The 54,885-nt window shown below is 45.1% G+C and overlaps 2 protein-coding genes across 3 annotated transcripts; both read right to left on the reverse strand.

The window, feature by feature from the left end:
- Positions 1 to 17,449: 17,449 nt before the first annotated feature.
- On the reverse strand, positions 17,450 to 40,969 carry TOPORS (TOP1 binding arginine/serine rich protein, E3 ubiquitin ligase). 2 transcript variants are annotated; one of them, XM_042015252.1, is made up of 2 exons: positions 40,664 to 40,969; positions 17,450 to 20,610 (listed from the first exon to the last, which is right to left on the reverse strand). In XM_042015252.1, the coding sequence occupies exon 2, from the start codon at positions 20,549 to 20,551 to the stop codon at positions 17,957 to 17,959; it is 2,595 nt and encodes an 864-aa protein (XP_041871186.1). In that variant the 5' UTR covers positions 20,552 to 20,610; positions 40,664 to 40,969; the 3' UTR covers positions 17,450 to 17,956. The 2 variants fall into 2 exon arrangements, with proteins under 2 accessions (XP_041871186.1, XP_041871185.1); XM_042015251.1 differs by lacking the exon at positions 40,664 to 40,969 and adding an exon at positions 22,639 to 22,866 and having other exon boundaries at positions 17,450 to 20,935.
- On the reverse strand, positions 36,572 to 53,898 carry LOC121658391 (E3 ubiquitin-protein ligase Topors-like). Its single transcript, XM_042015276.1, has 2 exons — positions 53,803 to 53,898; positions 36,572 to 40,048 (listed from the first exon to the last, which is right to left on the reverse strand). Exons 1-2 carry the CDS (start codon positions 53,896 to 53,898, stop codon positions 38,954 to 38,956), a joined length of 1,191 nt encoding a protein of 396 aa, XP_041871210.1. The 3' UTR covers positions 36,572 to 38,953.
- Between the last annotated feature and the right edge of the window lie 987 nt (positions 53,899 to 54,885).

A 54,885-nucleotide genomic window follows, 5' to 3' on the forward strand; every position in this document is an offset into this window, starting at 1 on the left:
GAGGCAGAACGGCAGACCTTTGCTGCTTAAGGAGCTTTTGCACTCAATTCATAAAATATTTCATTGCACTGGAAAGCTAATGATCAGTCTGCCCAGACAAAAACACTGTGACACACTGGCCAGTTCAGAGAAGATTAAAGAGCAGTTTTTCTTGAGATCAGCTCTCCCTCTTACAAACAGAATGGAGGGTATCTAGGAGTAAGAGTGTCTGCACTTTTAGATATTTAATTTGCATTTACATAGGAATCATTAGAGGTATAAGCTCTTAGCTATGGCGAGGCAATTTTAATCTAACATGGATTGCTTGTATCCTTATAGTCAAAAAAGTAAGCTCTGGAATCACCAGAATAAATAAAAAATTTGGAGCAAATTTAGACAGCAGCTGCAAACTGGAGTGTGTGTATGTCCTTGAGTCTGTTTTTGTAACAATGCATAGAGAAAATGAGAAAAAGGCTTAATTTTTATCTTCTTAAAAGATTGGCTGGTAATTTCCATCTTTGTAAAGTGAAACAAAAGTGAATCTCAGTGATGGCTTTTCCTTTCAGTTATCACAGCTATGCAAGGAACACGTGAGGAACAAAGAATTGAAGCCTCCATCTCTAGGTCTCTGAGAGTGTCACAATGAAGCCATGATTAAAGGATTAAAATCATACAAATGTCAAAAACTGGGCTGTAGTAGACAAAAACAGATGGGAGGCAACAAAACACAGAAAACCATTTTCCAAGAAAACTGAGACCAATTCATATTTCAGAAATGGCACCAGTTTTATTTAAACAGAGGAAGGATCTTAGTCCAAAATAATCTGAATTGATATTCAGATAGGTTATCCCATCATTCTTTCACCTGACTTTGGCTTATGCTGGTGCCCCTTCACACCATTTATAATAAGAAAAATTAAATTAATGTGCTTTGAGTTAATATAACTTTGGAATTATGTATATTCTTGTGCAATAACTGAGCTACCCTGTGTCTTGGGGTGACTTTATGATGTGTATCCCATATCGCTGCCTATGCCCAGAAATTAATTTTGTGCCTTTCTATGCCTCTAAACTGAGTCTGAGAGGGGGGAAGGAAAAACAGAGCAAAACTTTTTCAAAGCAGTTTGCAGCTTGTTCAAGGTCACACACAGATAGCAATTTTTTTCCCAGCTGCGTCAGGGGAGGGAGGAAACACCCGGCTTGCTGGGCCCAGGACAGTTTTTCTGGCCAGTTGTTCGGCTGCTTTGTTCTCCGGAGAGAGACTGAGAGTTGAATATTCTTCTTTCTTCCCTGCAATTTTGGATTTTCTCCCTTTTCCACTGGACTGCTTCAATATCAGAGCACATCGGGAGGACTTTCCACCAAGCACAGAGGGCCTGGCCCTGGGCCAAGCCCCAGCTCCAAGGAGACCAAAGGGAGGACTCTGACACTTTCCCAGGTTTTTTCTCCACAGTGAGAGATTTTATTATTTAGCATTATTTTCCTTTTCCCGTGTGTTTGTTAAATAAATAATCTCCTTCACTTTCCTTTGAGGAAAATTTATTTTTCCCGAACCTGGTGGGGGAGGGGTGGTTGTGCCTTCTCTCAGAGGATATACTTCTAAATTTGGCCAAACCGGCGCACCCTGTCTGTCAGGAAAGGCTCAGAGAGCTGCAATTGATCAATCTGGAGAAGGCAAGGGAGGATGTGTATGAGGAGAGGATTACACATGTGTATATAAATCAGATGGAAGGAAAGAAGGCAAGGGAAGATTCTTCTCAGGGGTACCCAGTGAGAAGATAAACAGCACAAATAGAATCACAATGAATTCCACTTAAACAAAAAAAACCACTTTTGCTGTGGGGCTGGTCAAACAGTTGAGAAGGTAGCTCAGAGAGGCTCTGGAGTCTTCATTCCTGAAGATATGCAAATCCTGACTGATTATGGTCCTGGGAAACCTGCTCCAAGCAACCCCGCTTTGATGGATCAGTTAGATGATCTCAGAGGTGCCAGTCACAGAAATGCTGTAGCTCTGTAAATGAGCAACCTCAGATAAAAACAGAGATCAGGAAAAAGAAACCCAAAACAAAGAAGGGAAATATATATTCTAAGATTAAATTGCATTTAACGTAAAAAATGCTAATCTAAATGTTTAGATTGCTATTCTGTCTTGTCTTACCTACACATGTGGTAGTGCTCATTGTAGGAAGAATATATGAGGTAGGGGAAATACTACTTAAAAGTGAGAAAACTAGTAGGGAAGAAGGAAACAGGAGACTTCATGTGAGCTAACTATTTAGCAAATGTGAAGCAACAGAAGCTCTCCTAAGCTCTGAACACTACTTGACACAATGCAGTGCCACAGAGCTCTGTGAACATCTGTGTCTTTCTATAAACAGTGTCTTGCCTTGGAAGGGAAATATTGCTGCTTATCTAAGGCTGTGCCATTTGAAAAGCTAATATATAGCACTGTAAAGCTAGTAGCTAATATATAGCACCGTAAAGATAATAGCAATAGTAGGTGGGTAAAAGAGATGACAGGGGATGCATTGTGGATCAATTCTGCAAGCCTGTCTGACAAATACTATGGGAATTGCATAAAGACATCAGGTGTCGAAAACAGTCCTTATGGGCATCCAAAGCCTGTAACTATTAACACAGGGAACTAGTTAGATCTTCAATTTTGTAAAAAGGTTTTGCTCTACTGATGTGAGGTAAACAGCTGGCCTGTTGAGGTCTAGGGCACCCTCTGGTCTTCATCAGCTTGCAGATCACATTGCTTGTCCCACTGTCAAACTAAGGCAATACCAAAATAATTATATAGCACCATGTCCACTGATTTCAGAAATCTAAGCACCAGGCCTGAAGAGCCATTCTCTTCCTTTCTACTGAACATTCAATTAGGTGATTCAAATGTTTTTCAACCAAATACTTTAAAATTAATTTCTTTAGAAACCCATCACCCCTAAAGATGCAATGCCATTTCCTGTAGTTCATAATTTCAGAGGAACTTAGTTAGATTTAACTCACGTGAGTATTTAAATTAATAGACTTCATTCTTCACCTATTTCCTTGGATTCCTTTATCCATGAACTATGTTTTTCTCTTGCTGTTCTATGAAACTGACTGCACTATTGCTAGTGGAAATAATTTTATCTTGTGTATTAGTATTACTAAATTGAATCTCAGTGTTTCCACTGCCCCTCATTCCTAAGCCGTTTCTCTTTGAGACAAATCATAAGGAAACCTCTTTTGGTTCAGATCCTGGCCAAGGAACCAGTGTGATGTGTCTCAGTACTCTCTGACTTTGGCTAACCATCATGGTTCAGTTCATCCTTCAGTTTCATCCTTCAATTCCACGTCACCAAAAGAGTGGGGATAATGTGTCTTTCTGCTGGCCTTGACTCTTCTCTGTGAGGAGGACAAGACCTCTGCAATAAACACTATCTGTCTTGGTACACACCACAGTATGGCCTGTAAGGTCTTGAACAAAATAACTGAGAGGTCATATTGCAGCTGTTTGACTCAGTAGAGAGAGATGGCTGGTGTTTAACCAAGACAAAGACAGCCCCTGGAAACCTTTGTCCCAAGTTTTAAAGCTTACAGCAGTGCTGAACAGAGTGATCTGTACATTAACCCATGCAGGCTGAATTGGTTCAGTAAGGAGATACTTTCACAAATTTTACCCAATGATCAGCCTCTGCAAGGCTCATCCACAGCAGTGACCTCTCTGGCATGAGCAGGCATTTTAACAGTGCTGTGTGTATATAGGTTGTTTGGTCCAGTCCTTGCGTTTGCTCTTTGCTAAAACACAAAATAACAAAGGGAATTTTAAATCTTTGTTTGTGATATGATTGTTTGGCTAGAACATTTATCTCTGTGTATGTATACATGAACAATAATAATATTAATTCACTTATGTTAATTTTTTTTTAAATTGCATTGATTTAAAAAGGTAACTACATTATATGGTGTATCCAGTTCCTGTCCCTTCCTTACACAAAAAATAATTAATGATCTTTCTTCTTTAATTTTGAAAAACACTATAATTTTTGCTTGATTTGTCAATATTCTGCAATATAAACATGTACAAAAGTCTAGCATAAACAACAGCATTTTTAGTATGAAATACTGTTATTTTATCATTTCTTGTAACTTCTTCAATATTCCAAGCCCTAAAGGTAAAAGCTTTCTACCCTCACACTGCATTTCTGTCCAGCTCACACGTGTGAGACAAGTATTTCAGGAGAGGAGTCAGGTGACTCTGCACTCCAGGAATACTTCTCCAGTTATACCAGTTGCAGAATACTGGCAGGTCTTTTCTTTGTCCAGCCTGCAGAGATGGGCATTTTGAGAAACTTTTGGCCCTGTCAGAATCTAGTGATATTCTGATAATCTGTATTTTAACCACTGAGCTGAAAATCCTGCCCACATCTTTGAAAATTCAAATTTTCAGTGAAATGCAAAGAAAGCTCTACATTTCAGGGGCTTGTGTACTAACATGGAAAACTGAGTAAGAACAAAAGGAGAGAGAGAAAGAGGGGTGCTACAACTGGCACCATAGCATGCTAGTAGAGTACCAGACAGAACAGGAAGTACAGTAGGAGAAGTACAGTAGCAAGAAAAGATACAGTCATGAGTAAGTCAAATGAAAATAACTAAATGGGAACTAATGAAATTAGCCAAAACACTAACAATGACACAGTCAGAAGGATGGGAAATCAGAGGCCATTCACCTCCTGTGTGAAAGAAAAACGTACATGTGCAGAAAGCCAAGACAGAGAAACACAAGGGCATGGACAGGAAGTTCTCTGTGTACAGTAAGGTAAAGGATAGTCCCTCTGAAAGCATTTGACTAGAACAAGAGGTAGCTATGATTCGAGATGAAGAGGAATCAAGGCTGAACAAGGTCATAGGTCTGAATGGAAAATGGCCCACACTGCTGACAGTGATGGCTTGGGATATGAAGGTGGTTTTAGAGCAGAATGGTTTCAAAAGGGTTTGGTTTTAACAATGCCAAGTGAGTCAAAATTCACAAGGGATGGCGGTACAGTCAGTTGACACATACAGTTGGATAGATGGTGACAGAACTTTTCAAGAGTCATAGATGCATCAGTGCCTGTAAGAGGAGTGAGAACTGAAACCAAAATTACATCTCTGCTCAGTGATTGTTCCAGGATGTAAAAAAAGAAGGAAAAGAAAAATGTCCAATCTCTGTGGAAAACCAGACAGAACAGCAATACCTAATGAAAAATATACCAATGGCTGGGCATTTTCATTTCTTGGAACAGACATCAGGTTTTCTTCCTCTTATGGGGTGAATATTTGGCAGGCTGCACTATTTGAACTTGCTTAAGAGTAGTAATTATCAATTAAGTAATTTGAGTAAGGAAATGAAATATTTACATTCCTAGTTTGCTTTCAGGAAATACGTTCCTTATCAATATTTATTTCCTCAGTATTCACAACCATTTGTGGCAATTTACAGTCCCTCCTAGTAAACAAAAAATAATAGAAAATACTATTCTAACAATTTTAAACTACTGTGTAACTTACTCCCCTCTTTCAGAATACATTTGCTACACTTTAATTATACTCCTCTACTAAAATGTGTTTCAAAGTACTTCATACGAAGGCGAAACAAAACAACATCCTAAACTTGTGCCATTTATTGTGGCAGTCTGACAACTTGTTGTGACAGGCATAACAGATTGGGTAGCAAAAGCTGAGCAGCAAAGGCTGGCTGACTGATTTTTGTTTCAACAGATGATACTCTTGCTTGGCTACATTTTTAAGAGTGATCAGAACTAGAAAGACCATTTTCAAAGCAATTAAAAGTTCGTTAAAGCTGTAATGTAAGCAGTGCTGCAGTCTTGGGGGAAGAGGCAAAGCCATAGCCTTATCATCCACACAAGGCCTCAGAGGAGAAATTAACTTAATTGCTTGTGTGTAGGAAATTTGGGATGTGGGTTTCTCCCGATTCTGTACAGGTTGATTGGTAGCTTGAGTTGGGACTGGGCTGAAGATGATGCCACTGAGTCACTGTTAAAAATCAGTTTTCCAGCCTCTCCTGAAAGCAGGCTGTCAGGGCTTGGCCAAGAAATCAGATCACTGTTCTCATTTCCTGTGCTGTGAGGTGTGGGTTTAGAGTCATAGAATCATAGAATATCCTGAGTTGGAAGGGACACACAAGGATCATCGAGTCCAACTCCTGGCCCTGCACAGGACCCCCCAAGAGTCACAGCACAAGCTCTCAAGCACCGTCCAAACACTCCCAGCGGTGGCTTGGATAGGCTAGGGAAAAAAAACAGTTTTAGTTTTAGATACAAATTAGATACAAATCCATTTGGCAAAAGAAGAGGTGCTTTAGGTATCACAGCACAGCTGAAGTGATCAGACAGACACAGGCCCTGCAAAAAAATCACCATTTTGCTCAAATGTATGGAAACCCCAAACTTGGAAACTTCTTGCTAGGAAACAGAATTGCTAGCAAGAAGTTTCTGGAAACAAAATTTCCAGCCAGCCTCTGGATGGCTCTGCTCATGACTTCAGCACCATCAAAGGCCAAATCCACCAGACACTAGTCCATGACCATGAACGCTGCAGCCAAAACTCAAAACACTTCTAAAAAGGTCCGGCAATGTGCACACCAGCACAGTCAAAAGCATATGGAGTGTATTTGAAAGACATCTACAATATCCCAGACCACCAATTTTCCAGAATTCACTAGCCACATATTTGGCTGCACAAATAATAACCAGAGACTGAAAAAAGATCAAAACTGTACTGCAGGTAAAACTCTCAGATCTGTTTTTTGTTTCCCTGAAAGAAAAGCAGCCAAACAGATTAGCAGAGTTCATAACAAAAAACAGTTATTACAAATCAAAAGTGCACAATACCTCTTAAAATACTGTTGTCCAGTAAACACCATATTTATACATTGCAACAATCATTTAATTAATAAAACCTGATGAAGATGGATCAATTAGTTATGCAGAGGCTGTACTGGAACCAGGAAACATGAAAAGACTTAATAAAAGGAGATAGAAATAAAAGATGCATATAGATAGTCAAGCAATTATGTCTGTGTTCATCCAGCAGAAGGAAGTTTGAGGATAGAGGTGACATTTTTATCTTGTGCTGTGCAAACATCACACAAGATACTTAAAGAGAAGAAAATTACTTCCAAAAATGCTCTGAAATTCCACAATTCTAAGAAAATGGCCTTTGAAGTGTCCTATTCTAAGCATACTTAAACTTAAAATAAATACAACAGCAAGAAGTCATGAAATGCTATGAAAAGATGCAACAGAAGGATTTAGGGTTCTCTGCATGCCTTTTTGTTGTTGTTGTTTCTGGACGTCAAAGCCAGGCAAAAGCCCGGCCCAAGGAGACAAAGAGAAAGAGAAAATAATTGTCTGACTAGTGTACTTTCCAGACTCTGTAGAGAACACCAAAAGTTGCTGAGTGCTCTTCCATAGCTGAAGACAAGTGTTGGTACTTCTAACGGTGCAGAGGGTACCACCGGTTCTTATATCCAAGCCCCAGGACAACTGACAGCACCCTCAGTACTTCCACCTTTGCGGGACTCAAAGCCCCTCTAAAGTCACATCAATAGCTGTCATTAAACTCTTGAGTTTTTCTCACTAACATGACAGGCTTGCCCGGGGGGTCAGCTTGGCCCTCCTCCCCCACCTCGCCTTTCCCTCCCTACGGTTCCCTGTCCACACCTGTCCTGCCCTGCTCCGCCGATTCCCCGAGGCAGCTCATGGCTGTGACAACCTGGTGCTCCGGTGTTTCCCTGATGGAGCAGACGCTGCCTGCACCCAGCCCGCAGCCATCGCCGCCGCCGTGCTTCCCGCATTGCCTGCAGCAGCCCAGCCCGCAGCCGTGGTTCACCGACACCCGAGACACGCTGCAGCTGCCACTCGGAAATCGCGCCCGGCCGCTCGCAAGAGCTGCACAGGTTTATCGCTGCTTGCAGCACACAGGCTCCATCTCCCGAGTTGACGCTAACCGGGTGCCCGGGGTACAGCGGTAACAATCTGTCCCTGTCTTCTGTTTCCTTCTCTGTCTCTCTTTTTCTCTCTTTGCTCTCTTTTCTATCCCCCTTTAGTAGGAGCATTTATCTTTCTTTATCAATAAAGAGTTCTCAGATAATATTGTCGCACTTGCATTTTATTTTTGTCTGACCAATCTATCAAAAAGAATCCTCCCCAACTCCCCTTTTACAGTAGGACAGGACACATGGGATAGTCTGGAATCGTTGGCTCCTGTTGTGTCTCCCTGGCTGGGCCCCAGGTCCCCGGGACCTTTGTTATGAAAGGGTCAGTGAGCCTGAGCTCTTGTCCTGAGAGCTCAACCTGCAGCTTGCACACTGTGCTACCTGCACCAAATATATTCTTCAACACTACTTCTCCACTTGCTTATATATTCACACCTGACTCAAGTGCACTCCATGCAAGACATAGGTTCTTTGAGTTTAGAAATCAAGCAGCCTGAGGACATGGGGCAAGTAGAAAGTATGCCCAGCAAGTATGCTAAAGATGGCAGGTCTCAGAACAACTGATTTGCTATTACAGAGTAGTTCTGCACGGGCACAGGCTAACCTTCATTTTCTAAACTACATTAATATTGCTGAAGGAAATATCTATGAAACTGGCACTGATAATGATAATGTCTAATTGGTGACAACAAGGTATTTTTATAAGAAACTTTCTTGGCAGCTGTGGTTACAGCACAGATAATATGCTGCATACTATTTCAACATGTCTGCTCAGTGCTGTGTAGGAGATTAAATCATTATTCACCTGTTTGGCCTGTAGGACATGGCAGGGGTATTCTGTGACAGCAATTTGGCAATCTTCATTGTGGTGCTGGCTGTTTGCTGCAGAAGGTTGTTTTCTGATTGTAAAGCAGTACTGTCTTCCACTACTGCTCTGGAGCAATCAGTAGGCCTGTGCAAAAAGACAACAACAGTGAAACTAACTTCTGGCAATTTTGGCATGTTAAAGCAAGGATTATTAATATTCCCAAGGATAATCACTCTAATCTAGTTTAACCAACCAGCCCTGTAAATCTGGCATTAAATAGCAAACCTCACATAAAGCAGTAGAAAATTTGGGATGAAAATAAAATAAACTGGTATTATTTAATCATACTTTGGAATGCTGAAATTCATGCATTAATTTTAAAGTGAGCAACGGCACCTAGTGTGTAATGATGATAGTGTAACTAATCTCTCACACTCTGAAACTGAGATGCCTGCACAAAAGACTGTGCCATTAAACAACATGAGGTTCTGTTTTGGAGCTGAACTCTTTAATTCACCTTTTATTTTTCCTTTTTTTTTTTTAACCTGGAAGGGACTATTTAATCCATTTGTTTACTATGACCCACTGTATTGGATTGGCACGGCCTGGTTTTAGGCAGCAGGGGGGACACAAAGATGCCTCCTGTGAGGAAGCTGCTGGAAGCTTCCCACCATGGCTGGCAGAGCCAATGCTGATGGCTCTGAAGGTGGACATGCTGCTGGCCAAAACTGGGCCAGTGAGAGAGGTTGGTAACACCTCTGTGATGACATATTTAAGAAGAAAATCAAAGCAAAATCACAAGATTTTGGATTCCAGCCAGAGAAGAGGAGGAGGTGAGAACACGTGAGGGAAACAACACGGCAACACCAGGGTCAGTGGAGAAGCAGGAGCAGGAGGTGCTCCAGGAGCCGGAGCCGAGGTTCCTCTGCAGGCCGTGGTGCAGCCCATGGTGAAGCCGCTGTGCCCCTGCAGCCCATGGATCCACGGGGGATGCAGAGATCCACCCGCAGCCCGTGGCGAGGTGCCCGTGCCGGAGCGGGTGGATGCCTGGAGGGGGCTGTGATCCAGCGGGAGACCCGGTGCAGAGAGAGGGCCCTGCTTCCAGGCGGGAGCAGCCTGGCCTTGGAGGGCTGCACCCCGTGGGAAGAGAGAGCCCCGGCGCTGCAGTTTGGGAGGGCTGTGGGCCCGTGGGAGGGGCTCAGGCTGCAGCAGGGGCGGTGGGGCTGCTGCTCCTGAGAGCGGACCCACGCCAGGGAAGTTCAGGAGAACTGTCTCCCGTGGGAGGGACCCACGGCCTCACAGGGGAAGACTCCTCTCCCGGAGCAGCGGAAGGGAATCTCGGTGATGGACTGACCAAGCCCCCATGTCCTGTCTCCCTGCATGTGGGAAGGAGGGAGGGGCTGGGGGAAAAAAGGTGTTCTAAGGGCTTATTTTATTCTCATTATCCTCCTCTGATTCTGTTAGTCATAAATTCACTGTACAGCTTAAGTTGAGCCTGTTTCGCCCTTGAAGTGTTTCTCCCGGTCCTTATCTCGCTCATGAAGCATTTGTTAATTTTTTTTCCTTTTCCCTCCTCTGCCCGGCTGTGGCAGGGAAGGGTGAGCGAGCGGCTCTCCTGGGTGCCTGGCGTTGGGCCAGCGTCAAACCATGACACCCACTTCATAGAAAAGTCGAAGAGCCTTACTGAGTTATTTCTGCATCAACTTGGCATGAAAAATGTAGATTTCCTTTCTGGTTCTTGAAAAAAATCAACAATATAAAGGGACTGATAAGATCTGTTTCTACTCATTAATGCTTCAGCCTGAAATTACAGGTTTCTTCTGTGATGATGTTCTTCTTGGTGATGTGGTTTGGAGCACAGGTGGTCCCCATGAAGAAACATCTTTTGCTACAGGTAAAGCAGTAGATGTTGCCTGTACAGGTTACCTGAACACAGCTCAAATCACTAGCTTGTGATGATCCTTTGTATTTAATTATCTGTGTGATTCCTGCAGCGTTTTCACCTGTGCCAATTGAAGCAGGAGTTCTGGAAATTACCCATCACAAAGGAACACCACCTGAGTGTGGGGAGAGATAGGATAGAATTGAGCTGCAGACTGTGGGCTGAGCCTGCAGAATGCCACGGCAGCACAGAGAAGCTGGTCTCTGCCTGACCTTGGTGGGAGGAGATGCCACACGGCAGAGCCCTGCAGAGAGGAGCCTGCCCAAAACTGACAGACACCTGAAAGGCTCATGATCACCCCCATATAAGAGCATTAAGAAAGTGTGTTACTGACATGGCAATGTGTGATAGGTTGCTTAGTGAAAAATACCATGTAAGGAAATACTGGCTCTGGAAGACGTGTATAGAACCAGCTCGTTTCTTTGAATAAACGTCTCAGGTTCCCTGCCAGTCTTAATCCATGCCCTAGTCATCACATCACCTGAGGAAGAAGACCAAAAAAAGATGAACAGTTCAATACAAGCTACATAATGACTACATATTTTGAGATCCAGCAGGCTGCAGTCTGCTCTGTGCAGGAAAATGACAAATGAATGTTGTTTAACATTTTGCTTGAACAGTTTTTCCATTCAGAAAACTATTTGCAATACAATAATGAGAAAAGCAGAACTATGAAGCATTTTATAAGGCTGATTACCTTTCTAGGACATATAATTTGATACATGCTTTGTTTATCCAGAGTAAATTCAGTGGTTGAAAAGATTAATTGAGCCTATTTTATGCTACTTGTACATGCTCTCACAGAGGAAGTAACTTATTTTCTTTTTCTTACTGACTTTTGCACAAGAGCCTGCAATACACCAGCAAGAGTAAAATGACTTTTCTAAATTTAGCAGTTCATAAGTCTCACAGAATACCAGTCCATCCAGTGGTTTGTTGTTATAGGTTTTTCTCCTTCTTCCATGTCTTTTTTATATATCCAAAAAAAAAAAAAAAAATAGGAGTGTGTGCAGGAGATGCACAGTATTTGCTTTTGCTTTTCTCCTCTCCCAGGGTACAAGAGGCCTCTGTCAGCTTACTCGCACTCTGCCCCCTACTCTCTCTCCCTCTCTCCCCATAAACATATAATGCATGCAGGTGTGCATACACACACATACGCCTGTACATACATCATCCATTTTTGACTCTTCAGCTAATGGATAAGAAACTACTATGACTTCAAGGCACAAAGCCCTCTGTTTTGGAGGAGCTGTGTGACCTGGTTCATGTAATTGGCTGAGGATTAAACTGTTACCACCCCAGCTACACTCACCAGGTAAATGATCTTTTAAAAAGTTATGTTCTGCATGTCTTTTCCCCTATGCACTTGATGTTCATCTCAATGCCTTGGACAGCAGCTTCTCATTTAGTTGTGATTTGTTCTGTGCATAGCATACTGGATGGATGCCTGATCTCTAAGGGCTACAGGTTTTCAAAAGATAAACAGTACTATTGCCACACACACTGGTTCACATGTTATTCATCAGGACTAAAGACTAACTTAGATGTGCAGTTGTTCACGCCACACCTTGGGCAAAAAATTCTTCAGGACTCAGCATTCTAGAACATTCTAAGAGGCGACTTTTCCTCTACATTCCATCAGCCCTTGCTAACACAAAGATTTGCTTCAGTTAATTTAGTTCCTCTTTTGGAGACCAGTGACAATGTACCTAGATGAGCAGGTTGCCTAGCTAGGCTTGGGACATTTCCAGGTCTTCTGTCACTGCATGGCAAAGGCCATGAAACCAGTTGAACTGCAGACAGCCCCAGGCTGCTGGAAACTGACACTTGAAACTTCTTAAAACTGAGGCACCAAGCACCTGTGACACTGCTGATGATTTATCTACCAATAAAATGTTCAATAGATATGCATGACAGCAGCAGCAGCATTTTCTGCAGCCACCTTTGGGATTCTGGTCCAGTTTGGAGACAGAAACATCCTTCATCCCCATAGTTTCACTACAATGTGATGAACCTAGAAACTCTTCTGAAGCACAGCAGGAGCCCCATGCAGTGCATCCTGGGTTATTACGAATTTCTGACAGGATGAACTGCAAACAAGGTCCCAGTCCTACATGAACAGGCTCTGCCTGCATGTAGAGCAAGAAAACTCTGTAGGGTTTATCTGCTCTCATGTCTCTCCTGAGATTTCAAGTGATCCTAGTGTGAGAGACTGGAGAAAACCTTTACATGCTCAAAACAACCAAAGTGTCTGTGTGTGGCAGGGTAGCAAGGCAAGCACTGCAAAAAGTGGGATGATGCACTTCTCCACATCCTACCTCCCTGGAGCCTCTAGTCCAGCTCCAGAATGGTTATCAACCACTGGCACACCGGAAGACGCACGCAGAGGGGAGAGTCCCAGGAAGCCAAAGCAAATAAAAACAGTTGCACAAAGACACACCCTGTCCCCTTCTAACTTCCTCTTCTTGAAACCTGGGAAACTTAGAAGTTCAACGGGTTAGAGTTTGCAAAGTCAATGCCTCATGAAATGCTTTATTTCGATTGAATGTCTTAAAATTTGCCAGGTACCCTTATTTTCTAAAGTGTGCCTGTAAAAGTTGAGAATGTTGTGTTTCTCCCAGGTGCCTGCCCCAGAGAATAAAAAAACTTAAGCCCCTTTAAGAAACACATCAGGTGAGTCCAGGGCTTTACACCCCAGGTCTGGTAGATAAGACACCTTCTTCTCAAAAGGCACCTGGAAACCAGGCAGAATATCCGGGCAAAGTGAAACAACCCCAGATAAGGTCATGTGGGTTGCTAAATCCAACACCACTGCTGACTGAAGTCTTCTCTAAGCTTACAAAATTATGCCAGGGGAACTCTGGAAGAGGTTTGATGCATCTCATTGCCTACCCTGAGCCAATTAATGCAGCTCAGTCCTTGTCCTGGGTTTGCCTGGGATACAGTTGATTTTTTCAGAAGCAGGTACAGCACTGTGTTTCAGAATCAGTATGAGAATAATACTGATAACAACTGATGGTTTGGTTGTTGCTAAGAGTGCTTACTCTGAGTCAAGGACTGTTCAGTGGCTCATGCTCTGCCAGTAAGGAAGGGAACAAAAAAGTGGAGAGCAGCATGGCCAGGACAGGGGACCTGAACTGGTCAAAGGGATATTCCACAAAATAGACAGGTATATTATTACAGCTGGTGGTGGGGTCCGTGGCTGTGACCCAGGAAGAGGTGACCAGTCCGGGGAGATGGTCCCGAAAGGAATCGCCTTCCCGAGGCCCAGTGTCTTCCTCTCAGCTGCTGGCAGAGGAGCCCTTGCAGAAGCTGTCAGCTCTTTAGTGATTATCAGCTCGTGATTCCAGTTCAGCTCTGCAGGACAGCCTCTAGGCCAAACCAGACTGGAGAGAGAGACGAGAGGACCCGTATGGCTGGTTCCGCACGAAGGGAGCTTTATTGTGGGACCCCTCCGGTGAAGGGAAGGCCAGGGACGAGTTCTCTCTGTACAGAGGCGAATTGGTCTTTTATAGGGATACAGGGGATCAGCAAGGGGACCAATGGATTACAGAGGGTCTGGGATAGACCAATGGGTTACAGAACGATCTGCATAGGGTCTCCCAAAGGATTGTGGGTCTACTTTTCCTCACCATGACTCCAAAGTCCTTTCCAGGGAGTCCTGCTGGGTGATTGCGAAATCTCTTATCTCAGCAGACATCCCTCCAGGGTAGTGGCTGGGCATATCCCGCACTATATAAACCGGGGGAGTTACCCAGAAGAGGGCCTATCTGGGTTTGGCATTGGCCAGCAGGTGGTAAGCAACCGTATTGTACATTACTTACTTTTCTTTGGTTTTCTCTCCTTTATTACTATTACTAATACTGTTACTATTATATTTTACTTTTTTTCAATTATTAACCTCTTAACCAACAAGTTTCACTTTTTCCCCCCAGTTCTCCTCCCCATCCCAGTGGGGCAGGGTGTCGTGAGTGAGCAGCTGCGTGCTAGTTAGTTGCCAGCTGGGGCTAGACCACACCACCTTCTCTTCCCCACAAGTAGAATTCTTAGTAGCAGCTGACACCAAGTCACATTGATCACTCACACTCCGCAGGTAGATGCAGCGGGAGTGATGAGCTGGTTTACACAAAGCAGGGCTGGAAAGCAATGGCTGGCTGCCTGTGGCACACTTGTTTTCCTCAGTTGCGCTCACTGTCCTAGACACCCTTCACATTTTAATGACAATTTCCTAGTAAAGCCTGTCATGAAAAACAACCAGACAATGTTTCCCACAGTGTAAATGTCTCTTTGGAGTATTGAGAATGTTTTCTGACAGCGTGCTCTTTTCCAGTGTTTGCAGCAGATTCCATGCAGCATGCAGCTCCTGAGCCCTCAAGAGCAGATTCCCAGGGGACTCCTGGGTGGTGCAATGTTTGCTCTCTCAAAATAGAGTAGCAACCCTGCAGTTATTTTTTCTCATTGCACTGATATTTTTAAGCTGAACCATTTCATGATCGCTGTGGCCAAGACCATGCCATCTCCCACCAGGCATTCTCCATTCTCAACCAGCAAGTCTAGGGCATCTTTCCTAGTTGTCTCTCTGCATACTTGTGATAAGTTCTCTCCCACAAACTTTAGGAATTTTTCAAATCTGCTCACCACAGCAGGATGGCATTTCCAGCTGATCTCTAGGAAGTTGAAATCTGCCATAAGGACAAAGGTTGCTGATCCAGAGATTTTTTGTAATTGCCTGTCAAATTAACTTCTCACCACTGGCATCCTGGCTGGGCAACTGATAGAAGAAACCCACCACATCTGGTTTGTTTTCCATCCCTTCATCCTCACCCAGAGGTTCCCAATCACATCATTGCCAACTGTAAGGGCTGTACCATCAAACCTCTCCCTTCTATTTAGTGCGACACCTCCACCTTGCCCTTCCCTCTCCTCAATAGCCTGTACCCTCCATCCCAGGACTTCGGGCATAGGACAAGTCCCACTAATGCCAAGGATACCCCAGCTCTGGGAATAGACATGGGCTTCCAGTCAAAGGCACTTGCATCGGCAATCCCTGAGCCATGTGCCGGGGACGCTCCAGTCCCCAAGCCCCTGCCCATCCCAAGGAGAATTTGAAGAGGCCACTGGGACTATACAGAACAAAGGGAGCTCACACATTCATTCCTAGGAGATGCCAGAGAGCTCTTAGCAGCCAATAGCCAGAATGGACCATGGCAACACCACCACTATGGTTCACATCATGTGGCCCCTGGGCCTGCCAGTGCCCTGGCTCCTTCAGATGTTTGTGCTCTCTGAAACCTTCTAAATCCAAGGTAGGGACCGACCTGACCCCTGCAGCCCGGAGATGCTCTCAGGGGCAAGGGTGGAGGTGACTGACTGTCATTGCCCCTGACTCTCTGTCAGGGTCAACCAACCCATGTTGACTAGTTGGGCAGGAGCAGCCCTTCTCCACAGCCTGGTCACTTCCAGGTGATGAAGACCACGGTGAGACAAGCTGCCCCCTTCTGCCCTTGGACGACCACAGTGGAGCACAGACCCACCTGCAGCCCATAGAAAAGCCCCAATTTGGAGAAGGTAGAGATGCCCTGATGGAAGCTACAGCCCATGGAGATCTCACACAGGAGCAGGCTCCTGTCAGGAGCTGCAGCCTGTGCTTAGGAGCAGGCACAGGAGCTGGTTTTCTGGCAGCTGGAGCAATCTGTTCCAGAAGTACTGCACACCTGCAGAAACGGCCCATGTTGGAGCAGAGGAACAGTGTAAGGAGTAAGAAGCAGCAAGATTGAATGTTATGGACTGACTGCAATATACCCAATTCCCCATCCTTCTGCACAGCTGGGGAGGAGGAGGTAGAAGAGCCTGTACTAAGAGTGAAATTGAGAAGAGAGGGGAAATTGCTTTTAGTTTTGTGTTTGTTTCTTATCCCCCTACTCAATTTTTCATTGGCAATAGAAAGCATTAATTGCCCCAACCCTATCCAGCTAATGAGAGTACTCTCCCTTGTCCTTATCTCAACCCAGCTTTCCCATCTTACTTTCTCCCCCATCCTGTGGAGAAAGGAAAGTAACAGAGCAGCTTGGTGAGTATCTGGCAGGCAATCAGCCAAGGTCAAACCCGTCAAACTCATGAAGGTAATGCCGAAGAGAAGAGAAGGCTCCTGATTCAACCCTCAGAGCTACTGCTGTGCACACAGAGAAGGGCCAAACCTGGAGAACAAAACCCTGCCCTGTGCCTTGCACATACCTGCAGCAAGACATCCAGGATGTGCTGAGCTGGGTGAATGCTGGCTATTGCAAGGAGGTCAGGAGGAAGTGTTTTACTGCCAAGGCTGTAGATGAAGACACATGTCTTCAAGTATGCAGCCATAGGGTATAAAGAAAATACTCCTTGCTCTCTTTGAAGCTGTAAGAACACAAGGCAGAATGCACAGGCTCCAAAAAGGGAAATAAAAATAAGAAATCTGAAAAAAAAATGTTTCCCAAGGGAATACTCCAATGTTAGAAGGGGTAGGACAGAGGGGCCACCCAGCTTTTGGGAAAACTCAAAACTGAACAAATCCCACGCAACCAAAGTTCCTGCTTTCACTAAAGGCTTTTACCAGATGAACTCCAGACTCCAACTTGGAGTACTCCTGACTGCACAAATATCCATGGACTGGATAGGTAAGACATCCAAAACCAAAAGAAAAAACTCCACTTGCAAAACATACAATACCTATGTAAATATATTTAAACAAACAACAACAAAAAATCTTATTGCTTTATTCAGATTCCAACATAGCTTAGCTTAAAATTACTGAAAGTCCTTTGAGAATCTCTGTAGAAATCACTGACTACTGTTCAGCAGAGATCAGCTTAAACCAAAGAGATTGAAATGATGCTGGAATTCAAACTGAGTAATTTTTTATGAACTAAACAACTTTTCTCTTGTCTAAGAAGAGCAATCCCCATAAACTGCATTTCTAGACCTTTGTTTTGGGCTCCATTTCTGTTTGGTTTACACAAAACTTTGAAATACTCTGTGGATGGCTTTATGAAATTAAAACTTCCAAACAGTCTTCTAACAAACTTCTAGAATTACATACTAGCAATATCCTATCTTCTTTGACTTAAAAGTGCATACACATTCAAAAGTTTTATACATTTCCTAGACAACTTTTTAACAGACAGAAATCCTATCAGATGTTTTAGTTCTTGAGGGGAAAAAAAACAGTTAAATTCACAATCTTAACAAGTGTTCCATGGAAAGCCTACTACATTTTTTCTTCTGGGAAATCAAACCACGAGGATCTGTTGACAAGTCTCTTTGGCAGTCTTAGTATCAATGGCTCTCTTTCTGGACACTCTACTAAGGAAGTCCTGGGGGAAGGCAGTTGACTGGAAGGCGCTGCTGGTGCTTCCTGAACATAACTGGTTACAGCTTCTGTGTGAGAGGTGTTACTGCTGGTATTCGCTGTGGTAACACTCTGATCAGCTGCTATTTCTTCAAGTTTGACATCAGCATTTCTAAAGTCACCATCTGAGTTTTCCCTTGTGGCAGGGATACCATACTTTTTGTCTACCCCAGTTTCCTCACATCCCATCCTCCTCAGAAAAGAAGATGGAGACTCATTTTCCCTCTCATTTATCTGAGTTGTGCTTGTCCATGTAATACTGCTGTCCCATTCAGTATTTTCTGGCTCCTTGCTACTATCACTATCAATCGTAATCACCACCGGAGAAGACTGTACTGAGTTACTCATGTAATGTTTCCGGTGTTTCTTCTTATGCTTCTTCTTTTTCTTTTTAAGATGCTTTGTTGTGTCTGTTGCTTTTCCTTCGAAGACAATCTCCACACTTGGACTCCTCATTTTCTTCTTCCTTTTCTTACGCTTTGTCTCGCTGCTTGCTCGATTGTCTGACAGGCTATCTTCATTTTTGCAGCAGTCACCAAATTTTGAGGAAGTTTTCTTGGAGTCATTTTCTCTTTCTAGATTTGTGCTCTCCATGAATGCATTCTCCAGGTGGCGAGTTTTGTACTTCCTTTTTCCACCAGGCTTTTCACTTTTCATTCTGTCAGTTCCTCCAGAAGGAGTCCTTGATCTGTTGCTTGACCGACTCCTTGATCTGCATCTTTCATAGCAGTAATAGTGTCTTTCATGGAGTCCCCTCTGGCTATGCAGATCTGTCCTCTCAATAAATGATCGTATCCTGTACTCTGGACTAGTAGATTGCCTTGAGTAAAGAGTGTTAGACCGGGTCCTCCTTCTGCTGGAGGATTCATAGCTGTCTCCAAACACCTTTCGACTACAGAAAGCAGAACCCCACTGGTGTCTACTTTGATAAGTGTCTCTTACGTAATAGCGATCACTGTCTCTACTTCTTGATCTCCTTTTACTGTGGCCTTTGCTACGTGATCGTGATCTGCTCACTTCTCTGGATGGAGTGCTCTCACCACTTAGAGAGCCCCTCTGGCTTTTCAGAGAGGCTCTGGTGTCATGAGCCCTGGACCTTCTGCTGCTTCTTTTGCTCCTATGTTTGCTACTGTCTCTGCTTCTCGATCGTCTCCTTTTAAGTTGGCTTTTGCTACGGTGCTCCCTTCTAGACCGATGGCCATGACTGCCTCGACTCTCCCGTGAACAGGACTGTGGGCTTCTAGACTTTCCTTTTTTACTCACTCTGTGATTCCAAGGGGAGCATACTGTGTCACTCCCTGGAGAGGGGCTCCAACTCAAGTCCTGTGGATGCAGATCCTTTCTTTTACATTTGTTCTTCTCACCCTCTTTTGATTCCATCTTCTCAACTGCAGGAGATAAACAGCTTCTACAGCTTCCTACATCCTCCCTATATGTTGGGGAATGTGGCGAGAAGCTCCTGCTTGGTTCACTGTCACTCCAGCTGTGACACTGGACTGGTCGCTGTTTCTTCACATCTTCCCTTTTCTCTTCCCTGATGGACTCCTCAGAGTCAGAGGACAGCTCAACCACTTCTGGTGTCCTCTCAGCTAACGGCTTAACATACCCAACAATGACACAATTGTCTGAGGAAGAGCCACTGTCATTTGAGTCAACAGTAGCCTGTAACTCAGTCTGCAGTTTGGTGCTTCGACTCCCTGTAGCAGAGTCCTCATCAGAACTTTCTGATGACTCCAGAGGAGAAGCTATGGTTGCACGAACCTCTTCTGAAATGGAATAGGAAGGGCCTGGAGTTTCATCATCCCAGGGGGCCTGGCCAAGACCAGGTACAGACAAACTATTATCTGGCCCTTGTGAGTATGCCACATCTGGAGATATTGTAATAATTGATGAGTCTGAGTGGCTTCCTTCCTCATATGATGGTGCAGGACAGTCATAATTGGCATGTTGGTCATATGCTTCTAAGTTAAAAGGACAACGAGCAAAACTGATGAATTCATGCAGGAAGTGTTCTGTCCGATTCAGCAAAAATGGCTTTAAATCATCAGCAAAGGCCTGACTTTCTAGATCGTATCTAGTTACATTACTCATGACAATGTGCTGTACAATATTGATCAAAGATCCATGGGCACCAAACAGGACTGTAAGTTCTCGCTTCAACCAAGGAACCAAGCGGTGAAGGCAAGCAGGGTTGCGGCGGAAGAACTCTGCCGAAATGTCTCGGTATCGGCCACCATCCTGAATGCTGCGGATGCGCACACCAGTGCGGTACAGAGCCCTGCGGAAGTTGATCATGTCCTCCTCCTGAATCTGCCTCAGAGATCTGCCCTCTGCGCTAGCCTTTCTCCTTGAGGCCAGCCTCCTGATCATCTGCTGAATCTCTCTGTGCCTGTGTCGCGCTGGTTCACTTGACAAGCCTTCAAACAACATCCCATTATCTGGAGGGGACAGCATCCTTCGGGAAGGGGAACTGCGCGTGCGGCGTTCCCTTGTTAAGGTAGTACGGTAACGAAATCTCCGGCCATCAGGGCTGGCAAAAGAGCTGGTTTCTAAGGGGCTGAGTATGTACTCCTTAAAGTCATCTTCCGCACGAATTGTATGGAAAATGGAAAAAAAGGGTTGCTTGCAGAGGGGGCATTCTGCTTTGTTTTTTGACCATTCTTGGACACAGTGGAAGCAGAACCTATGCAAGCAGCGATCTAGATATGCGACATTGTCAAATCTATCCAGGCAGATGGGGCATTTGGAGTCGGGAGATGCATCTGTTGGCAGCTTACTGGTGCTGGCTTTTGGTGAAAAATTGCTGTCTTCTGCAAACTCCTTATCTGAAGTCATGTTCTAGAAGACAGAGACAAAAGATGATTACTATCACAGAGAGGCAAAAATCCTACAGTCTAGATGCAGAAACCTGTAACAATTGCTTTTAAGGTTGCAAAACCCAGCAGAGGCTCTGAGAGAATGCTGAACAAAGAGGCAGCATGACCAAGCTACTTTGTTCGGCTTCTCCTCACAGTGAGATCTAGCTCTTCAGTGCTTCAAGTTTTACACAGCGCTCGAGTCATGCTAGCATAGATGAAGGTAACAGGCAGGCCTGTCTTCTGCCCCACTCTTAAATAACTCCTTTGATGCAGTCAGTACGTTTATGACTTACATGGTATCCTCCAAAATATAGCTTAAAAAATCTAGCATTTATGCATAAAAAGTATGAGAACAGTTAGTTCTGTCCTTTAAGACAAACCAGCCAAAAGTAATTGCACTCGGACTATATTATCACCTTCCAAGTTCTGCTGGACCTGTTCTATTCCTGCACACTCTGCCCCTCTTTGCTGGGCATTCATGCTGGACCACACACAGCTGGTTGGATTAGACAATCTCCAGGGATGTGTTCCTGCCAAAAATAAGTATTAAGACAGAAGCAGAAACAACCAGATGTCACTCCCACACCCATCCTCAAGTACGCACTGCCTTTTATCTAGTCAGGTTGTTGTGCTGGTTTTGCCTGACATAGTAAATTTTCTTCACAGTGACGAGTCTGGGGCTGAGTTTTGAATGTGTGTTGAACACAGGGTTGATAATACAGAGACGTTTTTGTTATTGCTGAGCAGGGCTTACCCACAGCCAAGGCCTTTTCCGCTGTCTGTACTCCCACGCTGGTAAGTAAGTTGGGAGGTGGGAAGGAGACACAGCTGGGACAGATAACCCAAAGTGACCAAAGGGATATTCCAGACCATATGACATCATGCTCAGTATATACAATAGGGGCAAGAAGGAGGGGAGGTGGGACATTTGGAGTGAGGATGTTTGTCTGCCCAAATCACTGTCACACATGATAGGGTTCTGCTCTCCTGGAGATGGCTGAACACCTGCCTGCCCATCAGAAGCAGTGATGAATTCCTTGTTTTGCTTTGCTTGCAGGCGTGGCTTTAGGTGTCCCTATTTAACTGTCTTTATCTCAACCGATGAGTTTTTCAGCTTTTACCCTTTCGTTTTCCTCCCTGATCTCACTGGTCAGGGAGTGTGCGAGTGGCTGCCTGACAACTGGAAGCTGGCTGGGATGAAATCACGACAGATGTCAAACACGGTCAACAAAAAAAATCCATCTATTTAAAAATTATTTTAGGTTTTGGCGTTACTCTAAGGCACTACAATTATGCAGAAGTAAGTTACCACGCTATTTCAAAAGCCATTAGCCCATGTTTTGCAGCCGGCCTGGCAGCAGGCCTTCCCCGCCGGCAGCAGGGATGGGGCAGCACCAGCGCTCGGGTGCCAGGGGCGCAGCCCGGGCTCACAGAACTGCCCACGCACCCGCGGGGGCTGAGCGGGCCCCGGCCCCGCGCCACCGCTCCGCCCCCTGCGGCGCCGCCCGCGCCCGCTCCCGCCGCGCGCCACCTGCCCCCCTCGCCTCGGGAGCCGCCAGCCAGCGCCCCGGAGGGGACCGGCACCCCGGAAAGGACCGGCACCCCGGAAAGGACCGGCGCCCCGGAAAGGACCGGCGCCCCGGAGGGGACCGGCGCCCCGCCCGCCCCCAGGCCCGCACTCACCGCTGCCGGGCCCTCGCTTCCCGTGCGGGCCAGGGACGCGGCCGCCTTCAGCCTGTGGCGCGTCCGGCAGCGCCCGGCGCCGGGAGGCTCCCGCCGCTCCTCTCCGGGCGGACGGCGGCAGCGGGCGCCCTCCGCCAGGCGCCGGGACGGGTCCGCCATCGGCAGCGGCGTTGCCACGGGAACGGCTCCCCGCGGGCGCGGAGCTCAGCCGGGCCCTACCGGCAGCGTGGCGCCGCCGACATCGTCACATCCGCGTCCCGCGCAGTGACGCCATGCCGGGGGGCGGAGGCCGGGGAGGGGCCGGGGCCTGGATGGCGCTGTTGGCGCCGGGCCTGCAGCTGATTCTGCCGCCTGGTGCGTGCCCGCGGGGCGGGCGGCGGAGCGGCGAGCGTGGCGTTACTTCCCCGGGACCGCAGAGCATCTCGGGGGCGGCGGCAGCCCCCGGAGAATAAAAGCGAGGGGAGTCGCGGCGGGTGCCGCTGTCAGCGCGGAACGCGCTTTGTTCCGCAGGTGGTGGCTGCCGTGGTGGTGCGTACCTGGGGCTTCGTTCTCTAGGGGCGCGGGTGGCCGCCCGGCGACGCTGGAGAACCGCTTCCTGACCCAGGGGTTGCACTAGGCAATGGCAGAGCCTACCGGGGACACCACCGGGATCTTGGCATTGTCTCCGAGGCTGCAGAGGAATCCATCGAAGGCTGGAAAAGCCGTGTGGTTGGTTGGGTAAATAAAACATAAATAGCACGTAGGAAAGAAGAGATAGATAAAGCATAAACCGTTATTGGGAGAGAGAAAAATACCTCTTCTTACTGATTTTTACTAGCACATACCTGCAAGAGACACAGGTGTGCAAAGGACACAGCAGGTTGCCATAGGTGGGGCACAGCCTGCCACAGTACCGGTATGTATTACTACCAGAACTCGTGTAAAACACGAGCACAGCCAGCCCTGTCCCTTTTCTTACCCACAGTCACGATGGACTAAAGTTTGCAAAAGCACACGTGAATTCACTGATCCCCAGAATACCAACACAGCCCTTCTGTTCCTGTGATAACCCTGCCCCATATCCTTAGTTATTTTACTTATTCCCACGCACCAGCTGGTCCTGTTTCCTGCTCAAGAGCAAAGGCGTGCACTGGCGCTTCCCAACAGGCGCTCCACTTCTGTAGAATTCCCCAGGTAGCAGCATGGGCCTATCCATGCCCTGCCTGGACCCAGGGCCTGCTTCTCACCGGGTAGCCCACCTTGAAGTTCGCTCAGGAGTTACATCCCTGCCTCCAGGACTTTTCCCTGGTGTTCAGGGCAGATGCAACCTCTCTTGTGTCCACAGCAGGCAGCACCAGGCATGTGGGCTGTGACCTGCAATCCTGCTTTGTGTGTGGGTGCCAAGACTCACTCATTTCACTCCCCAGTAGGTGCGCCTGGAACACACATACCCGTTCTGCCCCAGTGGCTGGAGCTGAGACCCTTGCTGTTACCTGCACCCTTTGCTGGCATCAGGACCCTTACCCACTCCCATTGCTGCCATGGGAAGGATTTGTATCCCTAATAGTTGTACTCTGTCAACCTCCTAAATGCTGTATGCATGTGTCAGCTCTTAGGCAGGGTGGGACCCTCTTGGATAGTTCATCTCTGGGTCATGGAAATATAAAAGGCATTCCAGGATTTTCACAGGGGTTTATAATTTCTGAACTGAAAACAAACAATTCTGGAAATAAAATGGATGTGTTTTGAGGTGCTGGTTTTCTACACAGCTGTGAAGAGCAGAACTCATGGCTCCTTTCCCACTGCCCACGCGGATTGGCAGCACCTCATCCCACAGACCTCTTGAAGCTGGGGAACAACCTTTGCTTAGGGAGCCTCGCCCTCCTTCCTCTGCCATCAGGTCCTCTGGGGTCCCTTGGTCAGCAGCAGGAATTTTCCCTGGCAGCAGCTTTGTGGGAGTAAGAGTGTGGAGAGGTCTCATGTCATCCTGAGCAGCAGCCACAGCACTGGCAGTGCCCATGCTGCTGACAGTGGGATCTGCAGCCCCTGACCACTGACAACCCCCAGCCCTCTTTCTGGTATGCCCTGGCACCATGGACAAAGCCCCCTCAGGCACAGCAGCAACAGCTCCCTGGGAAAGGAGGTCAGTGGGAGGTTCAGACTGTTCAATTCCTGAGTATGTTTAGCTTCTCCCATCTTAGCGGCATCACCCTGCAAATACATGAAAATTGTCATAGACCCATAGCAGTGCTCCTGCAAAGGTTTCTGTGCTGACAGGAACTCTGCCTCTTCACTGACTTTCTCTGAGCCAAAGCTGACTGGCTGGATCGTTCTTCACCATCCACACCATAAGAGCTCAGCTTCAGTTCACTCTTGTCCTCACTGTGGTGTTGAAGCCTTCTCCAGCTTGCAGTTATCCACTCCCTTCCCTGGCTAGCTGGGAATCTCCAGCAGCATGACACCAAGAGCAGGAGTTAGTCTCTGAGCACCAGCCTGCCCCAGGCTGGGTCCTCTTTAGTGTTCATCTTCTCGACCATTGTTTCAGGTTCCGCCACTGGCATGCACCTGGGGCTGCACGTGGGCAGGTATCTGTCAGTTCAGGGTTTTGGCCTGCTCTGCTGCAAACCTTCCAAGTGTTACTTTGCAGCCAGCTCCACGGAAATCTCTCTTTTTTGGCTTTGTTCCTTCAGGGCAGCGAGTGTTTGTGATCACATAGAGATAGATGCTTTTCTTCCGAGCTGCCACGAGATGGCAAAATACTCCCCGGCATCCTCTCCAAGCTAGCTTGCCCGCACGGTAGGCTGGAGTCGTGCGGGACTGCGGGAAGCAGCAGCAGCAGCAACAGCAGCTGAATTTCTCTCCCTCCATCTTAGCTGCTGCTCCGTGTGCGTGCTCGGGAATGCTTCTGCAACAATCTCCGGACGACGGAGACCTGTCCGTTTTCTCTTGTCCCTGAAGTCCAAGGCAGAGACTGTGACTGCTCACAGGAGAGATTAAGCACTCGATAATGTCCCTGCTGATGACAAGGACTTTGCACAGTGACAGCAAGAAGGCAGGGAAACTTCCTCTTTTTATGACACAGCCTTAGCTAACTGAGAAACCTGTGTGGTGTTTCTGCATATATTAAAAGAACTGAGAGCCTCAAGAGCTTTTTCTTCTCTACCCTGTCTTGACTATTGTGTGTCCTCTCTCCTGTGCTGCTGTCACAGCTCAATGCTAGAGTAAATGTCAAGGGTCCTAGAAACATCTTCAGCTCCACATACTGATGCTGACTTCAAGTCATGTCAAGATGATGGCAGAAGCAAGAAGCCACTTTTACCTCCCCTGTAACATAGAAGTGGGATTAAAGGCCCCACAGAGATTTAGAAAATACCTCCTTCTAGTCTAAAGGGAAGGTGCTGGGTTTGGCTGGGGTAGAGCAAATTTTCTTCACACTATGGGGCTGTGATTTGAATTTGTGCTGAAAACAGTGTTGATAATGTAGGGGAATTTTTTTCTGCTGAACCAAGGCCTTTGCTGCTCCTCACCCACGCCATCAGTGAGGATGCTGAGGGTGTATGAGGAATTGTGAGGGGACACAGTAGGGACAGCTAACCCCAAATGACCCAAGGGATATCCCATACCATAAAGTGCCATGCTTAGCATATAAATCTGTAGGAAGAGGAAGGACGAGCAGGAAGTTCAGAGTCATGGCATTTGTCTTCCCAAGTCATCCTTACATGTGATGGGGCCCCACTCTCCTGGAGATGGGTGAACACCTGCCTGCCTATGAGAAGCAATGAATTAATTCCTTGTTCTTCTTTGCTTGTGTATGTGACTTTTACTTTCCCTATTAAACTGTCTTTATCTCGACCCATTAATTTGTTCACTTTCACTCTTCCAATCTCTTCCCCATCCCACCATGCGGGAGTGAGTGAGTAGTTACAGGGTGCTTGGTTGCTGGCTGGGGTTAAACCACAACAGTCCTTCTTTGGACCCAATGTGGGGCTCAATAAGACCAGATTATGACAGTCTAGATTGGAATGTACTAGATGAAATTGTCAGTTGTTATGGCTGTTTAATTATTAATAAACAGGCTCCAGTACTCACTTGCCTGACCATGTATTATAATCCAATGCTTGCTGGTAGCTGTTTGCTGTAGTGCTATGCTTATCACCTCACACTACTGTGCCTGGGAACGTTTTGATAACAGCCACGATGCGCCTGGGCTGGCAGGTGGCCAGGGCGTTGCTGCTGTCTGCTGCTGTGCTGGACAGGCTGGAATTCCAGTATGAACTTGAGCCGAAGGGACTGTGACCTGTGGATGAGGTGCACAGTGGGTGATGGTTCCATAGTCCAGGGGAAGAGTGCGAGGAGTCCTTCTCCTGAAGAAGAAGGAGGGGCAGGAGGTGGTCCAGGTGCCAAAGCAGAGATTCCCCCCCTGCAGCCCACGGTGGAGCCACAGTCAGGCAGGCTGTCCCTCTGCATCCCGTGGAGGTCCGTGGTGGACACTGTAATTGCTATAGCAGGAACCACTTGTTTCTAGCCAGCCTAGAAGCAAGGGGAGGAGTTCATTACACTATTAAACCCTTCAATCTGGCACAAAATGCCCAGAGGTCAAGATTGTAGTGGATGTGCCTTTAAATTGTTTGTAACCCATTATTTGAGTTTCGCTTACAAGAATTACTGTAATAGGAACCATATGAACCAATGGAAGACGTCTTATAGTAAGCAATGCAAATGCAGCAGTGACTTGACCTGAGCTGGCTCTAGGCCATAGTACCACACCACACCACCCCTCCTGTCCTGAGTGACCAGCAGAACAGATAAAGCACCAGCTCATGGGCCCTGAAATTAATTCAGTTGACATTCTATGGAGATACGTTGACATTTGATGGGCTTTTGCAGGGGGTGTCCGTAGACTAAGGGAATGATATCTGTGTGTTATATCAAAGGATGGAGAGGGGATGGGGGGTGTCAATGAGATTCTATTAAATCATGTAGGACTACAGCATGGCATAAATTGTATGAAGTAAGGAGTAGAGAATGTACTGAGTTTGGTTGGGGTAACTTTCTTCACAGTGGCTAGTATGAGGTCATGTTTTGGATTTGCATTGAAAACAGTGATGATAAGCACTTTCTGTTGCTGCAGAGCAGGGCTTCCACAGAGCCAATGCCTTTGTTGCTCCTCACCCACACTAGCAGGGAGGAGGCTGGGGGTACACAAGGAGTTGGGAGAAGATGAGACACTGTCAGGACAGCTGGCCTCAGTGGATTCAAGGGCTTTTCCCACCTTGTGGCATCATACTCAATATTTAAAGCTGGGTGAAGAAGAAGGAAGCAAGGGGGATGGTATTTATCTTTGAAGTCAGTGTTATGCATGATGGAACTCTGCTTTCTTGGAGATGGCTGAACACCTGCCTGCCCATGGGAAGTGGTGAAGGAATTCTTTGTTTTGTTTTGCTTGTGTATGTGTCATTTGCTTTACCTATTAAGCTGTTATTATATCAGCCCATAAGGTTTTTCACTTCTACTCTTCTGATTTTCTCCCTGATTCTGCTGGAGGGGGGAGTGAGCAAGCAGCTGCATAGTACTTAGTTGCCTGCTAGGCTTAAACCACACCTATGAAGTTTTAAAGCCAGTTGTCTCATTTTTTAATACACTTATCCACCCCTCTCTGAAGAAGCTGTCTATGAAGCTGCTCATTGACAGTGTTATATATTCCACTTCCCCTTCTTTTTCAAACTCTATGTTCAGCTTCTGCTCATGTACTTGCTCATAGAAGTCAAGAAGCACATAGAAACCCCCTCAACCTGCTTTTGGGATTTAATGAGAAGGGCTTTGACTCAGTGTTCAGCATCCACTGTGTTCTCCTCACCCATGAAGATGCAGTTCAGAGCAGAAAGCCTGTGTTTCCTGTCGCATTCAAAGTGATACAGCATATAACTGTTTAGGCAGCATTAACCATTCAGATTATATCACCAGAGATGGCAAAAGGAATATATGCATAATGCTGATGAAATCTCCCTCAGATCTTTTTTATTTCTTTTTAATCCTTTTTAATAAAGCATAACTTATATATCAGAGCAAGACTGGTTTATTAGTCTTGAAGTGGTTTGTTTGTTTAGGTTTCAGGGGGTTTGTTTGGAAAAACTGTGATCAGCATGCTTTTGATTAGCATAGCTAAGAGGATTTTTGTTTAATGAAATGATTAGTTGATTCACGCAGGTATGCAGCCCCACTAACAGCTGCTTCAATGGAGACAAAAGACTGTCCTTCAAATACAACCTTGTCTCATTAACATGAAGCAGTACCCATGGATACATTTTAATTACAAGGTTGATAAGAATATGTAAGGTAGCTAGCCCTGGTGCCAGTGAAAGTTATGGAACAGATTATCTTGAGTGTGCTCCCATGGCATGTACAGGACAAGCAGGGGATCAGGCCCAGCCAGCATGGGTTTAGGAAAGGTAGGTCTTGCTTGATCAGCCTAATCTCCTTCTATGACAAGGTGAACCACCTGGAGGATGAGGGAAAGGCTGTGAATGTTGTCTGTCTGGACTTCAGCAGAGCCTTTGACACTGTCTCCCATAGCATCCTCCTGGAAAAGCTGGCAGCCCACAGCTTGGACAGGGGCATCTTTGCTGTAACTGGCTGGACTGCCAGGCCCAGAGAGTGGAGGTGATGGTGCTGCACCCAGGTGGTGGCTGCTCACCAGCGGTGTTCCCCAGGGATCAGTGCTGGGCCCAGCCCTGTTTAACATCTTTATCCATGATCTGGATGAGGGGATCAAATGCATTCTCAGTCAGTTTGCAAATGACACCAAGTTGATCTGCTGGAGGGCAGGAAGGCTCTGCAGAGGGATCTGGACAGCCTGGATCCGTGGGGCAAGACCACTTGTGTGAGGTTAAACACGGCCAAGTGCCAGGTCCTGCACTTGGGTCACAACAACACCGTGCAGAGCTGCAGACTGGGGAAGGAGTGGCTGGAAATCAGCCCAGAGTTAATGGGGAGTGCTAGGTGTGCTGGTCGATAGTGCCTGAACATGAGCCAGCCATGTGTCCAAGGTGGCCAAGAAGGCCAATGGCATCCTGGCCTGTACCAGCAATAGTGTGGCCAGCAGGACCAGGACAGTGACCATCCCCCTGTACTTGGTGAGTCCACACCTCAAGTCCTGTGTCCAGTTCTGGGCCCCTCACTACAAGAAATATACCAAGGTGCTGGAGTGTGTCCAGAGAAGGGCAAGAGAGCTGGTGGAGGGTGTATAGAGTAAGTTCTATAGGACAGGCTGAGGGAGCTGGGATTTTTAGTCTGGAGAAAAGGAGGCTCGGGGTGACCTTATTACTCTTTACAACTACCTGAAAGTGGGGGTCAGCCTGTTTTCCTAGGCATCTACTGACAGGAGGAAAGGACATAACCTCAAGTTGTGCCACGGGAGGTCCATGCTGGACATCAGGGTGGATTTCTTCACTGGAAGGATGGTCAGGCAAGATGGTCAGGCATTGGAACAGGCAGCCCAGGGAAGTGGTGGAGTCACCACCCCTGGAAGTGTTCAAGAAATTACTGGATGTGGCAATTACAGTAATGGTCTAAATGCCAGGGTGGTGATTGACCAAAGATTGTGCTTGATGATCTTGAAGGTCTTTTCCAACCTTAATGATTCTATGATTAACATCATAGCTGAATTACTTAATGAAGGCTATTGAAAACAAGCGAAAACAAGAAACAAATCATTAGTCAGGCCACTCTGGGCTAAATACAGCTTTAAATCACTTTAATATATGATGATAATCAATTTCTCAAAAGTTACACCACCAAGAAAGCTCGAACATAATTGCTTCATTCATGCATTAAATTCTGTTTGAAAATGGAGGAATTGTACAATTTCAAAGTAGAGCCCTAACAGAGACTTCTGTCTCCTTAAAAATAATTATATGTTTTCATTATCCTTTCTATTATTTATGCAATACCACCTGTAACCTAAAGGCTGTATAAATAGAGATTTTGGTAAACAAATGCAAGTTCATAGTAAATGGAAACCATACAATCTTTTAAAATCCCAAGATGACCAGACATAAAATGCATATAAAACCTAAACACAGTACTTCAGACTAGAAGAAGCTCCCAGGTCACCACAGACCAAGAAGCAAAAGCTACAACTTCTGTGGTGAAAGACTAAAAAAGATGTATTCATGGTACGAGACAGAGAAGGATAAGGGAGAGAGACAGGAAAGCAGGATTCAACACTGAGCCCAAAGCACATATCAGGGGGTGATATGTCAGGAGGCCCTGTTCAATGACATTGCAAATGCTTTGTCATTAGAAACACTGAACAGACCTGGAATTGGTTCTTCTGCCTTGCTGTGCTGCCAGATATCTTTTAAGAGTTTGGACAGATGGGTTTCATTTCCCTACCTGCAAACACAGACAGCGAGTTTTCTTGATGCATTGCCATTTCAGATCTTCCCTACTGTTTGCTGCTGCCGTCTTCAATCCCTCATCTAGTGCTGTGACCACTTCAAACGATTCTGTGTTCCCAAACATAAGTCAATACTACAGGACTTTGACTTGCCGATAGAGACTTGACAAAGCTGTGTTAACACATGAACGCAAGCAACCAAGAAGCAAAAGTGCACAAAGCCTTTGCAGAAGCTAGACGGCAGTGTTGGTACATGGTCTAAGGCACAGGCAAGCTGCTGCTCAGGTTTTGCACAGTGGGCTCGAACTGTGGAAACTCCGTTTACAGGAAGCAGGTTTCCACCTCCCTTTTTTGTCATCTGAAGAAAAAATGGTTTAGCATCTCTGAAACTTCCACCTCAAAAACAACAACCACAAAAGGGGCGCTCAGGGCATAGGTCAAAGCAACAGCCAAAAAAACTCAAGTGAAGTTCCCAAAGCAGAAACAACACACCATTTTCCTTAATAGTAAAAGGTTCTTTTTCTCTTTAATTCAAATTTCTGCCGGTGAGTAGATGGTCCAGTGACACACCACTAAATGAGCTTGTCACTAAGAGGAAGTTACAGTTTTTGAAATGACTCTTTACATTCAAATGAAAGAGAGGTGGAGGGTTCTGCCACAGACACTGGAAGAGACAAATGGTTAAAAAGATAGAGACCTTCAAAGACCGTATGTTGCCCCAAGCAGCCGTTAATCAATTTTACTGTGGTTCAGTGAGTTTTAATGGTTCATTTGGCAAGTTGTTGCTGCAGCAATTTATAATAATAATAATGTCATCATAATCTTTTAACTGGGTACAGCTGTGTGGCTATTCAGGATTGCTCTAAAAGTGATTTCTGGACTTGGTGAGATGGAAAAACAGAGCCAGTTAGTTCCCTTAGTTCCTTCCTCTGTGCCACACATCACACTTAAGAACAGAAGGACAACAGTCACTCTAAGGCAAAAGAGAAGGCATTTTCTTCCACGCATTTTGAAATAATTGCAGCAGCTAAGAACACAACATGGCCAACAAATAAAGACAGCATTTACTTCATTCATATTTTGTGTGGTACTGATTATAGTCAATAAGACAACGTATTTTTACTCAACAAACCATTTTTTGGTAGAGTTGTTTTCATAGTCTTCCACTGCAAATGATATAAATGATTTTGTGATTCTATCCTTGTGCTGATTCAAGTAGCAAAGTAATCAAAATTACTAAAATTATGAACTGTAATTAATTGCTTTTAATTGTGAACCAAAAGCTCAGTGCCAGCATAAGAGCACAAAAGAAAAAAAAAATTTAAACCCTAACAAGTGAAATAATTTGCTGGTTATGCAGCTTGATAATCATATATTGTCTTTTTTCATCAGCTGCAGTCATCCTGCTGTCACTCCACATAGCTACAAAGGCTTTCAAACACAGGAAAACATACTCTGTGTTCTCTGTTGTCATTTTTCAGATGTAACTGTGGGTGGACAATACATTTTGCAGCAGGTAGAAGTGCCTATTGCAAGAAGGAGAAATTCATAGCACAGACTCCTTTTCAATTCCTTCCCCTTTTCCTTTCTTTAGAAGATTAAATCCCAAATCCATACAAATTACTCGCCTGACTTGGGGCAAGTAATCCTATCAATGTAAATAAAAACATGCAATTTTAAAAATCATGCTCTGTGTAAACATCTGCGGTAGGCTTCAGATCCGTGGCAGACATGAAGCTTTCTATAACTGAGATAGTTGTTCCCAGTGTTTTCAAGATGACTATTCACATACAAATGCATGTGCTGAACTTCCATGTTCAGGACGTAAAGCAAATTAATTCAGTTTGAGCTACAAACAAGCACCAAACTAAAATCCTTTCAGCGTTGCTATTCATTCATCAGTATTTATGTACCACTATGTGGTACCTTTTAAATCATAAATTCACGTACCTGAGAGGGACCAATCTAATTTTTTACTTATGCCTCAACATATGTTACATACGAGGTGAAGGCTTCCTATAGGGGCTGTACAGGTGATGAATGGGAAGCCCTATCCCTGGGGAGGCTTCACCTGACAGCCGATCAGGGCAGAGAAAGCTTCCACAATCGGGCTGCAAGCGACTGCCCACTTGCTGGTGGGGCAGATGGCCGGATGCCCAGGAGAAAATGCCCGGGAAATCGGGCTGTGAGAGGAGCCTTAACACAGAGAAGCAGTTAGCTGCGACACAACCAGTGCCATTTTGCTTTGAGTTCCTTGGAGGGATCAGGGGCTTACGTGGAGGGTCAGCTTGGCTCTCCTCTCCCCCTCGCCTTTCCTTCCTTGTAGTCCTGCTTCCCTGTCTGCGCCTGTCCTGCCGCGCTCTGGCGCTTCCCCGAGGCAGCTCGTCACCGCGACAACCTGGTGCTCCGCTCTTTTCCTGGCGGAGCAGACATTGCTTGCACTCAGCGTGTAGCAGCCGCCGTGTTTCCCGCATTGCCCACAGCAGCCCCAGCCCGCAGCCGTCGTTCGTCGTCGCCGCAGACACGCTGCCGCTCGGAAATCGCGCCCGGCCGCCCGCAAGCGCCGCGCAGGTTCCCCGCAGCTCGCAGCTGCCGAGCTCTCTCTGCCGAGTTGACGCTAACCGGGCGCCCGGGGCACAGCGGTAACAATCTTATCCCCGTCTTCTTTTTCTTTCTCCGTCTCTCTTTCTCCCTCTCTGTTCCCTTTTCCATCCCCCGTCGGTAGGAACACTTACCCTTCTTTATCAATAAACAGTTCTCAGATAGAGCATTGCTGTGTTTGTGCTTTATTTTCGTCTGAGAAATCTATCAAAAAGAATCCTCCCCGACTCTCCCTTTTACAGCAGGACGGGACATCACCATACTCTCTTTGCAGGATCAGACTACAGGGATGATATTTACCCAAGTACTGTAACTCTCCAAGAAGAACTTACATTCTAATGTACAATATGGCACACAAAAGTGGATGCCAAACTCTTGACAGCATGCAGGGTTCAGCTGATCTCTCTGTGGAGCTAACCTGCTTCCAACTGAATTTTTATACTACTTGCATTCCAAAGGCTTGTGGACTACATTTTATGTGAATTTTGCAGCTGAATGTATTTGCTTATTTACCAGCTCATCACCTATTACAAGAAGAAAGTCCATGACTTCAACAACCCCTGCCTTTGTAAAGCTGGGCTCTCTTCTCCACAGAGAGGAGTTGTCCAGGTATTTCACCTCAAGAGAACTAAACAAAGCAATGTTAACATTTCAGTCCTTGTTTCCATTCCTGGGCTGATACATGGCACCTAATACACCAATTCAAAAGGTAGCCAATTAAGCTAATATGCCTTGCTTAAGGCAATGCAACATCGGGCCACAGCCTACAGATTTTATTTCCTGCAACCAGAAGGGTTTTGCCTCAGAAAAAATGGAGACATTTAGCCTAGTGCCAAAGGTGTTAGCAATAAACCCCTCCTCAAATAATTGCAGTTCATTAGGCTTGATCTCAAGCTTCAAGAAGGTCTGTCAGAACTGTTGTTAGAGTCGTGTGTAAATGTAACGCTGAGATTGCCAAATTTTTGTGAGGGTGCTAAAGAGAGTATACACCCCATGGAGTTTTCAGTCTTATGTAGAACTGCTGCAAAAAGAACAAGTGAAGGGAAATACAGTCGTGCCTGTTTCCCTGAGCAGAAGCTGAGGAGATGAGCTAGTAAGAAAGTTGTCTGTGCTCACAGGCAAGGTGAGCGCCAGTGATTGACCACAGTCCTCCTGTGATGACACAGCATCTCCCAAGCCAGACAAGGTTTTAAAGAGCCTTTGAGAACACAGCTAACATATAATTTTTATTAAAGACTTTTGAAACTGTACTGAAACATAGCCACTGCTGTGATGGGAAGTGTGGGCTACAAATGGATGACAGTGAAAGACTGTAGAGATTAACAGAAAATAAAACCTGTGGTGTTACAGTGCACTGTCCCAGATTGAAAGACAATGAGTCTGATATTTAAAAATCTGAGCAAGATGGACAGTGAACAACCATGGTCTGAGGGGTAGGATAGGAAGGGAAATAGCTCCACTGGGCAGGCAATGGCAAACTACCCTCCTCAAGATGAAGCAAGTCAGCAGAGGGGGGTATTTTTCCATCCCCCTTAGCCTATCCAGTACAAGTAACTACATGGGAACATCAGCCACTCATAGATGATTGACTTGTATTTTTCCTGACAGATTGTTTCTTTCTGAATGGTCCATTAATTTTGACTTCCAGCAAAAAAAATCCAGTGCCAAACCAAACAACAACAAACCAAACTTGCATAGGGAATTTTGATTTTGGGTAAAAAGAAATGTTTTACAGTAAGTAGTAGGACAGACCCACAAATTCAGAAACAACTTTTATTACTATTCCAGATATAATGAGATATATTAATATGTATTAGGAAAAAGTACAAATATGTAATTTAATATGCTCTATAAAGTGGTTGTATCTCAAATCACTAACTTTATATTTGAATGGATAATAAAGATAATTTGCAATTTCTTGAAATAGTAAAAGCTTAGAAAAACACAGTTTCTTACAACAAATCTTGATAGACTAGAATAAACTGTCTGTGTTTTCTGTGCAAGATTCACCCACAGATAGTCTATGAGTAAGTAAATACCACTGTCAATTTTTCTTAATTAGGAGGCTTTTACTCATGAGGAAGAAAGAAGCATAACTACATCTCAAAACTACTTCGCTCATGCTTCAGCCTGTTGTTGGCCAATTTATCTTTTTCAGCCACAGTTCCAAACGGCTTCTGGGAAAAGAGCTCATTTGAAGAGTACATACTTCTAATTTTGAAAGCAGTTGTAAAAATAGCTCAGTAGGATTCTTATTAATAAGCATATGTTCTTTTATTGCTTCCTTAGGGTCAAGCATAACTCACCTTTGTTTTTTGCTATTTAAGTCAGGTAATGAAACTGTAAGTGATGCTTTAGAAACCTGTATAAAACTTCTGTGCTGAATTAAATGGGCAATGTCATTTGCTATATAGAACTGAGTTACTATTAGTTTTAGAAGACAGCAAGCTGTGCCTGCAGCCCACTGATAATTTACGTTTTCACAGTCATATTTTTCACTAAAATAAATGTTTCTTTCCCTGCTATGTTCTGTGAAAAATCCAAATGAAAAAAAAAAAATGATTGATGGTATGCATGTGAATGTAGAAAGCTGTCAAATTAAATCAGGCACACACCCCCATCCCTCCCAGGGGACAAAATGCGAAACAGAGACTTCTGAAACCACTTGCCCTTTAGAAAATGAGGCCATATCCACCAAACTAAAGTTTGACTCGCTTTCCTGACACAATCAGCTCAGCAGACACAAAGTCATGCCTTTGAAAAAAAAGTAGAAAAAAGCCTGTGTCTTCCTTTGCTACATTTATAATAAGTTTAAGCACAACTTGCCACAAGTTTAAAATTAAAAACTGAAATTGAAGTCAGGTTTTTGCTAAGTTCACACAATTTCCTTTGAAAATAGTAAAGTAAAAGTTTTGAAATGCAAGTAAGAAAAACAGAGGCAACAGACTCTTATTCTACGGTGTAAAAATTGTACTTTAATGCTATTAAAAGCCTTGAATGAGGCTTGCAAGCAGCATAAAGAACTAACAATTAAAAGCCAGGAGATAACGCCTATTTCATATTCCATATTTACAAATCTGTAATTAAGGACTTCATTGTCCTCTCATGTCTGCATGGATAAGTTGAATTACTCTAGTATGAAACTGATTAGGCCAACATATGAGAACCTAGACAGACATTGTGTCTTAACAGCCATCCAAGAACTAGAGATCTAGCTTAAACTGGCCAACAAAGTTTTCTAGGCCATCTAGTTTTTGCTGAAAGATCGGTGACTTGGTTTTCATCCATGGGCCAGCTGAGTCTGGCCCAATGAATTATTACTCAATGTTTTGTTCTCAAATTTCTTTTGAGTGCCTTAAAAATGTGAATCAGGCATAAGTCACCAGTGCACTTATTGCCTGCATGAGAGTACAAACATCTAAGGGTAAGAGCTGTAAGGGGTTTTGCTACACCAGAGCACCACTAACTCCAAAATACATCAGTGACTTCAGCTTAACCAGTTTGAGGTGGGAAAATGCATGTACCACCGCCTGAATTTGCGACATTATCTGTACTTTTTCTCCCTGAAAGTGCCCAGCCTTGCACATACAAAAGTTGTTTGTGACAGACAAAGATCACAGACTTCTCCTTGCATAGACTCAGTGTGGATGTTTTGTCTTCTGAAGCAAAAGCTTTAACAAAAAAGTTACCTGAGTTAATGGATTTTTCATAAGGGACATATGGCAGAGAGATGCCACAGGGATGATGCATCCTCAAAGCCAGTGAGGTTCTCCTGAGCACCTCATCCATTTGCTGCTCTTCATCTTTCCACGGCTTCCAAAATGTGCAAAACTAACCTAATTAACCTTAAACCATGGCTTTTGTTGAACAGAATGAAGAGGAAGGGAACAATATGGAATTAACCTGTGCATGGAGTGAGAGTAGAGACATTTTTCCGTTCATGTATAATGCCTTTTGATTTACAGAAAACCATGGGGCATATGAGGTATAACCAGGATGTTATCTCTACAGCTGGCATTCTTGACTTGTTCCTGGTGCCTCACCCTAAGAATTATGCATCAGTCACATACTTTATGGCGTCCTACTGACCTTGAAAGTAGCAAATTGCAGCAAAGCTGTCTAAATGCTTCAAAAATATCAGGTGAGCTTCAGTGAAAAATTTCCCAATTACTTACAGTGAGAACAAGGTAACAAAGAATCAAGAAGGTACTTTTTACCACTAACAAAGCCCAACATAATCCAACACACTTCAACTACCTACACAGGTACATACTATAAAATATGTTGCATTTCCTAGACAGAGTCTCAACTGACAGTGCAAAAATCAACACCCTTACTTTTTTTCCCCCTTTCATCAGGGTCTGCTAATGATACAGTAGGACTGTAAGCTGAACAGAAAAGCATATTGTTAGCTTTTAAGTTTCATCTCTCTTTCCCAACACTGACTCTGGATCCCTCTGCTCCCAAATCCTCCAGTGCACACAGGAGCTGCCATGTTGGCTTTTCCTGTGTCAGAACAAAGCTAGCATAAGAAGGAAATGTCAGGAATGCTTATCTGGGGGTGAACTGCATCTGTCACTAACCAGTTCATAAGGAAAGCTGGCATGTGAATTATGTATCTAAATAAAATGTATGAGGACACAGGAGTGAGGAAATGGACAAACTTTGTGTGAGGTAGGGTTTTCTGCTCTGTTTTTTCACCCAGAGAAGATCAATAACTGTAACAAAGTTTGATTTTGTTTGTCCTGAATACTAGGCAGCATCCCCTAACATCTTCATGAACTAAAGAATTAGTAAAATAATATTTCATTTAGCAAGCAGCACGTAGAACCACACCTCTGCCTTTAGAAAAGATGCTTTACAGTGGCTTAGCCTTGCTTGCTGAGCTGATGTTCCAGGCTGCACTGTCTGCCAGACTAGGCAATTTGATTTCAAACAATGAGGTCCAGTCACGAAGTGAGAAGATTAACTCACATCCGTTATAACACCTTTTGAGGCAACTCATTAAATCAGTCTGGCTGTGAAGTCCAGCACACCTGATGGCATTAATCTAATGTCTCATCCTGGTCCTGAGGTTATCAGTGGACAGCTGTAATTACAATTGATTGAAAAGACATTTTCACAGAGGAGTTTCTGTTTCCTGGAATTCAGGCATTTCTGAATATTTTTCCTGTGCTGCCCAGTCCAGTCATTTCAATCTTATTATCTCCTAGCAGGTATATGTACCTTTTTAGTAGCTTGAAATCAAGGCATGAAATTGGCAATATTCTGATGTCAGGCAAGCTCTAAAGTTAAGCTTTAAAGACAAGCTCATATGGTCTTTTACTGGCACTGTATCTATCTTCTACAACCTCCTACATCCTCCCTATATGTTGGGGAATGTGGCGAGAAGCTCCTGCTTGGTTCACTGTCACTCCAGCTGTGACACTGGACTGGTCGCTGTTTCTTCACATCTTCCCTTTTCTCTTCCCTGATGGACTCCTCAGAGTCAGAGGACAGCTCAACCACTTCTGGTGTCCTCTCAGCTAACGGCTTAACATACCCAACAATGACACAATTGTCTGAGGAAGAGCCACTGTCATTTGAGTCAACAGTAGCCTGTAACTCAGTCTGCAGTTTGGTGCTTCGACTCCCTGTAGCAGAGTCCTCATCAGAACTTTCTGATGACTCCAGAGGAGAAGCTATGGTTGCACGAACCTCTTCTGAAATGGAATAGGAAGGGCCTGGAGTTTCATCATCCCAGGGGGCCTGGCCAAGACCAGGTACAGACAAACTATTATCTGGCCCTTGTGAGTACGCCACATCTGGAGATATTGTAATAATTGATGAGTCTGAGTGGCTTCCTTCCTCATATGATGGTGCAGGACAGTCATAATTGGCATGTTGGTCATATGCTTCTAAGTTAAAAGGACAACGAGCAAAACTGATGAATTCATGCAGGAAGTGTTCTGTCCGATTCAGCAAAAATGGCTTTAAATCATCAGCAAAGGCCTGACTTTCCAGATCGTATCTAGTTACATTACTCATGACAATGTGCTGTACAATATTGATCAAAGATCCATGGGCACCAAACAGGACTGTAAGTTCTCGCTTCAACCAAGGAACCAAGCGGTGAAGGCAAGCAGGGTTGCGGCGGAAGAACTCTGCCGAAATGTCTCGGTATCGGCCACCATCCTGAATGCTGCGGATGCGCACACCAGTGCGGTACAGAGCCCTGCGGAAGTTGATCATGTCCTCCTCCTGAATCTGCCTCAGAGATCTGCCCTCTGCGCTAGCCTTTCTCCTTGAGGCCAGCCTCCTGATCATCTGCTGAATCTCTCTGTGCCTGTGTCGCGCTGGTTCACTTGACAAGCCTTCAAACAACATCCCATTATCTGGAGGGGACAGCATCCTTTGGGAAGGGGAACTGCACGTGTGTGGAGGCCGGTGGGCCTATGGACAAAAGAACAAAGGGAGTCCATTGGTGGAACCGTCTCCCTAAGTCCAGAGATCCTCCCCAGGTCAGGGTGACCAAAGAGGCTTCCCCCAGGATGCTTTGTTCTATTATGTTGATGTACCCCAGTTCTGCTCCCCTGGTTGGCCCTCTGTCCTCCCTGCCCCTTTCTACCTTATATGCCCCTAATCTAGAAAGTTCTCCCTTCCCCGCTCTCCCACTGGCCCTTGTCCCTTTGCCACTCCCCCAGACTTTCCCCATTGGTTCCCGTGCCCTAGCCCCACCTTTGTACTGCCCCTGCACCCTCAGATCATTGGTCCCTGATGCTCTCCCCACCCCGTATATAAACCTGGACTCTCCATTATTCTTGGTCTTCATCCCTGGACCCCTTTGTGTGGCTGGAATAAACTTCCCCTGTGGAACCCCATACGGAGACCCTTCCTGCTTCTTACATCGTTGGTATGTTTGGAGCTATCCAGTGTGATGTGTGCGCATGTGGTGGCCTTGCCAAGTGGCTTCCCCTGGAGATGCTTTCAGAATGTTGCAGCACTTCCATCAGCACCCTGCTGCAACACACGTGCAGCGTTCCCTTGTTAAGGTAGTACGGTAACGAAATCTCCGGCCATCAGGGCTGGCAAAAGAGCTGGTTTCTAAGGGGCTGAGTATGTACTCCTTAAAGTCATCTTCCGCACAAATTGTATGGAAAATGGAAAAAAAGGGTTGCTTGCAGAGGGGGCATTCTGCTTTGTTTTTTGACCATTCTTGGACACAGCGGAAGCAGAACCTATGCAAGCAGCGATCTAGATATGCGACATTGTCAAATCTATCCAGGCAGATGGGGCATTTGGAGTTGGGAGATGCATCTGTTGGCAGCTTACTGGTGCTGGCTTTTGGTGAAAAATTGCTGTCTTCTGCAAACTCTCAGCTAACAGAAAGCACCAAGTATCTCCTACATTTTAAGATTACCATTTGGCTAGTCAGGTCATCCCTGCTGCAGAGCACCTTGGAGCATGAGTCACATCCTGACCTGTGAAGGACAGGCTGAGTTTACTCACTGAGATAAGGAGTTTTTCCAAGCAGATGCTGTGCGTGCATCTCCCATCTCTGTTCTTGGCTCTTAGCCAAAGAGTGCCCACAGGGTCCCAACTTGCAGTAGATTAAAGGCTCTTTTTTTTTCTTTCCTTTAGTTCCTTGTCAGTCTCAAGGACTGGTCCTAAGTAACTATCTCATCTTGATGTGAGCTGCAGGCAGCTGTTGGATGGCAGCATTGCTCACTAATATGTGTAAGGGAATTGAGTCAGCAACTTGGAAAACAAAGGTTTAGCTTCCACAAATACACCCAGTTGTGAGCTATTTTACTTTTTAAAATAATCATGTTCCAAGGGGGAAAAAAATAAAATTTGTTTCAAAAGAAAATTAATTATTATTGTCTAAGCAAAAACACAGATTCAGTCTTGCGGACATGAAAGGACATACACAATCTAAACCAGCATCATAATCAAAAAGACAAAGTATGTACACCATGCAGCCACTTACCAAAGGGACTGAATATTTGCAAAATTGCATGCTGCTCTTGAGGAGTTCTCTGAGTAACAATTCCAAGGGGAGGTACAAAGAATTTCAGCATGCTCTGCAGACTTTTATTCCTGGACATGGAACAGTATTTAATATTCCCTGGCACAGGCTCTCCTGTGCAAAGCCTTCAAGCTCTGAAATGCACTGTCTTCTACCAGCAAGCTGTACATCCTCCTGTCAATCCTCACACTCCTGCAGGCATGCACATCCACTGGCCAAACAGTGCCCACATTAGCAACCTGACGCCTTAAACATATTCAGCGCCTGTCCTTTCGTTGGCTGATGGCAAAGAAGCAAGTTAAACTGGAAAGGTCAAGTGGAAATCACTGAACAGAGTGAGCCATATTGCAGACATCAAGTAAAGCAGGCAATGAGTTCTCAAGCTATGTGAAAACTGGGTCAAAAGGGCCTGAAACAGAAGCTGTTTAGCAAAGTAAGAAACCAAGGTTTTATTTCAGCAATGGTCCATGCAGCAGTATTGCTCTGTGGCCAGGATGTGCTTTGCTTTTGGCTCTGCTCAAGACCAAAGGCAGTTTTGAGCTGTAAGACAGCAGAGGTTGTACAAAGCAGATGCAAGCTGCATTGGGAGCAGCAGCCATGTACAAAAGCAGGAAGGTGAGCAGGAAAAAGCAAAAACAGCAATCCTGAAAAAGGGAAGAAATTATGTCACATGCTTTCACAGATAGCCAAGACAGCATTGAAAATCTTCCATACTCACTAATAGGTAAAACCACACATACAGAACTTTTAACCTTCCAAGGATTTCATGCATACTGTCCTCTTAGGTCACAACATCTTAGCTTCCAGCCTGTTCACACAAAGACTAAACCTAATGCCTCAAAAGAAGAGCAGTAAAACCAGCAGTGACTCCATCCTCCTCAGAGAAGGATGCTAGCAGGACAGTAGTTACAAGGATCCCTCTAATACCCTTTGGTAGGCATTTCAGAACTTAAAAAGGTGTTGCTTTGTGATCCTGGGCAGCTGGTCCTTCATTGCAATGCATTCAGAGCACACAGCACTGAGTGTAGAAACAGGGAACCTTGGAAAAAGAGATGCATGGCAGGTGTGAACACTACTAAGACATCCCATACTTTTCGTGGTGGGATGAAGTCAGAAAAAGCATTCCAACCCAAGACTACAGGAATTGGAGTAAGACAATACCAGAATCCTGCACTGAAAAATTTACCTGGACATTTGTACAGAAATACAAAGGGCACAGTGGTTTTACTAGAAGCCTTATCCAGTTACCCCAAAATTATCTGTCCTTATGTCTTGGGAAAAACCAACCAACACTTGTGAACAGGGACTGAAGTGACATCCTACTGCAATAGCAGCTTCTTAAAAAGAGGATAAGCCAGGTCAAGCAGAGACCGTAAGGGAGAGGATAACAGAGGTAATTCACATCCTGTCTTGCTTCCATGACAGCTGAGCCCTACACAGAGAAAGGCTTCTGGGGTTTCCTCCTCTGCTCCTTGTATGCAGTAGAAATGCTTCTTTTGTTGTATGCCACATCATTATGTTGCAGCTGGAGAAAGAAAAAACCAATAAGCCCTTTTTGTACTTGCCTATAAATGGTCAGGTCATGAAAGAAATGAATTGCAATAAATTATGAGGTCCCACTCAAACTGCAGCTCTCAGTAAGAACAGAGTATTCCCAGGTAAGCAGCCACTTGCCCATTTAATTAATTTCAGGGTTTTTTTGACTAGATATACTTTGGACATCTAAACAACCAATATGTAACAGCCTGGTTTTGGGAGCCAGCATGTTCTGTAACCGTGGCAAGTTCTCAGAGTCAGGCTGATGCTGCAAGGCATGAACTGCACGTTTAAGTTATATAAGCAACTTTCACTGGAGAATATATAAAATGTCCAGATCTGGTACTATGCCTTATGTTCCTCTGCTTCAGTGTTTGAAAGTTAAAAACTGCTGCAAAAGCCCCAGAGGTTTTCAGTCACAAAGGTACAATCTACATGCTTTGAGCTTTGGATATTTGAGAAACCTTTTAAGATGAAACTTGGTGATTTGAGAAGGTTAAAAGATTTGATTTTTTATTTAATTTATTTGATTTTAGCATTCCTGGAGTTTCAAAAGTTAGGTGTCCAGCTGGATTCCACAGTTTTAAGACTTTTTTTTTTTAATTCTGAGGTAAAATAACTTATCTTGACATTCACAAAAAGGCAGTTTACAAATACAATCACATGTGCTTTCCTTTACCATGGACATGTGATTAAACTGGCTGCCAGCAAAACAGCTGCTAAATGCTGAGAAGGTTTGCAATCAGCCTGCAGTGTAAAAATCTACACCCCCTCCATCCAAATTTACATGGCATAGTACTACATAAAGAGATAACATAATCATTGAGCAGAAGGCAACCACATGAAATAAATGCAGCAAAGATTTGCTTATCCAGCCACTAAATAAGGAAAATACAACGTAGATTGAGCGAGACAAAAATGGAGAGTCCTTATTTTTCATATGATACAACTATTATCATACTCATGCTAAAAGAGTATGTTTAATGTTCACATGATAATGTGAACAAGTTGAAGTGACAGTGTGGTGGAAGGAGAGCACAAGAACACGTGCTGTGCCACATCATAGTCATTGTGTTGTAAAGGCAAGTTAGCTCATTTCTTGCAGCACTTGTGAAAGCAGGAGAAAAAATAGATGAGGGTGGGGCAAGAAGGGAATTTCAAATATAGAAACAGAGCAAAACCCCATTCTCTTCTTCAAGTTTCAAAGGCATCCTCATTTGCATGAAAATGCAAGTGTACTTCTACCCTTTTAGATGTGATATTGTACAAATTCATAATGGGCCCACGGTCTGAAGAGACACAACCTGGAGTCCAAACCATGTCTGAAGCACCAGCAGAATAAAACTTGTGCAGGGATATGGAAGCCAAGATCAGTACACAGCAGCAGGTCAGCCCCTCAGCTTGTTCTGAGGTGCCTGTACTTCAGAGACTGTAAAAATAGAAAGTGGTTTTAAGAAAGCACTAGTATTCTGTAGTGCTGCAGGTTAATGATCTTCTGTTAAAGCCATATGGATCAGTGTCATGCATACACTAAGGAGGAAGAAGGGGACAGGGTGATGAAGAAAACAGAGACAAGAGAGTGGGAAAGCTGAGGAAGAGAAGGAGGGTAGCTGCATCTCTACTGGTCTCTGTGACTACCTCTTAGTGGCAGAAGGTCACCCTGAAAATGGCAGTTTAATATGCCTACACCCTAGGCCCAGGTGCAAACACTGGTTGTAGTGTCTGTTCCCCACAGGAATTCCCTGTCTGGCACAAGGTAAAGAGCAAATTAAGCTCTGGCTGGGCAGCCCATAATCCAAAACTAATCCCTCAGGTATTCCTCTGGGCACCAGCCACCTTTTGTGCCTGATGCCAGACCCTGGGTAATGCAGCATCAGCTCCTTATGGCCCTTCTCCTTGGCAGAGAAAGGTCCCAGCTGCTGCCTGTGGGGTGGGTGCTGTGCGGGGAGGAGGCTGGCAGGCATAGCTTTGCAGCCCACCTCGAACCAGAGGCATATCCATACAAAGGCACCAGAGCGGGACAGCACTTCAGATCAGGTGAGGCCCCCCTCTAAAAAGGTTTCAGGTATGTGCAAAACTTTGTCATCCTTTATGCAGGCATCTAAGAATGAGGAGAAGAGGATGGTCTGCATGTCTTTTGTCTGGCGAAGAGTTCACTTTCTTCACAGTGCCGTGCTTAGCATGTCAATCTAGGGGAAGAAGAAGGAAGGGGAAGAAGTTCAAAGTCATGCCATTTGTCTTCCCAAGTCATCCTTACTCATGATGGGGCCCTGCTCTCCTGGAGATTTTTGAACACCTCCCTGCCTATGGGAAGCAATGAGTTAATTCCTTGTTTTGCTTCTTGGACAAAAATAAAGTGCAAACACAGCAATATTCTATCTGAGAACTGTTTATTGATAAAGAAAGGTAAGTGTTCCTACCAACGGGGGATAGAAAAGAGAGCAGAGAGAGAAAAAGAGAGATGGAGAAAGAAACAGAAGACAGGGACAGATCGTTACCGCTATGCCCCGCTGTGTCGCAGCTAACTGCTTCTCTGTGTTAAGCCTCCTCCCACAGCCCAATTTCCCAGGCATTTTCTCCTGGGCATCTGGCCATCTGCCCCACCAGTAAGTGGGGGTCATTCACAGCCCGATTGTGGAAGCTTTCTCTGCCCTGATCGGCTGTCAGGCAAAGCCTCCCTGGGGAAAGGGCTCCCCATTCATCACGTGTGCAGCCCCTGGACTAATTTTTCACCTCATGTAGAACATATTTATGAGGCATAAATAAAAATCAAATTGGTCCCTCTCACCATGGGTTTTTTCACTCTCATCCTCTCAATTCTCTTCCCCATCCCATTCTGGAGAATGTCAATTTGCCCAATTACATATGTGAAATGAAACCTGTTTTCCTAATGCTTTAACTTGCTTTCTACACTCCATGCCACATCTTGGAAGCCAATGGGCTTGGAGGAAGAAATATTTCAGGGATGGCAGCCTTTCCCCAGGAAGGACGTGTACTGAATGTGTCCACCTCCAGACTGAGCTCACATGAAATGTGAGTTGGCTGACTCTGGTAGCACATGCAGGAAAGGCAGGCACATGCCACCTCCCTGTTGCAGCCTTTACCCACTGCTTCATGTCATGGTCAGAGGATGCCAATGTCACAATTGGAAGAGGGGTCTGGTACGATGACAGCTACCCCTGACAGCCATGCAGGAAGGAAGCTGTAAATTGGCACTGAGTGAAACCTTGATGGACATCAGAGACAGACTGATGTAGGACAGCCGTCACTGAACAACCTCCTTCCCAGAGCTACTCCACCTGCCAACGCCAGCTGGACCCAGAAGCTGCCAGCTGAAATTCTATCCCTCAAGCACTGCAAGCTGAACTGAGCCCCCTGTGGGATGAAGGGCAAATGCATCCACAGGTGCAGATAAGACAGAAGCGAGGATTATCCCGTCTCACAGCAGCACCACAAAAAATTTGTCCCCATTTTATCTTGCAGACCTGGATGCAGATGCTGGGAGTTAACACAACTGGAAATCCTACAGCATGTCCAAAAGGATCCCTGGAGGTCAAACAGCAAAGCACATGGTAGAGAAACTGTCCCCTTCTGATCCTTGTCATATTCAGCTTTCTTTTTGTGAGACCCTCTCTCATTGTAGCTCTGCTACTGTTAGCTGCTGCTCCAGCAGTGCAGAGGTCCCTCCAAGAAGATGGTGTAGCCAGGGGTTACCTTTGGGCCTCACACTGATTTTGAGCTGAACGACAGAAGCAAGAGGCCATTGCTTTCAACCCTGGTGTTGAAACATCCTCACTACCACAATGATTATGACAGGGGCAAGATTTCTGAAGCTGGACGACGTCTGGAAAACCCTCTATTCAGAAGCTCTGATTCTCTGATGTGACAGCTGGCTCCTGTCTGACAACAAATGAGCACTGCAGCTGATTTTACAAACCACAGGAGTCACACTAGATCATTAGAGTGAACAATACTAGGAAGTAGTGGGCATCAAAGCAACATGCTCTTGATGCAATGATTGGACTGAGACCTAGTCAAAAAACCAGATGTAAAAACACGTTCAAAAGAAAAAGCAGAAGAGGCACCACTGCAGCTATGGACTTTCCATCTCCATTCGCTCACTGAGATTTTAAACTTTACTTTCTCTACAGACAGACATCAGGCAGCACAGGTGTCACAGGCCTGTTAAGCAATCGGGAAGTAACTAATTACCTCAGTGGGGGTGCCCTCTCAGGTATTCAAAACAACATGTGCCATGTGAGTACAGCCTGCCAGTGCACCTGGCACATCCCCTGCTCTGAGACCCTACCCACCTCTGGTAGTTCAAGATCCAGGAGTGAATTTAAACAGCAGGACAAAGAAGGATGATCAAGATTAGCAGGTCTAAGAAGACCATGATAAAAGTATCTGTAACCAGTGCGCTTTTTCCTGGAGGACTGTGAGCACTGGAATCGTTCAGGCACACCACATCAGAGTGGTGTGAGGGAATCAGCTCACACACCACTGAGATGTATTTGTCATTGGGGGGAAGTACAACAGCTGTTTAGCCATGTACAGTAGCAGTGTGTAACAGTTTTATGCTAAGAATGCCTGAATTAATTGGACCTTTAGGGGAATTGAGGAAGGCAAAGTGTAATTACTTGAGCTGGAATTTATCCAACCTGAAAAAAACCCCAGGTTATTCCTGGAAAAAATTACTCTGTGAACTTCCATAGCAAAATCCATTGTTCCAAAGGACCCAGAATGCTGGGTTGATATGTCCTATTAAAAGCTATCCAGTGCCGTAAACACACTTTTCAAATAGAAGATAATTGCAAGGAGTTAATCTCATGCAGGCAGGTCTGATCAGTGAAAAATGCAAATCATTGTATACCAATTGACTTTATCAGAGCAACAGAGCTCCTTACACTGATTTATAAATGCTGCATGCCTGGCTAAGGTGTGCTTATTAGCTTGTTTACAACATGAAACAGTTACTTAAAATAAAATAAATAAGAATTAATTTTTTTCATTCCTCTGGCCACCCTCAAGGCAGCTGTCAGGTTGTGGATGCTCAGAAGCCTATTGAGAAGTGACTTCAAGTTAATGTCAGACTGTGAGCTACTAAGCAGCCACAATTCTCTATCATTCAGCAAATTTTGCACCAGATGTGATTGGTTTCTTATTTAAACTGAGTTAGTTAAAGAAATATTAAGGTAATGGATGAAGTTAACCTACTATTAGGCTTGTGAGTAATTTAACTGGTACAAACCAGGCAAGTGAAGCAAGCTGGCCTGATCATGCTTTTGTGTTTAGACAAAGAGAAATATGTCCAAACTCAGTCCTGAGACTTATTTTTCAGTAGCAGGGCCTCTGCAGACAACTCACCTGGAGCACATGGTACTTCAGTTATGCAGCTGTCTATGCAAACCTGTGTAAACTACGAGCTGTCTGAGCTCCATTCATTGTTTGAGAGTCCATCAGCCGCCTGGCATGTGCCGACAGGACAGGCTGGTGCTGAACCTCCTGCCAGAAGCCACTTGGGATCTGATGCAGCTTGGGTGCTGCTGACCTACCAGCCCTGGGGTCTTGTCCTGTTCAGAAATGAATGCAAGGGCAGAGAGCACGTTAGAGCATGCTCTCACTGGAGGAGGCTCTGCTGTTAGGTAGCAAGAGGACATCTTCCAGGACATGGTGTCCCACATCTAAGGCGAGTGGGACATTTTTATTACTAGAAAGCTATGATATCTATTTGTCAGCTTTCACTGGATCTTTTTTACACTTGCTTTGTGGAACTAAAACTCCGATACTACTCATAGTGGCTTTCTTGTTGCATACTTTTGACAAACACGAACATGACAATTAAAATCTTTACTTAACAGCAAAAAAAAAAAGCAAAATTTGAAAAAAGAGTACTAAAATTTTTCTTGCTCATTCCCACATATTCACATACAGACTCGGGTGAGCACACAGGACAATCTTTTATATATCATGTGCCTATGGATAGCTGGAATTCATGGAATTCTTATATCAATGAATTACAATTTTGTTTGTTTAGTGAAAGTTGGGTGTCCCATTTGACACTTCATGTCTTGGATGTACATTTAAGAATTTGATCCGGTTAATACACACTTAAGCTTTTATCCAGTAAAAATCTGCCTGGGACATGTGGATTGACAGAGCTGATGACACTGTCCCAAAATTGGCTCTGAAGTGACAGTGGGCAGCTGTTACACAACTCAATGCTGAAAGCTGATCTGGTTTCATCTGCAGGCAGCCATGGAATTGCCTGCTCTTCAAACATTTCAGCAGAAAGAAAGAGGGATCCTAGCCAAAGGAAATGAGAAAGTGATAGGCATAAAAAGTAGAATCAGCTCAAATGCCACAGAAGGTGATGGAATAAAGCTAAACACAGGCACAGCTTTGCTCTCATAAGAGGCTTAGCGCTGTCTTCCCAGGGCTAGCTTTCACACAAGGGACCATTTTGGCTCACTCTAAAGAAGAAATGAAGTGTTTAAAGGCATTTCAGGAATACCAAAACAAATTCAGTGCTAACATGACAGGGGAAATAGCTACCACCAGCAAAACATTTGCTCTGCTAGCACAGTCATACTGCTGAATTTCATTCCTTTTCTCTAAGTACATTTGAGACACACTCCAGAAATAAAAATTTCAGGGGAAGACAGAGAAATTATCTCAACACCCCTCCAAGAAGTCTCCTAGGAAAGAATAAAAAGTAGTGGAAGTTAAATGCTGGGTTCTGCAGCACCAATGGTAACAGGCACTAAAAATGCAGCTGCAACCATGGAGGTAAACTTAGCTCAGCTCCATCTAGCAGTAGCCATTTTCCAAACTCAGAGCTAAATATATGATGATGAGAGAAATTGCTACAGCACACTCCTCTGACAGAACACCAGCTCCTGTCTCAGGTGATTACCAGTTGTGAGAATAGGCATCATCCAAAGAGGGAGCATAATACGTGCCTTTTTCCCCTCATCCAAAGAGTAGGGGAAGGGATATAATTTCTGCTGAAGTTATAATGTTCTAATGGTTTTGTCCACTAATCAAGGAGAGTAATATCCTGGTCTTCTGAGGTTATTAGTAAAATTTCCATTAAATTTAACAGGATAAGGACAGAGCCTTTGATCACAGGGGATGAATCTGTCGAATAAATGTTGCTGAGGAATTTTTTATCCAGTCTTTGTCCCCCTGACTGATTATATGTTTTGCAGGTAACACCTCAATAGGAAATGTGGAAAAGATCCTGACGGATCTTTTCTGTCAGGGTTGAAGATGCAGAGCCTCCATGAATGCTAAAACACCACTAGAAGCTTTATTTGCTGAAAACAGCAACCTTGCAAAAAGCCATGGGATAACATGGCAGCTGGTGGTTCCCTTTGGCAGATTAGGGTGGGATTTAGGGCAGGAATTCACAATAGGAAAACCAATGCCCTTATTAGAGGGAGAGGATCATTCTCTGTAGTTTAAGCCCAAGGACTCCATGCCTCTTGGGCTGTTCCCAGTGTGCTTAACAGGAGACTGCATTATCCCTGAGGACAGCCTTGCCTCTGAAGGGAGCTAGAAGTATAGAAGAAACCAATTGTAACACCCAGGGCTAGAGAGTACCTAGGAATCAATGACACATGCCTGGTGAGAAAATCAAAACTGCACAGTCAGGTACAACATGCTGTTTGTTCCTGCTGGGTCTGAGCAAGCTTCTGCAGGGAAATATGTAGGATGGTGGGTTCTGGTCATTTGGTGCTGAGATGTAGCTCATCCACAAGACCTTGCCTCAGCCTCATGATCCCATAAAGAATTTCTGCTTTGGAAAATCATCAGCAGATACCAGGTCAGCTTCAGAAGCCAGACAGACTTCCAGGTACTGCCACATGCCCAAGTACCCCATCTGTTAATACACCAAAGCACAAAGGACACATGAATTTACACCCTGGGGGCTCTTACACACAGTATCCTTAGAAACCACACAATATTCTTGGAAACAGGTATTTAACAGTGAATAAAAGAGTACCAAAAAAATTCACCACCTGATAGTTTCAAAAGGAATGACAACTGCAGCTCATCCAGTTGCATCCAGCAGTTGACGTGAGCATCCTGGTAGACAAAATTATTTTCCTGGCAGGCTGAGCTCTGCCAAGGTAGCAGCATGCCAGGTAGGAGTCAGCAGAGCAGTGCCAGTGACCTCAGGAAGCCACCATGAAATGCTCAGAAGACCAGCCAGAAAAGGACAGCAGTACAAATTTCATCGATGTGACACAGGCTACTCCTCAGAAAAAAAGCTCTGGAAGCCCCCTGCTTAATAGGGTCCTTGGAGGCTTTTGGCAGTAATAAATACAAGCGGATAGCTCTGAGCCAGTATTCATCTTTGAGGAGTCCGGCCCTGTGAGTCAAGAGCACGTTCTGTCACACAGCTATGGCAGAAGCATCTGCTGGGGGAAGTGCACAGTGTGCATTTCAGAGGCAATTGCATTCAGTCCTTGCTGCCTTCTGGCTGTCAGCACTCAGCTTCAACAGAGCTGCTGGGCACTGTAGCTATGCTATGTTCCATGGTGCCTTCACTCTCGGGAAGTGGGTCACCAGCATCCCAGCATTCAGCCATGGGGGAAATCATCAACAGCCTGAAGGATTAGGAGGAGAGGGCAGATAGCTACAGCAAATGAAGTCAGACTTGATATTCAGTGTAGCTGCTTGCATCCAAAAAGGGTCAGACAGGACTGGGAAGGGAGTGTTTACACACACCGCCAGCCTGCAACAAGGGATAAAAATCATAATGTGTGTAGCCTCTACAGCATAGCTCTGTTGCCAAGAAACAGGGGAAATATTCCAAATTCTGGTCACATACAATTTCTGGGAGTGGGGGAGAGTGAAGCAAGAATTACAAACAATTAGGTGCTGAGAAATGCAAAGTGATAATCCCAGTAATGTTTTTAGTTTTCACTTCCTATATGTTAGCCTAGACAAGAATCTAGGGATTTTACTTTGGGACAGCATTTTAGAAAGAAAAGTGTGGAAACACTCCTCTTCATCAACAATGATATCTGTGTGCCTCTGAGCAGGTGGCTCTGAGCAGATGACTTGTAGGGAGGCATTCCCAGTTTAAGCAATTTCTCCAATGAAATTATATATCCAAATCCAAAAGCCAATTGTAACCAAACTCGGAAGCAAATTAATCCCCGAGGCTTAAAACCTAAGTTTCTGATGTTGTTTGAAAACAGGGAACTGATTAGTATCCCACTAGGGAAAAAGAAAGTGTATTAGATTTCAAATATTCATTTCAAAGAGAGCTTCCCAGTTAAGTGAAGTGATAACAAAAAACCTGATCTCAATCATGTGGAGAACTGTACCCTGCTGAAAATTACGCAGAGTATTTAATTGCTGCTGTGGCACCACCCTATTCCCCTGGCAACGCCTTTCAGTTCATGTTCTTTGCTCTCCTTCCCTGTCCAGAGCCCCAGTCTTCTTTCCAAGCTGTGCAATCATATGCCATGTAAGGTCCAACTTGCCATCTTTGCTGCCATCCACTCACTCTTAATTTGGAGTCAAATATTCACCCTCACAACTGTAATTTTTAAAGATGAGACACTGCAGAGACAGTAAGGGAAGGTAAAGTCCTCCTGCACATTTTCCCATTAGGACAGACTGTGTGGAGAAAACCAAATTGCTTCTGGGTTCAATTTCAGGCCATGTCTCTGCTTTGGTCCAGACTACATCTGGCACTCCTGCATGTTCCTAAAGACAAACCATGTTTGTGCAGTTGTTAGGTAGGGTCAAGCTTAACGTCTGAAAGTTAAGGCGGAAAGGAAAGACACTCCTTCCTGCCATTTGAGGGATGTAGGGCCCTTTTCTGATTCTCTTGGGCTTTGTGGGAGATCCTGTGAAAGCCTTGGAGTTGCACATGTATCAATGTTTTTCACAGTCATAGATGCAGGGATCCTTGGGCTAGCAGGAAGTTTGGTTCCTCAGTCTTCACTGAGATACTGAAACAGACAACACTGATAATGGGGTGCACTTAGCACTCTTGGTGCTCAGTGTGCAAGCAGCTCAAATGATTCTGATGGGAAAATCACATACAGGGGCATTAATCAATCAGCTCCTAAGAACCAGCACTTACAAGGTCACCTTCAGTTTTCAAAACTTTTGGACTTAGGCTAAGGTAACATCTGAAAACAAATAACATGACACAAAATATCAGAAGGAAGCATATGTTTTGCATTGATAAAATTAGTGCACTCTTTGGCAAAATTGTCCTGACTTTTGGTGGCTGGGTGTAGGGTATGCCCAGCCACTGCCCAGGAGGGACATCTGCTGAGATAAGGAGATTGCTCGATCTCCCAGCAGAGCTCCCTGGAAAGGCAACCACTTTGAAGTTACGGCGAGAAGAAGACAAACCCAGAATCTTCTGGGAGACCCTATGCAGATCCTTTGTAACCCATTGGCCTTTACCCTCTGACACCCACACCTGTGTCCCTATAAAGAAGCCCCCTGACCCTGCAAGGGCAGAGAGGTGCTCATCCCTGGCCTCCCTTCGCCGGGTACAGACCAATAAAGCTCCCTTCGTGTGGAACACCTACACGAGCCTCTCGTCTCCCTCCCTGGTCTGGCCTGGAGGCTGCCTTGCAGAGCTGGGCTGGAATCACGAACTGACAATCACTAAAGAGCTGACAGCTTCTGCATGGGCCCTCCTAGCCAGCAGCTGAGGGAAGACACCGGACCCCGGGAAGACGATCTCTTTTGGGACCATGTCTCCGGACTGGTCACAGCTTCCTCGCTCAGAGCTACTGACCCCACACCAGCTGCCATAGCTGGGAACTCAAAATGTCTATTCAAGTTTCTGCTGTTTGCCACACAAATTAATCTAATGAGTTGCCTGTGAAATAAACCATTAGAAAAGCCCTTGTTAAATTGTATCAAAGTAAATGGTTATCTAAAATAGATGCCACAGGGAGGTTCTTAATTAGTCTGTTGTCAGCTGGGACTGGAAATGCTTGTGGCAGCATGAGGCTAATTAATTACTCATCCTGCCACATTGCAGCTTCCTGTCAAAGCACAAGGTACAATTCAAAACACACCAATGGCTGGTTGCTCCTTTTCAGAGACCATGACAGCAGCAAAGGAGGATTCCGGGTTGGCCTGTGCTCACTTTCCATAGGGAGGTGGCTTGAGGGGGTGTCCAAGCTAGGTGACTGTGTCTGGGATAAGCTGTCTGTCTAGAGGAGGAGTCTCTGATGCCCATATTCTATTGCTTGAGCTGAACATTGCTTCCTGGATGGAAAATGAAAATGAGTCTTGGGAGGAGGGCATTTGGAATCAACTGGAAGCCCCAAGGATGTGCACCCAAAGGTCTTTATCCTGTGTCAGGGTGACACTGCACAGGTTGTGCCCATCTGCTTGTGGTGCAGCAGTCAGGGAAGCAGGAAGCACGCTGGCTTCTCCTTTAGCAGTGTCTTCACCTGCAGGTCTTGGGGCTAGACTTCTGACAGCTGTCCTGCTGTAACAGGGCTTCCAGGAGTAGGCCAGCTAAAGAGACAGTGCCCACACACCACGGTGACCCAAAATGCTGTCAGAGTCTGAGGAACCACTTGCATTTTGCAGGAAGGAGCAAAAAGCAAAAAGTTGCAAAATTTCTACTACCATGTCTTCCCTACCACAATACCAGTGGAAAATGTGTTCTTTGGTGGAGGTGATTTAAACTGTTTTGCACACGCTTTGGACAGTATTTCACAGCAAC

The sequence above is a fragment of the Corvus kubaryi genome, unplaced genomic scaffold (assembly GCF_017639235.1).
Source record: "Corvus kubaryi isolate FWS band 111438036 unplaced genomic scaffold, C.kubaryi_AGA036_p1.0 split3-37296, whole genome shotgun sequence".
Taxonomy (NCBI): Eukaryota; Metazoa; Chordata; class Aves; order Passeriformes; family Corvidae; genus Corvus; species Corvus kubaryi.

What these genes read in the sequence shown, in the direction of transcription:
- LOC121658391 (XM_042015276.1), bottom strand. Translation starts at nt 53,898, where the DNA reads ATGGTCCCAAAAGAGATCGTCTTCCCGGGGTCCGGTGTCTTCCCTCAG. An exon ending in CTGTCAGCTCTTTAGTGATT is followed by an intron (nt 40,049 to 53,802) that starts GTCAGTTCGTGA and finishes TTTTGTCCATAG; the next exon opens with GCCCACCGGCCTCCACACAC.
- TOPORS (XM_042015251.1), bottom strand. Translation starts at nt 22,797, where the DNA reads ATGGCGGACCCGTCCCGGCGCCTGGCGGAGGGCGCCCGCTGCCGCCGT. An exon ending in GAAGCGAGGGCCCGGCAGCG is followed by an intron (nt 20,936 to 22,638) that starts GTGAGTGCGGGC and finishes TCTGTCTTCTAG; the next exon opens with AACATGACTTCAGATAAGGA.